At 47.1% G+C, this 70,544-nt stretch overlaps 2 protein-coding genes and 9 non-coding genes across 12 annotated transcripts; all 11 read left to right on the forward strand.

Moving 5' to 3' along the window:
• Positions 1–22,463: 22,463 nt before the first annotated feature.
• Positions 22,464–29,711, forward strand: LOC100283837 (uncharacterized). 2 transcript variants are annotated; one of them, NM_001156735.2, is made up of 4 exons: positions 22,464–22,701; positions 23,564–23,632; positions 23,708–23,814; positions 29,295–29,705. In NM_001156735.2, exons 1-4 carry the CDS (start codon positions 22,581–22,583, stop codon positions 29,418–29,420), a joined length of 423 nt encoding a protein of 140 aa, NP_001150207.1. In that variant the 5' UTR covers positions 22,464–22,580; the 3' UTR covers positions 29,421–29,705. The 2 variants fall into 2 exon arrangements, with proteins under 2 accessions (NP_001150207.1, XP_008661991.1); XM_008663769.4 differs by having other exon boundaries at positions 22,468–22,701; positions 23,531–23,632; positions 29,295–29,711.
• LOC111590335 (small nucleolar RNA Z118/Z121/Z120) lies at positions 25,954–26,056 on the forward strand. Its single transcript, XR_004853466.1, has one exon. It is a non-coding gene; the product is annotated as a small nucleolar RNA Z118/Z121/Z120 (small nucleolar RNA).
• Positions 26,271–26,373, forward strand: LOC111590342 (small nucleolar RNA Z118/Z121/Z120). The gene has a single exon (XR_004853473.1). It is a non-coding gene; the product is annotated as a small nucleolar RNA Z118/Z121/Z120 (small nucleolar RNA).
• Positions 26,828–26,927, forward strand: LOC111590338 (small nucleolar RNA Z118/Z121/Z120). The gene has a single exon (XR_004853469.1). It is a non-coding gene; the product is annotated as a small nucleolar RNA Z118/Z121/Z120 (small nucleolar RNA).
• LOC111590337 (small nucleolar RNA Z118/Z121/Z120) lies at positions 27,098–27,197 on the forward strand. Its single transcript, XR_004853468.1, has one exon. It is a non-coding gene; the product is annotated as a small nucleolar RNA Z118/Z121/Z120 (small nucleolar RNA).
• Positions 27,370–27,469, forward strand: LOC111590341 (small nucleolar RNA Z118/Z121/Z120). The gene has a single exon (XR_004853472.1). It is a non-coding gene; the product is annotated as a small nucleolar RNA Z118/Z121/Z120 (small nucleolar RNA).
• On the forward strand, positions 27,645–27,744 carry LOC111590339 (small nucleolar RNA Z118/Z121/Z120). The gene has a single exon (XR_004853470.1). It is a non-coding gene; the product is annotated as a small nucleolar RNA Z118/Z121/Z120 (small nucleolar RNA).
• LOC111590336 (small nucleolar RNA Z118/Z121/Z120) lies at positions 27,907–28,006 on the forward strand. Its single transcript, XR_004853467.1, has one exon. It is a non-coding gene; the product is annotated as a small nucleolar RNA Z118/Z121/Z120 (small nucleolar RNA).
• LOC111590340 (small nucleolar RNA Z118/Z121/Z120) lies at positions 28,188–28,287 on the forward strand. Its single transcript, XR_004853471.1, has one exon. It is a non-coding gene; the product is annotated as a small nucleolar RNA Z118/Z121/Z120 (small nucleolar RNA).
• LOC111590343 (small nucleolar RNA Z118/Z121/Z120) lies at positions 28,744–28,842 on the forward strand. The gene has a single exon (XR_004853474.1). It is a non-coding gene; the product is annotated as a small nucleolar RNA Z118/Z121/Z120 (small nucleolar RNA).
• Positions 29,712–31,564: 1,853 nt separating the features above from the next.
• On the forward strand, positions 31,565–32,641 carry LOC100274526 (uncharacterized). The gene is made up of 2 exons (NM_001148883.1): positions 31,565–32,086; positions 32,204–32,641. Exons 1-2 carry the CDS (start codon positions 31,794–31,796, stop codon positions 32,259–32,261), a joined length of 351 nt encoding a protein of 116 aa, NP_001142355.1. The 5' UTR covers positions 31,565–31,793; the 3' UTR covers positions 32,262–32,641.
• Positions 32,642–70,544: the final 37,903 nt, after the last annotated feature.

Raw genomic sequence — 70,544 nt, forward strand, 5'->3', positions numbered from 1 at the left:
ACATTCTTAGTGATTTGAGCTCTGTTCTAGTGTGAAACTCGTGATAGTCTCTTGAGCTCAAGTCTGGGTCTTGTGTGTGCGTATTTGCTGTGATCTTTGTGTCTTGTGTGAGTTGCTCATCCCTCCCTTACTTCGTGCTTCTTTGTGAACATCTTTGTAATGGCGAGAGACTCCAAGTTGTGGAGATTCCTCGCAAGCGGGATAAAGTAAAGCAAAGCAAAACACCGTGGTATTCAAGTAGGTCTTTGGACCACTTGAGAGGGTTTGATTGCAACCCTCGTCCGTTGGGACGCCACAACGTGGAGTAGGCAAGTGTTGGACTTGGCCGAACCACGGGATAAACCACTTTGTCTATTTGTGTTGATCTTCTTGTGGTTATTGTGTTTTGCTAAGACTCCTCTCTAGCCACTTGGCATTATTTGTGCTAACTCCTAATCTAGTTTTGTGAGTTAAATATCAAGTTTTTACAGGATCACCTATTCACCCCCCCTCTAGGTGCTCTCAATTGGTATCAGAGCCATCCTCTTCACGAAAGGACTAATCGCCTGAAGAGATGGATCCTAAGGGCAAGGGGATTGTGATCAATGATAAGGAGAAGGAGTTCTTCGTCAACGAGCCGAAAGATGACAAGCCTACCGACTCGGGCTCGGGTCACAAACGAAGAGATGGGAAGAAGAAGAAGACGAGGCACATCAAGGAGATCGTCTACTACGACGACAGCGACGAATCCACTTCTTCCCAAAAGGACAACGACGACAACGACTACGATAAAAGAAAGACGGTTAATTCAAACTTTTCTTTCGATTACACTCGTATTCCGCAAAGTACAAATACTCATTTGCTCTCCATTCCACTTGGCAAACCTCCTCACTTTGATGGAGAGGACTACGGATTTTGGAGTCACAAAATGCGTAGTCACTTGTTCTCTCTCCATCCGAGCATATGGGAGATAGTAGAGAGTGGAATGAAATTTGATAGTACTGATAGTCCCATGTTCATTAACGAGCAAATTCACAAAAATGCACAAGCTACTACTGTTCTTCTAGCTTCATTGTGCAGGGACGAATACCATAAGGTGAGCGGCTTGGACAATGCCAAGCAGATCTGGGACACCCTCAAGATCTCACATGAGGGGAACGACGTCACCATGCTCACCAAGATGGAGTTGGTGGAAGGCAAACTCGGGAGATTCGCGATGATAAGAGGGGAGGAGCCAACCCAAACGTACAACAGGCTCAAGACCCTCATCAACAAGATAAGGAGCTATGAAAGCACGCGATGGACGGACCACGACGTCGTCCGCCTAATGCTAAGGTCCTTTACCGTCCTTGATCCACATCTTGTGAACAATATTCGTGAGAATCCTAGGTACACAAAGATGACGCCCGAGGAGATCCTTGGAAAGTTCGTAAGCGGGCGGATGATGATCAAGGAGGCGAGATACGTGGACAACGCGTTGAACGGTCCAATCCATGAGCCTCAACCCATTGCTCTCAAGGCAACGAGGAGCAAGGAGGCGCTACCTAGCAAGGTAGCGCAAGTTGAGGCGGCCGGGCTCAATGATGAAGAGATGGCCCTCATCATCAAGCGCTTCAAGACGACGCTTAAGGAACGCATGGGATAGCCTAACAAGAACAAGACGAAGGGGAATCGCTCATGCTTCAAATGTGGTAAGGTTGGTCATTTTATCGCTAACTGTCCCGATAATGATAGTGACCAGGAACAAGAGGGAAAAAAGAAAGCTTACAAGAAGGATAAGGGTGAGGCACACCTTGGCAAGGAGTGGGACTCGGATTGTTCGTCGTTCGACTCCGACAACGAAGGACTCGCCGCCACCGCCTTCAACAAATCGGCCCTCTTCCCCAACGAGCGTCATACATGCCTCATGGCGAGGGAGAAGAAGGTATGTACTCAAAATACTACTTATGCTTCTTCAAGTGAGGACGAGTCTAGTGATGATGATGAAATAGATTATTCATGTTTATTCAAGGGCCTAGATAGAACCAAGGTTGATAAATTAATGAATTAATTGATGCCTTGAATGATAAGAATAGGTTATTAGAAAAGCAAGAGGATTTGTTGTATGAAGAACATGATAAATTTGTAGAGGCACAAAAATCTCATGCTTTAGAAGTTAAAAGGAATGAAATGCTTTCTTGTGAACTATCTACTTGCCATGAGACAATTTCTAGCTTAAGGAGCATAAATGATAATTTGAATGCTAAGTTAGAAATAGCTAGTAAATCAACATCTTGTGTAGAAAATGTTATAACTTGCACTAGGTGTAAAGATTTTAATATTGATGCTTGTAGCAAACACCTAGCTTCAATTTCTAAATTAAATGATGAAGTGGCTAGTCTTAATGCCCAACTTAAGACTAGCAAAAGTGAATTCGATAAGCTAAAATTTGCATGGGATGCCTACACAATTGGTAGACACCCCTCAATTAAGGATGGACTTGGCTTCAAAAGGGAAGCCAAGAACTTGACATGTCATAAGGCTCCCATCCCTATCAAGGAGAAAGGGAAGGCCCCTATGGCAAATAGTATTCAAAAGAACCATGCTTTCTTATACAATGATAGGAAATATTCTAGGAATGTTCATTGCAATAATGTTGTTTCACATGCTTATGATTCATATGCTATGACTGCTTCTAGTTCTCATGTTGTGCATAGTAGAGATATGCCTAGGAAAAATATTCATCATGTGCCTAGAAAGAATATTGTTCATGTTCCTAGGAAAGTAGTGAATGAACCTTCTACAATATATCATGCTTTAAATGCTTCCTTTGCTATTTGTAGAAAGGATAAGAAGATATTTGCTAGAAAATTAGGGGCAAAATGCAAGGGAGATAAACCTTGCATTTGGGTCCCTAAGACTATTTGTACTAACCTTGTAGGACCCAACAAGAGTTGGGTACCTAAGACCCAAGCCTAAATTTGCCTTGCAGGTTTATGCATCCGGGGGCTCAAGCTGGATTATCGATAGCGGATGCACAAACCACATGAAGGGGGAAAAGAAGATGTTCTCTTCCTACGTCAAAAACAAGGATCCCCAAGATTCAATAATATTCGGTGATGGGAACCAAGGCAAGGTGAAAGGGTTAGGGAAGATTGCTATTTCATCCGAGCACTCTATTTCTAATGTGTTTTTAGTTGAGTCACTTGGATATAATTTGTTATCAGTTAGTCAATTATGCAATATGGGATATAATTGTTTATTCACAAATGTAGATGTGTCTGTCTTTAGAAGGTGTGATGGTTCACTAGCTTTTAAGGGTGTACTAGACGACAAACTTTATTTAGTTGATTTTGCAAAAGAGGAGGCCGGTCTAGATGCATGCTTAATTGCTAAGACTAGCATGGGCTGGTTGTGGCATCGCCGCTTAGCACATGTGGGGATGAAGAACCTTCACAAGCTTCTAAAGGGAGAACACGTGATAGGTCTAACTAATGTTACTTTCGAAAAAGATAGACCTTGTGCAGCTTGTCAAGCAGGTAAACAAGTGGGAGGAGCTCATCACAGCAAAAATGTGATGACCACATCAAGACCTCTGGAGCTGCTACATATGGACCTCTTCGGACCCGTCGCCTATCTAAGCATAGGAGGAAGTAAGTATGGTCTAGTTATTGTTGATGACTTTTCCCGCTTCACTTGGGTATTCTTTTTGCAGGATAAATCTGAAACCCAAGGGACCCTCAAGCGCTTCCTAAGGAGAGCTCAAAACGAGTTTGAGCTCAAGGTGAAGAAGATAAGGAGCGACAATGGGTCCGAGTTCAAGAACCTTCAAGTGGAGGAGTACCTTGAGGAGGAAGGGATCAAGCACGAGTTCTCCGCTCTCTACACACCACAGCAAAATGGTGTGGTAGAGAGGAAGAACATGACACTTATAGACATGGCGAGGACGATGCTTGGAGAGTTCAAGACCCCCGAGCGCTTTTGGTCGGAAGCCGTGAACACGGCTTGCCGCGCCATCAACAGGGTCTACCTTCATCGCCTTTTCAAGAAGACGTCATATGAGCTACTAACCGGTAACAAACCCAATGTTTCGTATTTCCGAGTTTTTGGGAGTAAATGCTACATTCTAGTGAAGAAGGGTAGGAATTCTAAATTTGCTCCCAAAGCTGTAGAAGGGTTTTTGTTAGGTTATGATTCAAATACAAAGGTGTATAGGATCTTCAACAAATCATCGGGTTTGGTTGAAATCTCTAGCGACGTTGTATTTGATGAGACTAATGGCTCTCCAAGAGAGCAAGTTGTTGATCTTGATGATGTAGATGAAGAAGATGTTCCGACGGCCGCAATACGAACCATGGCGCTTGGTGATGTACGACCTCAGGAACAAAAGGAGCAAGATCAACCTTCTTCCTCAACAATGGTGCATTCCCCATCTCAAGACGGTGAACAGGTTCATCAAGAAGAGGCGTGTGATCAAGGGGGAGCACAAGATGTTCATGTGATAGAGGAAGAAGCACAACCGGCACCTCCAACCCAAGTTCGAGCGACGATTCAAAGGGATCATCCCGTCGACCAAATTTTGGGTGACATTAGCAAGGGAGTAACTACTCGGTCTCGATTAGTTAATTTTTGTGAGCATTACTCCTTTGTCTCTTCTATTGAGCCTTTCAGGGTAGAAGAGGCCTTGCTAGATCCGGACTGGATGTTGGCCATGCAAGAGGAGCTCAACAACTTCAAGAGGAATGAAGTTTGGACATTGGTGCCTCGTCCCAAGCAAAATGTTGTGGGAACCAAGTGGGTGTTCCGCAACAAACAAGACGAGCACGGGGTGGTGACAAGGAACAAGGCTCGACTTGTGGCAAAAGGTTATGCCCAAGTCGTGGGTTTGGACTTTGAGGAGACTTTTGCTCCTGTGGCTAGGCTAAAGTCCATTCGTATTTTGCTAGCATATGCCGCTCACCATTCTTTCAGGTTGTTCCAAATGGATGTGAAGAGCGCTTTCCTCAACGGGCCAATCAAGGAGGAGGTGTACGTGGAGCAACCCCCTGGCTTCGAGGATGAACGGTACCCCGACCACGTGTGTAAGCTCTCTAAGGCGCTCTATGGACTTAAGCAAGCCCTAAGAGAATGGTATGAATGCCTTAGAGACTTTTTAATTGCTAATGTTTTCAAGGTTGGGAAAGTCAATCCAACTCTTTTCACTAAGACCTGCGATGGTGATCTGTTTGTGTGCCAAATTTATGTCGATGACATAATATTTGGTTCTACTAACCAAAAGTCTTGTGAAGAGTTTAGCAGGGTAATGGCGCAGAAATTTGAGATGTCGATGATGGGCGAGTTGAACTACTTCCTTGGGTTCCAAGTGAAGCAACTCAAGGACGTCACCTTCATCTCCCAAACGAAGTACACGCAAGACCTGCTAAAGCGGTTTGGGATGAAGGACGCCAAGCAGCCCGCAAAGACTCCGATGGGAACCGACGGACACACCGACGTCAACAAAGGAGGTAAGTCCGTTGATCAAAAGGCATACCGGTCAATATTAGGGTCTTTACTTTATTTATGTGCTAGTAGACCGGATATTATGCTTAGCGTATGCATGTGTGCTAGATTTCAATCCGATCCTAAGAAGTGTCACTTAGTGGCGGTGAAGCGAATTCTTAGATATTTAGTCGCTACGCCTTGCTTCGGGATCTGGTATCCAAAGGGGTCTACCTTTGACTTGATTGGATATTCAGATTCCGACTATGCTGGATGTAAGGTCGATAGGAAGAGTACATCGGGGACGTACCAATTCTTAGGAAGGTCCCTGGTGTCATGGAATTCTAAGAAACAAACTTCCGTTGCCCTATCCACCGCTGAGGCCGAGTATGTTGCCGCAGGACAGTGTTGCGCGCAACTACTTTGGATGAGGCAAACCCTCCGGGACTTTGGCTACACTCTGAGCAAAATCCCACTCCTATGTGATAATGAGAGTGCTATCCGCATGGCGGAAAATCCTGTTGAACACAGCCGCACCAAGCACATAGACATCCGACATCACTTTTTGAGAGACCACCAGCAAAAGGGAGATATCGAAGTGTTTCATGTTAGCACCGAAAACCAGCTAGCCGATATCTTTACCAAGCCTCTAGATGAGCAGACCTTTTGCAGGTTGCGTAGTGAGCCAAATGTCTTAGATTCGTGGAACCTGGATTGATTTATAGCATACATGTGTTTATGCATTTTGTTGCTTATTTATGGTGCTCAAGTTGTACAAACACTCCCCGGACCTCACAAGTCCTTTTGCAAATGATGCACATATTTAGGGGGAGATGTGTTACAACTTGACCCTTTGAGACTAACCGTATGCTTGAGTTTGCCTGATCTAGTCTCAAGGGTGGATTGAAAGGGAAAGGTGGACTTGGACCATGCAAGACTTCCACTGCACTCTGATGAGAGGGTAACTTACTCCAAGTTCATCTCTATGATCTTATTGCCCTTGTACTCTTAATTGAAGATTTTGGTGAGGCAATGAGGTTCAAAGGCCAAGATTGATCCCGTTTTGGTGCTTGATGCCAAAGGGGGAGAAAATAAGGCCAAAGCAATAAATGGATCAGCTACCACTTGAGAAATCTTGAAAATAGTAGAATAGAGCTTTTTGATTTGTCAAAACTCTCTTGTTGTCTCTTTTGTCAAAAGTTGGCCTCTAGTGGGGAAAATGTTGATTATGGGAAAAAGGGGGAGTTTTTTTTTTGAAATCTTTGATCAATTTCTATTGGAACAACTCTCTTTATGTCTCTACAAGTGTGTTTGACTTAGAGATAGGAATTTGAGGTTAATTTGCAAAAACAAAACCAAGTGGTGGCAAAGAATGATCCAAATATGCCAAATTTGAATCAAAACAATTTTGAGTTCTCATCTGTATTGATGTTGCACTTCTTTTAGTTGCTTTTTATTGTGTTGGCATAAATCATCAAAAAGGGGGAGATTGAAAGGGAAATGTGCCCTTGGGTCATTTCTAAGTATTTTGGTGATTGAGTGCCAACACAAGTGCTTAAGTGTTAATCTATGCAAAGTGGTGGACAAAGTGCAAATCAAGTCAAAAGGTATGTTTCTAGACTTAGTACATTGTTTTATGGACTAATGTATTGTGTCTAAGTGCTGGAAACAGGAGAAATCAAACTGGAAAAGAGATGGCTTTGTTCAGCCAAAGTTTGCTCAGTCTGGGTGCACCGGACTGTCCGGTGCGCCAGGCTGGCTCTGGCGAACTAGCTGCTCTCGGGACTTCATCGGTGGCGTACGGCTAAAATTCACCGGACTGTCCGGTGGTGCACCGGACTGTCCGGTGAGCCAACAGTCGGCAGGGCCAACGGTCGGCAGCGGAATCCGCGCGCGACGCGTGGCAAGAGCCAACGGTCGGGAGGGGCACCGGACTGTCCGGTGTGCACCGGACAGTGTCCGGTGCACCAACGGTTAGGAATCTGCAACGGTCGGCTTCGCCAAATAAGGAAGGAGATCCGCACCGGACAGTGTCCGGTGGTGCACCGGACTGTCTGGTGTGCCAAGCGACAGAAGGCAAGAATTGCCTTCCTGGATTGCTCTCAACAGCTCCTAGCTGCCTTGGGGCTATAAAAGGGACCCCTAGGCGCATGGAGGAGAACACCAAGCATTCCTTGAGCATTGTTGATCACTCACACTTCATTCTTGCGCACTTGTTCGACATTCTTAGTGATTTGAGCTCCGTTCTAGTGTGAAACTCGTGATAGTCTCTTGAGCTCAAGTATGGGTCTTGTGTGTGCGTATTTGCTGTGATCTTTGTGTCTTGTGTGAGTTGCTCATCCCTCCCTTACTCCGTGGTTCTTTGTGAACATCTTTGTAAGGGCGAGAGGCTCCAAGTTGTGGAGATTCCTCGCAAGCGGGATAAAGTAAAGCAAAGCAAAACACCGTGGTATTTAAGTAGGTCTTTGGACCACTTGAGAGGGGTTGATTGCAACCCTCGTCCGTTGGGACGCCACAACGTGGAGTAGACAAGTGTTGGACTTGGCTGAACCACGGGATAAACCACTGTGTCTATCTGTGTTGATCTTCTTGTGGTTATTGTGTTTTGCTAAGACTCCTCTCTAGCCACTTGGCATTATTTGTGCTAACTCCTAATCTAGTTTTGTGAGTTAAATATCAAGTTTTTACAGGATCACCTATTCACCCCCCCTCTAGGTGCTCTCACGTTTGACATGAAGGAAATTAGAGAGGTGGTGTTTTCTATGAAACATAATAGAGCTCCTGGGCCTGATAGCATCCCTGCTGAATTTTTTCAGGAGTTTTGGGACACGATTAAAAATGATCTGTTTAACCTCTTTCAAGATTTTCATGCTGGCACTCTTAACATTGAGAGACTTAATTTTGGAATGGTGACTCTTATTCCCAAAGTTCCTAATGCTATTGACATTAAAGCATTCAGACATATTTGCTTTCTTAATGTGTGTTACAAGATTATTACCAAAGTTTTGACCAACAGATTGGCCAGCTGTATCAATAAGGTGATTAGTGATTTTCAGTATGGTTTTATCAAGGGTAAATATATCATGGATGGAGTGGTCTCTCTCCATGAGATTATTCATGAGGTGAAAAAGAGGAAGCAGAGTGGGGTAATTTTAAGGTAGATTTTGAGAAAGCTTATGATAAGGTGAATTGGAATTTTCTTCATCATATGATGATGAAAAAAGGTTTTGGTGACAAATGGTGTGACTGGGTTATGAGAACTGTTAGGGGTGGTAAAGTGGCCATCAAGACCAATGACAGAGTGGGTCCCTATTTTACCACTCACAAAGGTGTCAGACAAGGTGACCCTTTCTCCCCCTTGCTTTTTAATATTGCTGCTGATGGGCTTGCTTGTATGGTTCAAAGGGCTAAGGATGAAGGTATTATCAGAGGGCTCATTCCTCATATAATTCCTAATGGCTGTTGTTGTTTGCAGTATGCTGATGATACCATTTTTTTGCTCCAAGATGATCTGGAGGGAGCCAGAAATCTTAAGTTTATTCTCTGTTTATTTGAATAGATGTCTGGTCTCAAAATCAATTTTCATAAAAGTGAAATTTTCTGTTTAGGTGAAGCTGTTGATAAGGAATTCTGGTATGCTGACATTTTTACCTGCCCTTCTAATTGTCTTCCAATGAAATATTTGGGAGTTCCGATTGATGATAAAAACCTTTGCAAGTCTTTGTGGTTACCCACAGTAGAGAAAGTTGAAAAGAAGACGGGGGCTTGGCAAGGAAAATTCCTTAGTTTGGGTGGTCGGTTAGTCTTGATTAATAGCAGCCTTACCAATGTCCCATTATACACGCTCTCGATGTATAAAGCTCCCAAGTACATTGTGAAGAAAATGGATCTCTTTAGAAAAAGACTTCTTTGGAAAGGTGGTCATACTATAAGGAAATACCACCTTGCTGACTGGAATATGGTGTGTTCTTCGAGAGGTCAGGGTGGTCTTGGAGTCTTGGATCTTCATAAGATGAATGAGGCGCTTCTAGCTAAATGGCTTTGGAAGTTGGAAAATACGAATGGGTTGTGGCAGACTATTATTAGACATAAATATGTTAAAGGAAGGCCTATTATTTCACTGAAAAAAGACAAAGCGACTCTCACTTCTGGAAAGGTATTCTGGATACTAGGGATAATTTTTACAAATATTGTAAAAAAAGGTAGGTAATGGCAGTAGTACCAGCTTCTGGCACAATATTTGGTGTGATTTAGAGCCTTTGTCTTCTAAATATGCTAGTTTGTATGATATTGCTTATGATAAAGATATCAAAGTGAAAAAGCTTTTTCTTCTGATTTTAGAGCTTTGAATTTCAGAAGAAGGATTTTTGGTGCTTTGGAAGTTGATTATAACAATCTTATTACACAGTGTAATAATACCAATATTTCTGAGGAAGAGGATAGATCAGTTTGGCTTCTGAGTAACAAAGGTTATTCTGTTAATTCTTTTTATAAAGAAATCAAGTGCTCTCAGATTCCTTTGTCTTCTAGTTTCCTGTGGAAGACTAGACTCCCACATAAGATCAAAGCATTTTTGTGGCTTGTTATGCATAAAAAGATTTTAACCAAGGATAATTTGTTCAAAAAAAATTGGAAGGGTAATCTGGAATGTACCTTTTGTGGAATTTCAGAATCCATAGACCATTTGTTTTTTCAGTGTCCGGTTGCTAGATTTACTTGGAGAATAGTCTACTCAGCTCTTGGCTTAATTTCTATTCCTGACAATGTGGATGATCTGTTTGGTACTTGGATTATGTAGCATCCCAAAAATCCTAATCTAGGTTTGAAACCCTAATCCACCTTTTTCCCCTCCCTTCATCCTCTAATTCTAAGTTCTCCACTAAGTTTTTCTTTCATCATATGCATATATTTTGTTTGATCACAAAGCACCTCACTTAGATTCTATTTTCTAAACACTTAGAGTATTCACAAAATATTTTGTCCAAAAGAAAAAGGGGCAAAAGGGGAAATGGGATTTGAAAAGTAAAAAGAAAAAGGGGAAAAACCCTCTCCTCTCCCTGTTGGACCGAATCTCAGCCCAACACCCGCAACCCCCCCCCCTTCCCACGCGCCCGCACTCCCCCGCATTCGGCCCAACTTCGGCCTGCTTCCGCGCGCGCGACAGCCGCTCCACACCTCGCCCTCCCTCTCGCTGACGAGGCGTCCCCACGGGTCAGCTGCTTCGTCGTCCGTCCGCCGTCTCCTCGCCGAAGTCACCTCCGGCCGTCGCCTCCGTCCTCCCCTCTGCCATCCTGCCGCACATGGAAGTTTGGCACCGCTCCGTCCTCCTCCCCTTGACCAGCGTCCTCGCCGGTACCGCCCCGCCGTAGCGTCCCCTCGGCAGCGCTGTGCGCCATTTATGGCGGCACTGGGAAGCTCGCCGGAGTCAGGGAGCTCCACCGCCCCCCCCTTCCCCGCGCGCCTATAAAAAGCTCCCCCCGAGCTCCTTCTTCCTCGCACCAGCTTCGGCCATCCCCCTCCTCCCCTCCCCCGAGCTCAATTCACAAGGCGCCGGCGTCGTCTTCCTCTCCGGTAAGTCTTTTCCTTCTCCTCCCTCTCCTTCTCTGTTGGTCCGGCAAGGAATTGAGTGAGCCGAGCAGCTCCCTCGCGTAGCCACGAACCCAAAGCGCCACTTTTCGGCCCCCGTTCCCCACCCAGAGCCCACCGGCGGCGATCCCCGCCGCGGAACTCCGCCCCCTCCCCGTGGGCAGCCCCCTCTCGACCCCCTCTGGCCAAATTAAACTTACCATGAGAATCGCCAACTTCCGCCCGTGCTAAACCACCCCCCTCGGACCAGGAACCGGGCCACCGACGGCAAGCCGCCGTCAAGCTTCCCCGGCGGCCGGTTTTTCCCCGCGCTCGGCCGGTTCGCCCGCCGTCTGGCCGCAACGCCGTCCCTTTCCCCCCCTCTCTCGCTGGCATGTGGGCCCCCAAGCAACGCCGTCACCCTCGCGGCCGCGCCGTCCCCCCCCCCTCGCTCGTGGGCCGCCGCTGGGCCGAAAGCGCCTCAGCGCGCGCTCGCGCCCGGGGTGGGCCAAAAATCGTGCCCCCAGCCCAGAAGAGAGGAATTCCCTTCTCTTTTTTTTTCTTTTCCACCCTTTTGCCCATTTAAATAGTTTTCTCAATATTTTATGCACAAAAAAATTATCAAAAAGGATTTCCAAGGTCACATAAAATAATGTTGTTAGAAAATGGCACACTATGATTGATGAACTACTGTTGATGTATTGTTTTACTGTATGTTTCCTAGAAGAAGCGGGAACCGCAGATCCGGATCCCGTAGCTCCGGAAGAAGGGTCGGAGCCCGAACTTCCGGAAGTAGATCTTCTGTGCCAAGAGAGCTTCAACGAAGGCAAGTCCATCCTTCCCTTGATGCATAAATTACCTATTCTCTCTACCACTGCCTAGGCCGGGAATCATGGGGGAATATTGCATTGTGAGTGAGAGATGGCCCGCATTAACATATACTTTCTGGATACGAAATGTGGTTTGGAAAGAAGGGCAATGTGTTCCTCCAAATAAAGTCTCTTTTTGAAAAGTTTTGCGATGAAGGGTACTCACCCTCATCACCCTGGGAGTGGGATGATCAGGGACTCCCTGGTTTAGGGGAGGGCCTAAGGTGTTGGCTCAGCTGGTTTAGGCGTGAGCAGAAGGATTGTCCCCTCATATAAGGACCGGTTTGTCATTTTCACTACCTGTACTCCTTTATCGTACAACCACTCGAGACTGTGTGGGCAGTCACTCAATCCGAACTCGTGCGGTCCAACCCCAGGGTTAAGAAGGCTGGGGAGCACCAGGAGGATAAGGAGGGGGAAAGTTCTGTCCGGTTTGGACATGGTGGTGGCCTGACTCCTTCCGGATAACCGTTAAGGTTAGGACGTGCGAGTAAGGAAAGAGATCCGGCATTCGGGTCTCGCGACGGTGAGATCGCAGAAACCGGACTAGTGGGTAAAGTGTACCCCTCTGCGCAGAGTTAAAACCTATTCGAATAGTTCGTGTCCACTGGTATGGATGAGTCTGGTATGGTATGGCAATTAGAGTTTTTTTTCACTAAGTTTCTTAACAAGGGAAAGGTGTGATTACATGGGTGTTGAAAAAGAAAATAAGGCCATGGGAGCGGGAAGCTCAGTGGTGGTTGAGTTTTTGGTTACTTCTAAGACCATGGGAAAACCTTCAAGCAACTGCCTTTCTCTAAGAAAATGATGAGTGACCTCAACTCCACCAAATTGAGCATGTACATCATAGGTCTCTTTCTCTCTACGGGAGCGGGGTGGGCTTGCGGAATACCTAGTGTATTCACCCAGATTTATTTATGTTTTTCAGCAGCCGAGGACTTCTTTTCTGCTATGCTTGATTAAGAGGGCTGTGTCTGCACCCAGTTCTGCCTGTGGCTTGGGCTAGTGTATTTTCCTACTGCGCTTCTCTATTTGTCTCTCTCGAGCTTGTACCCCGGTATTGTAATAAATTTATCTAAACTCTGTACTATTTGAAGTAAGGAATGTGTTTACTAGCCTCCTGGGACTAGTAATTGTTTCACATTTGAGTCCCAAAGGATTGGGACGCTTCAGGTGGTATCGGAGCCTATAGGACTGGTCGTAGGTCGCAGCCCTGACCCTAAAACTTACCCTAAAAAGAAAATACCTCTTACCTCAAGAAAAGTTTTCTTTTCCCTTCCCCGATTTTAACAAGACCCCTTCTTTTCCTATTCCAGATGGAAGACTCTCTGGCCATTAAGTCATCCTACTGCTTAGAAGTGGAAGGGTTCCCACGCCTCTTGAGAAGCTGTGCGCTCCGCATGGGAATCCGCAAGAAACCGGAATACGTCTGGACGGAGCATATCGAGGGCGGAATGATAAGATGCTCTATGGCAGTCTACCTGGGGGAAAGCCAAAGCTATCCAAACCAACGTTCCTTCCAAGTCACTTTTACCGGAGTCCATTTCCTAGATGCTTGCCAAAATGTCGCCCGAAAAGCCCTCCGACAACTGTGTCAGAACTACAACAAAGTAATCATTGAAACCCCCCTTCGCTACTTTCCACCCAGCAACAAGAATACCCCCACCTGGAGGAAAAGACTTCAGGCCCTATCAGGAGGAGATCCTATTGAGAATGATCCCACCATTGTCTACATGGCTGGATACCTTCATACCCTTGATAACCAATATGATGACCTCGCCCTCCACTGCACCTCCCTAACCTCCCGGGTGGAAAGCCTGGAGCAAAAAGTCAGGGAACTTTCAGAAGAAAAAGCATCCCTTCAAGAGAACCTCTCGATAGCTGAAGGCGAAGAGACCAATACCCGTGAAGCTTACCGCACCCTCAAAATGGACTACGACAAGAAACTGAAGAAGCTCGCCCCTGCAAGAAAAATCCGCAAGAAGACCAAAAGCCAAGGATGTCAGACTGAGCAGCAGGAAGAGAACCCTCCTAGGAACCAGTCCGACACCGAGGACATGTCCCTGGCCAGCCTTGATGACCTTCTCAAGGAATTTGGGGACACTTTAGAGAAAGAGTTCGGGGGTACCCTAGGTAGCACTCGGGTGTGATGAGCTTGTGGTAGCAGTATGCTATGTAATGTAATGGCTTGATGTAATGAATAAAATAACTAGTTAAAAAAATGGCATGTGCATAATAGTGACTCTCTTCCCATGGCAGATGGCTTCGGATAGAACCACGCCTACCGCCTCCGGGATTGGAGCAAGACTTCCTCTAGGAGCTGAAGGAGAGGCTGGCGGAGAAGGGGGTGAGACCCACCTCCCCGCACCTCCAGAACTACCACTAGACCTAGCCCAAGTTCTGGCCAATCAAACCAGACTCATTGAAGTCCTCACTCGAAGTCTGGAAAACCAGCGCCTAGGCGGTGGAAGGCCCTAGGACAGGATGGGAGAATTCATGAGACTCAAGCCGCCCACATTCGCGGGGTCCAGCAATCCCCTCGATGTAGATGACTGGCTTCGCACGATCAAGAGGAAGTTGGAAGCCATCGCTTGTCCTGAGAATCAGCGTGTTCAGCTGGCAGCTCATCAGCTTTCAGGAATGGCTTTAGCATGGTGGGACACTTTCAGTGAAGCCGTCAGAGATGCTACATGGGCAGAATTCGAAGCAGCCTTCCGTGAGCACCACGTACCCCAGGGGATAGTTCAACTCAAGGAGGATGAGTTCCGGGAGCTAACTCAAGGCGGGAGAACAGTCAGTGAATATGTGCACAAGTTCACAGAGCTGGCCCGCTACGCGCCCGAGGATGTCAGCACCGAGGCCAGGAAAATGGCCCGTTTTCTGAGAGGGTTAAGACCCGAGCTTAAGACCATCCTCGCCAGCCAAGACTTCCACAGCTTCTCTCACCTTTCCAACAAAGCTATTCAAGTGGAAAGAGCAAAAGAGGAAGAAAAAGGGCACATCAAGAGAAAATTCCAGGTCCTCCGAGCGCAACAGCAAGAACGTCATCAGAGTCAGAGCTTCCACCCAGGGGTCCAAGCTTCCATAAGCAATTTGGACCCTCTCCATCGCGCTACAGTCAGCAGAGTCAGAGCTCCCATCAGGCACCCTCCGTTGCAAGCAACCAGCCGCCAGCAAACGCCTGTTGGCACTGCGGGGACCCCAGTCACTTCAAGAACAACTGCCCTCAGTTGAAGGCACCAGGACCAACCTACTCCAACTCGGTGAATGGCCCCAAGATTCCATCGGCACCTACCTCCAAGGCGCTTCCTTCCAACAGCCAGCAGAGCAGGACTCAGTACCAGGGCAGGGCCCGGGTCAACCACGTCGACGCTCAGGAAGCCCAGCAAGCCCCGGGAGTAGTGCTCGGTGAGTTCCTTGTTGAATTTACTCCCGCTTCTGTTCTTTTTGATTCGGGAGCATCCCATTCATTTATAGCCGCTAAGTTTGTGGAGAAGCATGGCATACCCTCTACACCACTAGCTATCCCTTTGGTCACCCGAACCCCGGGATCAGACCTCCTGTGCAAACTCAGGTGTTCCCAAGTCAGAATTCTTTTAAGTGGGGTAGTGTTCCTGGCAGACTTAACCATCTTGCCATCCCAAGGAATTGATGTAATCCTAGGAATGGATTGGCTAGCTAAGCACAAGGGTGTTATCAGCTGCGCAAGCAAGACTGTTCTTCTCATAGACCACCAAGGAAAGGCAGTTTCCTGTCAAGCCCAACCGCCCGCAAATGATCCAATGATATTTAATCTGGCAGTAGAAAGCATGTCGGTAATCAAGGAGTTTGAAGATGTATTTCCAGAAGAGTTGCTCGGGATGCCACCAGAAAGAGGAGTAGAGTTCTATATAGATCTCACTCCCGGCACTGCACCCATCGCAAAGAGACCATACCGCATGGCCCCCACGGAGTTGGCAGAATTGAAACTTCAGATTTCAAAACTACAACAAAAAGGGTACATCCGTCCCAATTCGTCTCCCTGGGGAGCACCCGTTCTTTTCGTTACCAAAAAGGATGGGAATATGAGGATGTGTATTGATTATCGATCCTTGAACGAAGTTACAATCAAGAATAAATACCCTCTCCCTCGGATCGATGACCTCTTCGACCAACTGCAAGGAGCCAAATACTTCTCCAAGATAGACCTCAGGTCAGGGTATCACCAACTCAGGATTAAGGAGGCAGATATTCAGAAAACTGCATTCGTCACCAGATACGGGCAATATGAATTCACAGTGATGCCATTTGGACTGACCAACGCACCCGCCTTTTTCATGAACCTCATGAATAAGGTATTTATGGAAGAATTGGATAAGTTTGTCGTGGTTTTTATCGACGACATCCTCATCTATTCCAAGAGTCGCAAGGACCATGAGCATCACCTTCGAACCGTCCTCGGAAGACTCAGAGCACATCAACTTTATGCTAAGCTCAGCAAGTGTGAGTTCTGGTTAGAGAAGATAACTTTCCTAGGGCATCTCTTGACTGCTGAAGGGATAGAAGTGGACCCATCTAAGGTAGAAGCTGTTTCAAATTGGAAGCAACCATCCAACGTCAGTGAGGTACGAAGCTTTCTAGGAATGGCAGGGTATTATCGCCGCTTTATCAAGGGATTCTCCAGCATAGCAAAGCCCATGACTGAACTTCTCGAAAAGGACAATAAGTTTGTATGGACTCCCAAATGTGAAGGAAGTTTCCAAATCATCAAGGAGAAACTTACAACTGCACCAGTCCTGACCCTGCCAGACATACACCAGGATTTTGTCATCTTCTGTGATGCTTCCAAGCAAGGCTTAGGGTGTGTCTTAATGCAAAATGAGAAAGTCATTGCTTATGCATCCCGATTACTCAAGCCGCACGAACAGAACTATCCTACCCACGATCTGGAATTGGCAGCCATAGTGCACGCCCTAAAAATTTGGAGGCATTATCTGATTGGGAACAAATGCCACATCTTCACTGATCACAAGAGTCTAAAGTACATCTTCACGCAACCGGACCTCAACCTCCGTCAAAGAAGGTGGCTCGAATTGATCAAAGACTATGACCTCGAAATCCACTACCACCCCGGAAAGGCCAACGTAGTAGCAGACGCCCTCAGCCGAAAACCTTTCGGGGTTAAAGGAGCAAACTTTCTAGAAGATTGGAAGAAAGAATCAGCTCAGCTAAATGCATGTCTGGGAGACAACGGTGGCCTGGAAGTCAAGCCAAATCTAGAAGATCTCATATGCAAGGCCCAACGCCTGGACGCAGAAACAACCAAGCTTATGGAAAGAGCACGAAAGGAGCAACTCCCGGACCTCATGACAGATAAGCAAGGAGCCCTCTGGTTCAAGGATCGCCTGTGCGTGCTAGTGGGAGAAGCGCGAGAAACCCTGCTCGATGAAGCCCACAACTCAGCTTACTCTATCCACCCAGGGACCACCAAGATGTACTTAGACCTTAAGGCCAGATATTGGTGGAAAGGGATGGAAAGGGAAATAGCATAGTATGTGGCCCGATGTGACACCTGTCAGCGAACAAAGGCCGAACATCAGAAGCCTGCAGGCCTACTTCAACCCCTCCCAATACCCGAATGGAAGTGGGAAGAAATAGGCATGGATTTCGTAACCGGACTACCCAGATCACAAAGAGGAAATGATTCCATATGGGTAATAATCGATCGTCTCACCAAGGTGGCCCATTTCGTTCCAGTAAAGACCACTTTTGGAGGAGCAGCCCTTGCCCGAATATACCTTAAAGAGATAGTCAGGCTACATGGCATTCCACGGAAAATAGTATCAGATAGAGGAACGCAGTTCACTTCAAAATTTTGGAAGGGCCTTCAGCAAGCAATGGGCACCAAGCTAGATTTCAGCACTGCTTATCACCCCCAGTCAGATGGTCAAACAGAAAGAGTCAACAAGGTCCTTGAAGATTTACTCAGAGCCTGCGTGTTAGCCTTCGACAGAGATTGGGAGTCTAGTTTGCCGTACGCCGAATTCTCATACAACAACAGCCATCAGGCCAGCATCAAAATGTCACCATTCGAAGCACTGTATGGAAGAAAATGCCAGACTCCCCTAATGTGGTCCAATGTAGGGGAAAGGACACTAGAAGGACCCGACTTTGTTAAAGAAGCCGAAGAAAAGGTTGCTTTAATCCGCAGAAGGTTACTTGAAGCTCAGAGTCGACAGAAGAGTTACGCAGACAATAGGCGAAGGGAACTCAGATTTGAGGAAGGAGATTTTGTTTATCTCAAGGTTTCCCCAATGCGTGGTGTCAAAAGGTTCCAGATGAGAGGAAAGCTAGCACCCCGTTTCGTCGGTCCTTACCCTGTCATTTCCCGAATAGGACCCGTGGCATACCGTCTTGAGCTACCAGAATCCATGTCAGATATTCACAATGTGTTCCATGTGTCTCAACTCCACAAATGCCTAAAAGTACCAGAAACCCGTATCGAGGCAGAAGCAATTCAGATTCAAAAAGATCTCCAGTACCGGGAAAAGCCAGTGAAGATTCTCGACTCAGCAGTCAGAAGGACCCGCAATTCAGAAGTGAAGCTCTGTAAGGTTCAGTGGAGCAGAGATGGAGAAGAGGAAGCCACCTGGGAAAGTGAGGACTCTCTGAGGAAGGAATACCCTTACCTTTTCTCGGGCCCCGTCTGAATCTCGAGGGCGAGATTCCTTTAAGTGGGGTAGGTTTGTAGCATCCCAAAAATCCTAATCTAGGTTTGAAACCCTAATCCACCTTTTCCCCCTCCCTTCATCCTCTAATTCTAAGTTCTCCACTAAGTTTTTCTTTCATCATATGCATACATTTTGTTTGATCACAAAGCACCTCACTTAGATTCTATTTTCTAAACACTTAGAGTATTCACAAAATATTTTGTCCAAAAGAAAAAGGGGCAAAAGGGGAAATGGGATTTGAAAAGTAAAAAGAAAAAGGGGAAAACCCTCTCCTCTCCCTGTTGGACCGAATCTCGGCCCAACACCCGCAACCCCCCCTTCCCACGCGCCCGCACTCCCCCGCATTCGGCCCAACTTCGGCCTGCTTCCGCGCGCGCGACAGCCGCTCCACACCTCGCCCTCCCTCTCGCTGACGAGGCGTCCCCACGGGTCAGCTGCTTCGTCGTCCGTCCGCCGTCTCCTCGCCGAAGTCACCTCCGGCCGTCGCCTCCGTCCTCCCCTCTGCCATCCTGCCGCACAGGGAAGTTTGGCACCGCTCCGTCCTCCTCCCCTTGACCAGCGTCCTCGCCGGTACCGCCCCGTCGTAGCGTCCCCTCGGCAGCGCTGTGCGCCATTTATGGCGGCACTGGGAAGCTCGCCGGGGTCAGGGAGCTCCACTGCCCCCCTTCCCCCGCGCGCCTATAAAAAGCTCCCCCCGAGCTCCTTCTTCCTCGCACCAGCTTCGGCCATCCCCCTCCTCCCCTCCCCCGAGCTCAATTCACAAGGCGCCGGCGTCGTCTTCCTCTCCGGTGAGTCTTTTCCTTCTCCTCCCTCTCCTTCTCTGTTGGTCCGGCAAGGAATTGAGTGAGCCGAGCAGCTCCCTCGCGTAGCCACGAACCCGAAGCGCCACTTTCCAGCCCCCGTTCCCCACCCAGAGCCCACCGGCGGCGATCCCCGCCGCGGAACTCCGCCCCCTCCCCGTGGGCAGCCCCCTCCCGACCCCCTCTGGCCAAATTAAACTTACCATGAGAATCGCCAACTGCCGCCCGTGCTAAACCACCCCCCCTCGGACCAGGAACCGGGCCACCGGCGGCAAGTCACCGTCAAGCTTCCCCGGCGGCCGGTTTTTCCCCGCGCTCGGCCGGTTCGCCCGCCGTCTGGCCGCAACGCCGTCCCTTTCCCCCCTCTCTCGCTGGCAAGTGGGCCCCCAAGCAACGCCGTCACCCTCGCGGCCGCGTCGTCCCCCCCCCCTCGCTCGTGGACCGCCGCTGGGCCGAAAGCGCCTCAGCGCGCGCTCGCGCCCGGGGTGGGCCAAAAATCGTGCCCCCAGCCCAGAAGAGAGGAATTCCCTTCTCTTTTTTTTCTTTTCCACCCTTTTGCCCATTTAAATAGTTTTCTCAATATTTTATGCACAAAAAAATTATCAAAAAAGGATTTCCAAGGTCACATAAAATAATGTTGTTAGAAAATGGCACACTATGATTGATGAACTACTGTTGATGTATTGTTTTACTGTATGTTTTCTAGAAGAAGCGGGAACCGCAGATCCGGATCCCGTAGCTCCGGAAGAAGGGTCGGAGCCCGAACTTCCGGAAGTAGATCTTCTGTGCCAAGAGAGCTTCAACGAAGGCAAGTCCATCCTTCCCTTGATGCATAAATTACCTATTCTCTCTACCACTGCCTAGGCCGGGAATCATGGGGGAATATTGCATTGTGAGTGAGAGATGGCCCGCATTAACATATACTTTCTGGATACGAAATGTGGTTTGGAAAGAAGGGCAATGTGTTCCTCCAAATAAAGTCTCTTTTTGAAAAGTTTTGCGATGAAGGGTACTCACCCTCATCACCCTGGGAGTGGGATGATCAGGGACTCCCTGGTTTAGGGGAGGGCCTAAGGTGTTGGCTCAGCTGGTTTAGGCGTGAGCAGAAGGATTGTCCCCTCATATAAGGACTAGTTTGTCATTTTCACTACCTGTACTCATTTATCGTACAACCACTCGAGACTGTGTGGGCAGTCACTCAATCCGAACTCGTGCGGTCCAACCCCAGGGTTAAGAAGGCTGGGGAGCACCGGGAGGATAAGGAGGGGGAAAGTTCTGTCCGGTTTGGACATGGTGGTGGCCTGACTCCTTCCGGATAACCGTTAAGGTTAGGACGTGCGAGTAAGGAAAGAGATCCGGCATTCGGGTCTCGCGACGGTGAGATCGCAGAAACCGGACTAGTGGGTAAAGTGTACCCCTCTGCGCAGAGTTAAAACCTATTCGAATAGTCCGTGTCCACTGGTATGGATGAGTCTGGTATGGTATGGCAATTAGAGTTTTTTTTTCACTAAGTTTCTTAACAAGGGAAAGGTGTGATTACATGGGTGTTGAAAAAGAAAATAAGGCCACGGGAGCGGGAAGCTCAGTGGTGGTTGAGTTTTTGGTTACTTCTAAGACCATGGGAAAACCTTCAAGCAACTGCCTTTCTCTAAGAAAATGATGAGTGACCTCAACTCCACCAAATTGAGCATGTACATCATAGGTCTTTTTCTCTCTACGGGAGCGGGGTGGGCTTGCGGAATACCTAGTGTATTCACCCAGATTTATTTATGTTTTTCAGCAGCCGAGGACTTCTTTTCTGCTATGCTTGATTAAGAGGGCTGTGTCTGCACCCAGTTCTGCCTGTGGCTTGGGCTAGTGTATTTTCCTACTGCGCTTCTCTATTTGGCTCTCTCGAGCTTGTACCCCGGTATTGTAATAAATTTATCTAAACTCTGTACTATTTGAAGTAAGGAATGTGTTTACTAGCCTCCTGGGACTAGTAATTGTTTCACATTTGAGTCCCAAAGGATCGGGACGCTTCAGATTAACAGTTTTAACAAGACTGAAAAAATCCGGTACTGTTCGGCTGTGGAGCTGTCATTTGGGCAATCTGGCGTTGTCGCAATAATTGTTGCTTTGGAACTGACCGAATTGATGATCCGACTAATGTGATTTTCTCTTGTTGTTATTGGCTTGATACTTGGGCTATTCGTCAAAAAAAAGAAGGCAAGAAAACTGGTGGAGCTCGGAAGCCTCAAAATCAAAAAGATGGCGTGTGAGATCTACAACAAGACTCGTGGTTGGAGGCCAGTTGACAGACGAATCCAATGAAGAATCTGTTTTGTTATCTGGCTATTTTGGTTCAATAACTTTGTGGTCGTTTTACTTCCCCTCCCCGGTAGCGCCAGGCTACAGGAAAAACTGCGGGATAGAATATTGCTTGCTGCTTTGGTTTGATTTGTGTGAACTTTGTTCTTGGTCAGCTATGTGCTGTTATATGTGATGCTACTAGTAGTTTGGTTCGATCAGGTTATGGTTCTTCGTAGCTGATAGTTGTGTGCTTTGTCGGCTTTAAATTTCTGGGTGTACCTGTGGTTTTGTAAGAACTTATGTCTCTTTCTATTTCGTAATGAAATAGGGGGTTATCCCCCTGTCAAAAAAACTATTAGATCTAGTGCATTCAAACATTTTCTTAGTTTGGTGAAGCCGCGACCGTAAGAATTGTCGAAAATGCGAAGTGTTTGTCACCCTTTTCGTGATTCCCGCGTTTCGACTCAAAAACATCAATTTTAGGTCATGTTTAGAACCCATAAACTAATAGTTAGACAACTAATACATTATTAACTCGGTTAAGCTAGATAATGAACTAAGGTAGCTAACAATTACTTGTAGTATTAGCTAAAGGTATTTGGAAACTAATAACTAATTGTTTTAGTAGCTAACTGTTAGCTCTAGAGGTTTTAACAATATTAGGTCTCCTCGACTAACAACTAATTGCTTGCCGGAAAAAAAAAGAGAGAAGGAAAACGAGACAAGGGTATTCTAGTCATTTTCGGTGTTAAACCCTACCACCACCACGGAGTGGTAAAATGGTCATTTAACTCGGAGCCCCAGAAAGATCTTAAACCCTAGAAAGCTCTTAAAAGCCCCCAGGGCTAGCAGCGGCGACGTATCCCTAATCCCACCTCCAGTCTTTGGGCACCAAATTTCCGGCGGCGATGGCGGCGGCTGTGGCGAGGTCAGGGTTCCGGCGCATGTTCTCCGTCTCTGCCTTCGCGCCGCCGAAGGCGCCCGCCGCGCGCCCCAAGGCCGACCCATCCCCCAACCTCTTCGTCTCCGGTGCGGCTCCTCCCTTCTCCTGTTTCCTTTTTTTCCCTGGTGAAACCTACGCGGCGGCCTCCTCTGTTCGTTTAGCTCCAGTACTGAATCTCTGGCGTAGATGGACGGTCACGCGGCCGTGATTTTACCCGCTCGTTAGTGTTCTGGTGGCGCTGGATCTCGTCGTGGTTTATGTGTAGGAATGGTTCATTTGTTACCGTGCTCCTCGGAAATCTTGGTGAAAGTTTGAGGTGCGTACTGACTGCCAATGGAAGCACAGCCTGTGCATCCACGGCGCTGGACAATGACCATGTAGGTTTCCTTCATTCCAGCCTAGGGTTTTCTACACTGCTGGTGATTGGTTTAGTTTCCATTTACTTACCCTATGAACGACGGTGTTGGCTATTGCGCACAAGCAACTAGGGAATCAGGTCACATGAGAGGAGAATGGGGGAGCCCAATAATTGTAATACTCCTGCATGCCATTGTTTTTTAGTTTGTATAATTTCCGTGCACTCCATTGTTTCACTGTTTGTGAAACTCGAAAATGACCTACCCTTTGACTTCTGAGTTCACCAGAAGTCATGGCAGAGAATGACGTCAGGTTGGTCTGGTCTGGATGTTGCTGAATTTTTACAGCAGGAACAAAAGAAAGATTGTAGTAGTGAGCTCACTTTTATTACAGAATTAAAATTGGGATATTCTGTCTCTTCCCCTTTAGGGCTTGTTCAGTTAGGAGGGGATTGGAGGGATTAAATCCTCACCTAGTCAAAGTTGAATAGGAAGGGATTTAATCCTTCTCAATCCCCTCTGATTCTTATGCAACCGGACATGGCCTTAATGTATGTAGGTTTGATGTTTCCGAACATGGGCTTACTTGCAGGCTTAAGCAAGCGTACCACAAGTGAAGGACTTAGAGAAGCCTTTGCGGAGTTTGGTGAAGTTTTGCATGGTATGGTTCTCTCCTTCCTTTGCTGTTCTTTTCATGCTATGGATTTGAAGCTTCTCATTTCTCTTACAACCGCAGCTCGAGTTGTGACCGATCGTGTCAGTGGGTTTTCTAAGGGATTTGGCTTTGTAAGGTATGCTACGACCGAAGAGGCAGCCAAGGGAATAGAAGGAAAGGATGGAAAGGTATGGTTACTTTACATTTTCTTTGTCTTGAATTGAAGGAGTGTTGCTCAATCTTTGGTTTTTGCTGCCTTCAATTTCTGTACATAATGCAACATTGCTTGTCATTAGATAGTCTATTTTCATTCTATGTTTTCAGTGTATGCATCTGTGTTATATGGCCCCTCTCCCTCCCTCTCCGTTTGACGCATATCTAAACATATTGTTATTTGTGGATAAGAATGGATCACGGGTCACCTGCATGCTGCAGCTCTTAGGCGCCGTTTGGATCTGATAGGATTCTGAAAATCCCACGCAAAATATCTCATAGAGATTCAAACGGGCAAGATTTTAGATGCTAAAGTGCATTATCCGGTCCAAAATCTTGTATCCACGGTTGGGTAAGATAAAAGAAGATTCTACAGCCAACATATGTTGAAAAGACAAAGATAACCTTGAAAATGGTACCTGTGGCAGAGAAGGTAAGGACAATAAAAGAATATATGTTCAATGTGTAGCTCCAAATATCTACAATCCAAACAAGCTAGATAGAGAGCATGCGTAATCTAGATAATTCAAAATCCAGATTTTAAATATCTATATTTCATCCAAACGCGGCCTTAGATGTTTTTTCTATCTTCATACTGTTTGCATTGACCAATACATAGCTGCAAACGGGTTCGGTCCTACCTAAAAAATCTTCCTCTAAGTGGTAAAACACTAGTGTGAACTTTGTTTGGAACATAGATGGCTTGTGTTTGTATGGTGGACAGTCTATTGCCTCTCTTTGAGTTGACCCGTTCATCGACTCCTTTCTGTTTGACTATTCTTTCCTCTGCTCATGGTCAGATGCCTATAGCCCCTCTTGTGGTGAGACTACCACACCAGACAGACACTTCTGTGTCAACCCTAGGGACGCGTTGCATGCTGTGATGCCTTTTGATTATTTTCCTGTAGCGCGTTCTCTTCTGCATCATGCATAGTGAGAACTGGTTAAGATGACTCTTATCCAATTGTATACCGAGCTGGTGGCAAATGGGAAGCATCTCAGGTTTTATATGTCTACTTCATCTTTATGTTATGAAATGGCAGTGAGGAGATCTGAAAGGCCGGTCTTACGGCTGCCTCCCAGTTTCTCAGATATGATAAGTCTCTTGTCTTCTAGGAGTGGGATGGTAGAGTATGATGTGATTCGGCGAAAGGTTCTCTGAGCCATATACTCAGAGTTCTAGCTTTTTACAAATTTCATGCTTGCCTTTGGCCGACAGATTCCTTCAGGTCTTTGGATCTTTTCATAGTTCACTTCTTTTGTTGACTACCTTGGCTTGGCTATGGATATGGCCATTTAACATTGTGTTATGATGGAATATAATATTAACCTGCGATACCTCGCCTCAAAAACTGAGAACGAGATCTAGCAAAAGAAAGGAACACTGAATCTTTGATGGACTATATTGTTCTATTTCTTAATATTGTAACCTATTTCCAGTTTCTCACATGCTCAAGATTGTTCTGAGCCTGGTTGCCATCAACTGAGTATTATCATTGGCCCTAGAACTTTTAGTCTTCCATTGCATAATAAACCAGGTGATAGGCTGGACCATTCCTTTTGCACTCTTTATAACATGACCTGTTATATGTGAACTGTAGTTTTTATGTCAGAGTTAGCAACTACTGATTCTATTTAATCTTGCTCGACTGAAACACTTGGCCAACTCAAGTGAAACTATGTTGTGATTGTACTACGAATAGGTGTTAAATTTGTCGGCTAAATGGGCAACTTGGTTTTCTACTTATATGCATGTGCATTTCTGTATGGTTATGGTCTTACTGCTTCCACATACACCATTCTAGTCCCTTTAGGATGGAGGGAGGTCAACAGAACCCGTGTGCTCATTGCTATATTGCCATTCCATGTAGTTTTGCCAAGGCTTGTTGTTCCCTTTGTTTTTATGCTTCTTGGGCTTATTTGCCTTGATGACTTTTACAATGAATGTATGCAAGTTTTGTGGGCTTACTTTTCTTGCTTGATTATATCGAAAAGCAGATGACTTTTCAGCAAGTTTTGGTGGTCCAGTCATGGTTCGCATCTTAAGATACTATAGGTTCCTAGTTATATTTGGTTTTTTTTTGTACATGTTAGGCTTGTCTATTGTCTATGGATGATTGCTATGATGACTCCTATTAGGACGGTATCTGAAGGGGATGACTTTTTATTGCATCCCATCTGATTATACCAAAACTGAATATGGTTTCTGAGCAAATCCAGCTGTTGCACTGAAGAACCCAACAAATGATTTTATCCTTTTAGATCAACTTGATTGATGCAATTACATTTGCCCCTTTTCTAGTGCTAGCATTATTATATTATTGGCATTGCCCTTATATATATCCTAGAACAGTTGTCTCTTCTGGATCACACCATGACACCATTGAGAACTGTTAGGATGGTGTATTACTGGCATCATGCTTGTTCTGTATATTTACTATGATGACATCTGTTAGGATGGTATCTTAAGGTGATTACTTTTAAGTGTGTGCCTTATGATTATACCAAAACTGAGTTTGGTTTCTGAGCAAAATCCATCCATACCTCTCAGGAACCCACCCAACGATTTGCCCTTTTTTTATCAACCTGACTGATGTAGTTGCGTTATTTACTCCACAATGCCAACATTATTACTGTGTTTGGATTGTCCTGTCCTGTCTCCTGGCTCAGCTTTCTTCTGCCTCCTTTTTTGGATCATTCTTGTCGTTTTTATTTGCCTCCTTTTAGGACGGTATCTAAAGGGGTTACCAACTTACCATTTAAGTGTGCCTCTTCCAATTATACAAAGGGTGAACATGGTTCTGATCAAATTCAACCATGCCTCTATGAACCCATCCAATGACTTGACATTTTTTTTACCAACTTGACTGATGTAGTTTCCTTTTTCAATTTACAATGCCAACATTATTATGATGTTGGGATTGGCTTTTCCTGTCTCCTGGTGCAGCCTCTTTCTGTCTCTATTTTTTTGATCATGGTTGTTTTTTATATTTGCTATGAGGACTCCTATTAGGACGGTATCTTAAGGGTATGGCTTAGCTCAACCCTTCTGATTACACCAAAACTGAATATGGTTTCTGAGCAAATCCAAACCGTGCCTCTGATGAACCCAGCCAATGATTTGCCCTTCCTTATCAACCTGACTGAATTAGTTACGTTCTTCACTTTTCAGTGCCAACATTATTGTGATGTTGGGATTGCCATTTCTTGTCTCTTGGTGCAGCCTTCTGTCTATTTTTAGATCATTCTTGTTCTTTATATTTGCTATGAGGACTCCTATTAGGACGGTATCTTAAGGGTATGGCTTAGCTCAACCCTTGTGATTATACCAAAACTGAATATGGTTTCTGAGCAAATCCAACCATGCCTCTGAGAAAACCAGCTAAAGATTTTCCCTTTTTTATCAACCTGACACACTCAGTTACGTTCTTCACTTTTCAGTGCCAACATTATTAAGATGTTGGGATTATCATTTTGTCTCCTGGTGTAGCCTTCTTCTGTCTCTATTTTCAGATCATGCTTGTTCTTTATATTTGCTATGAGGACTTCTATTAGGACGGTATCTTAAGGGTATGATTTAGTTTAACCCTTCTGATTATATCAAAACTGAATTTGGTTTCTGAGCAAATCCAACCATCGCCTTGAGGAACCCATCCAATGATTTGCCCTTCTTTTATCAACTTGACTGGTGCAGTTTCGTTCTTCTCTTTTTCATGTCAACATTATTATGATGTTGGTATTGCCATTTCTTGTCTCCTGTGCAGCCTTCTTCTGTCTCCATTTATGGGATCATGCTTGTTTTTTATATTTGCTATGAGGACTCCTATTAGGACGGTATCTTAAGGGTATGGCTTAGCTCAACCCTTCTGATTACACCAAAACTGAATATGGTTTCTGAGCAAATCCAAACCATGCCTCTGACGAACCCAGCCAATGATTTATCTTTCCTCATCAACCGGACTGAATTAGTTACGTTCTTCACTTTTCAGTGCCAACATTGTTGTGATGTTGGGATTGCCATTTCTGGTGCAGCCTTCTGTCTATTTTTAGATTATTCTTGTTCTTTATATTTGCTATGAGGACTCCTATTAGGACGGTATCTTAAGGGTATGGCTTAGCTCAACCCTTGTGATTATACCAAAACTGAATATAGTTTCTGAGCAAATCCAACCATGCCTCTGAGAAAACCAGCTAATGATTTGCCCTTTTTTAACCACCTGAAACACTCAGTTACGTTCTTCACTTTTCAGTGCCAACATTATTAAGATGTTGGGAATTGGGATTATCATTTTCTGTCTCCTGGTGCAGCCTTCTTCTGTCTCTATTTTTAGATCATGGTTGTTATTTATATTTGCTATGAGGACTCCTATTAGGACGGTATCTTAAGGGTATGGCTTAGTTCAACCCTTCTGATTATACCAAAACTGAATTTGGTTTCTGAGCAAATCCAACCATGCCTCTGATGAACCCAGCCAATTTTGCCCTTTCTATCAACTTGACTTATTTAGTTTTGTTCTTCACTTTACAATGCCAACATTATTATGATGTAGGGATTGCCATTTCCTGTCTCCTGCTGTAGCTTCCTTCTGCCTCCATTTTTTTTGGATCGTGCTCGTTCTTTATATTTGCTATGAGGATCCTATTAGGAGTTTAGGACGGTATCTTAAGGTTATGGCTTAGCTCAACCCTTGTGATTATACCAAAACTGAATATGGTTTCTGAGCAATTCCAACCATGCCTCTGAGGAACCCAGCCAATGATTTGACCTTTATTTATCAACTTGACTGATGTAGTTTATTCTTCGCTTTACAATGCCAACATTATTGTGATATTGGGATTGCCATGTCCTGTCTCCTGGTGCAGCCTTCTTCTGTCTCCATTTTTTGTATCATGCTTGTTCTTTATATAAGCTATGAGGACTCCTATTAGGACGGTATCTAAAGGGTTGGCTTATTCCAACCCTTGTGATTATACCAAAACTGAAAATGGTTTCTGAGCCAATCCAACCATGCCTTTGAGGAACCTAACCAATCAATGATTTGACTTTTTTATTAACCTGACTGATGTACTTACGCTCTTCACTTTCCAATGCCAACATAATTATGGTATTGTGACCGCCTTTTCCTGCAATGCTTTCTTTTGTCTCTATTTCTGGATCATATATTTTTTTGTTTATATTTTTATGTGAGGGCTCCTATTAGGACGGTATCCGAAGGAGCTTAGATTTTAATTGTATATACCTCTTCTGATTATACCAATACTGAATATGGTTTCTTAGCAAAACCGAGTCTAGCTATCATTTTTGTCCCAGTCTATGAAAGATGAGCAGCAGGTCAAAGTTTGTTTTTGTTTTATTCTTTGTATAGCCATGCCGCAATGCACTCTGATATGCAGTTCTTTCTCTTCTCATGTGCTCCTGACACTGACAGGTCCATTTTTTTGTTTTGTTTTGCAGTTCCTTGATGGATGGGTTATTTTTGCGGAATACGCTAAACCCAGACCACCGCCGGAGGAAACAGGGATGAATTCGCAGCCCCAGCAGTCATGGGGAGCTCCATCAGGTTCCTGGGGTGCACAGTAGATGAAGTGATATTGTGAGAGCCCCTCCCTGTCCCAGCCCTGGGGCTCGTAGCGGATCGTGAGGGATGAATTTGTGTGTGGTGTGTCGCAGGTGTGAATGCCTTTGTTGTCCAAATATTCCTACGTGTTGGGGTGGTCGCTTGCTCGCGTCCACGTCTTTCACATGAATTGGTTACTGTGGTAGTTGTAGTTCTGGATACGGTACCAAAACAAAAGTATTGCTGTCAACAATCTGCAACAGCCGGGAAAACAGTCGAAAACCTTTGCAAATAATGCCTGCTGCCGTGGAAAATGTCGTCTCCTCTGCTTGTGGCATGTGTCTGTGCACTACGCTGGATAACGACTCGGCATCTCACGTCTGGGTGATAGCGGTGCGTCGGCTCAGGGCCGATCTGCGCAGCAGCACATTTCATCCGTGGTCTGGTCGGCAGTGCCTGCACGCATGATCATGCCTTGGTTGTTTCGTGTCGTTCTTTTCTCGCTTCTGGTTTGCCCACATGGTTTCCAGAAGTGGTTTGGGTTCGTGTTGCTTGATATGGTTTTGATGCTTGTTGATTCCACGTCCGATGCCGGCGTTCCGCTGCGCTGGTGTGCCTGCAGCCAGCCAGTTGGTGATGCACGATACTGTTGCGTGCTGTCAGTGTCACGTACTTGAATAAAATGGTCTGGGGTGTTCAACCTCACCCTCACCTCAATGGTGTGGCCCCTGGTGCTCATGTAGACGCTTCCACTGTTCCGTCCGTGGTCTGGAACCCACAACATGGACAGACAGGCTTCGTCGTTGGCGCCGGTGTGAAGAGTCGAGGATTGCCACATGAGCGCCTTTCAGGGGGTCGTGCAAGATCAGACATATATGGGCCAGAATCTCAGATGATATATATGGGCAGCGAGATCCAAGTGACGGCGAGAGGTGCCCGGCGCCGCAGGCAAAGCACCTCGTCCACCTACGCCGCGTGGCCACGCGATCGCGCTGCTATTCATATCCAAATCTTAAATTAAATGGGAGGTTTTGAATGCGTCAACAGTGACATGAACCAAACCAAACCAAAATGAGACAGCGACATATAGCAAATGCATAGCATAGGTGTAGCTCAAGCTAATCCACACTTTCTCCAGCAGGTACTCTAAATTTTAGAGGAGTTTCTCAACCTTTATGTTTTCGACAGCGTTTTCTAAACGGTTCTCTAAATATAAATGATGTTATTGGATCTTCTATATATATATATATATATATATATATATATATATATATATATATATATATATATATATATATATATATATATATATAGCATGTGTCAGTTATAGAGATCCATGTGTCAGCATGCGTAATACCCTAACGGTAAGCACGAAAGCGAAGAAGATTATACAAGCTCGGACATGTTGATGCTTAAGAGCGTTTAGGACCTCCTTGACAATAATAAGGCTGATCAAGAAAGTGTGGCACATGTACGTACAACGTTGGTGCAAAAGATCATAGAGTTCACCGCATTTAATTAGATTGTGCAATGTATGATTCATCGTAACCATCTGCACACAACATCAATATCAAGGTGTTTAAATTGTATAGTTCTAAATTTTCGCGTGGTTGATACATTAGATCATGCACTGTCCAAAGTAACATCATCACGCACCTTTTATGATGATGAAACATGATCAGCAAGCACAGATGCAACACACACCTTTTATGATAGAACATGTTCACTCATATACAGTTAGAACACACCAGAGGTCTAGCATTGACACGATACTGACGAAACATGTGCTACTGATGACCTACTACACACATCGATGAATATAATGGGATGCACGGTCCCACCGAACGCCCATGTTAATTATGGGCCCCACACGGGTCCACATTTAACACTGTTTGCGTCATACGTTTAAGAAAACAAAGCACCTACATATTCACATTTTACATAAATAAAAAATAAATATAGTTTTGCCCTGTCCGGCACGCCATCCATCGTCTTCGACCTTCGTTGCTGCCACTAACCCAGCAGATTTTAGACGTACTCCCAAAACCGCCCCTGCCGGCTCTACAGGATCCCAGGGTATTTCGGTCATCTTACCCCTATCAGAACTCTATAAAGCAGCACCCGAAATCGTGATATCCCCTCACACACACACTGACCGACACAGCAGCTCCGCTCGTCGATCAGCTCTCGGCTGACCACTCACCGCCAGTGGGTGCCTGCCGACCAGGTCTCGCCACCGCCGCCGCCGCCGCGGTAGAGAGGGGAGGGAGAGGGAGAGGGAGAAAAAACTGGCCCAGATCGAGAGGTACAGCACGAAAAAGAGAGGCAAGAGAGATAGGGGACCGGAGGGCGGCGGGCCGGGGCCCAAGACCGAGGGGCTCGTGCGCAGGAAGCTGATGAGGCTCCTGTCGCTCGTCCCCTTCGGCTGCCGTGCTGGACCCATCGACGACGCGCCGCCGCCCGTGGACCACGCTGCCGCCGCCGCCGCGAGGAGGCGCCGGAGGAGGAGGGCCAACAGAGCCGCCCAGCTGCTGGGGGCTGCTGCGGGTGCGCCGCAGCAGTGGCGCCCCTCGCTCGGCGACATCTGCGAGGAGTACAGCAGCAGCACCGACGCCGTCAAGGTCAGGAAGGCGGCGTCCTGGGACCTCGCCCGGGCGCTGCCCCGCGCGCACGGTGGCAAGCAGTACCGGTACTTATCTATCTATCTATTTATATACCTGTCAGAGATTGTCACTGTGTCATGTCTCTACGTATGTACGTCTAATCTGCCGAGAACGACATGATATGCATGGTTGTACACACACAGGCACCTTGAGAGCGCGTCGTCCCTGCCAGCGTTCGCGCCGACGGCGTTCCTGTTCTGATCATGGCGTCGGCGACGGCGGCGACTCGTCGTCATCCACGAGGACGACGACGGCGGTGAAGACAATAAGAACCAACCAAAACCACTACGCGAAGCATATATACAGATTACTGTCAACGTATTGTAGAACCAAGGATCTATGTATAAATATATGTGTGCGTCCATATCATCATCGGACCGGAATAAAGCTAGCAATCTCTCTTCTTCACGATCGAGAGATAGCGCGCGTGCGTGTAATTAAGTATTATAGATGCATGTATGATGCATGCGTGTGTGTATCTATATATCATGTGATGGTTTGTATATGAGCTAGCTATAGCTAGAGTCGTGTAATAGTATACTACAAACTAAGCTAATACAATATCCAAGTTTGCTATATTCAAGATTAGCAGTCTCAATGAGAGGAGAGAAGGAGATGACAATACTTTATTCAGGTAGCTACACTAAGCACTGGCTAAATGGGTCTGTTTAAGTCACTCATATACTTGGTTGTGTGTTTGAGCCCCATAGCTACATATTTTTTTGCTAAATTATATAATATACTCAGATAGACCAACGTGCCACCGGCCCGGCCCGGCCCGGCTAACAGGCTAACGGGCCGTTTCTGGGCCGCTATCGTGGCACGTGGGCCCGTCTAGCACGGCACGGATCGTTAGCCGGGCCTGACGGGTCGTGTCGGATCGGGTCGGGCCGGCCCGTTTGGCGATCTATACGCCTGGTGCATGCAACTTTTTTTAAAAAGAAAAGTACTATTACGTACCCCAAAAAGAAAAAAAACATCTTGGATGGAACAATGAATATGAATCCAGACACTTGGATTAAAAAAAGTAACAAATAAATATTTGTGGATTACATAATCCTGGGACCGAGCTCTAGTTATACCCCCCTCCCTATATGCTGAGAAGTAAAATGTGTGTGGATTAGATAATCCAATTCCTTTGATAATAACTAGACCACACTTTCGACATCTCAATCTATGTTCCCGGATCACCCCTGTGTAGGTCTGAATCTATATATTCGGATCTTAGAGCCAATCGTCCAAACGAGTAAAGGCCCGTACGTGCTCATAAGCTAACGTGATATATGAGGCTCAAATGTCACTACATCGCCCTCCTATACCTCTCGCGCTCCTCTACTCCATCCCTAACGCTGCCACCCACACTCTATGACTATGTCACATATGTCAGACCACGTCGGCATCTGGTTTGAACAAAACTTAGTGATTGATGACCGACCAAATTTGAGAGCTCATTTTTTTTATTTTAAGAGTTTGAGGACACAGTGGACACAACATGACAAGTTTAAGAATCATTGATGCATTTTACTAAAAAAAATTAAAGCTTCGAAACCTGTCGGGACCATAATTAGGGGTATCTCCAAGACTCCTAATCTCAGCTGGTAACCCCCATCAGCACAAAGCTGAAAAGGCCTGATGGGCGCGATTAGGGTCAAGGCTCAGTCCACTCAAGGGACACGATCTCGCCTCGCCCGAGCCCAGCCTCGGGCAAAGGCAGCCGACCCCGGAGGATTCACGTCTCGCCCGAGGGCCCCCTCAAGCAACGGACACACCTTCGCCTCACCCGAGGCCCAGTCTTCGCGGAGAAGCAACCTTGGCCAGATCGCCACGCCAACCGACCGTCTCGCAGGAGCATTTAATGCAAGGATCGCCTGACACCTTATCCTGGCGCGCGCCCTTCAGTCGATAGAGCCGAAGTGACCGCAGTCACTTCACCGCTCCACTGACCGACCTGACAAGGAAACAGCGCCGCCTGCACCGCTCCGACTGCCGAACCACTCGACAGCAGTCAAGCCCGGCCTCGGGCGCCATAGGAAGCTCCGCCTCGCCCGACCCCAGGGCTCGGCCCCCGTCTCGGCTCCGGAAGACGACAAACTCCGCCTCGCCCGACCCCAGGGCTCGGACTCAGCCTCGGCTCCGGAAGACGACGAACTCCACCTCGCCCTACCCCAGGGCTCGGACTCAGCCTCGGCTCCGGAAGACGACGAACTTCGCCTCGCCCGACCCTAGGGCTCGGACTCAACCTCAGCTCCGGAAGACGACGAACTCCGCCTCGCCCGACCCTAGGGCTCGGACTCAGCCTCGGCTCCGGAAGACGACGGTCTCCGCCTCGCCCGAGCCCGGGGCTCGGACTCAGCCTCGACCTCGGAAGACAGACTCGACCCCGACCTCGGAGGAGCCTCCGCCTCGCCCGACCCAGGGCTCGGACCGACCACGTCACAGGAGGGGCCATCATTACCCTACCCCTAGCTAGCTCAGGCTACGGGGAACAAGACTGGCGTCCCATCTGGCTCGCCCCGGTAAACAAATAATGATGGCGCCCCGCGTGCTCCATGACGACGGCAGCTCTCAGCCCCTTACGGAAGCAAGGAGACGTCAGCAAGGACTCTGAAAGTCGCCTAAAGGGGGGGGGGTGAATAGGGCGAATCTGAAATTTACAACTTAATCACAAACTACAAGCCGGGTTAGCGTTAGAAATATAAACGAGTCCGCGAGAGAGGGTGCAAAACAAATCGCAAGCGAATAAGGAGTGTGACACGTGGATTTGTTTTATCGAGGTTCGATTCTTGCAAACCTACTCCCCGTTGAGGTGATCACAAAGACCGGGTCTCTTTCAACCCTTTCCCTCTCTCAAACGGTCCCTCGGACCGAGTGAGCTTCTTCTTCTCAAACAATTGGAACACGAAGTTCCCGCAAGGACCACCACATAATTGGTGTCTCTTGCCTCAATTACAAGTGAGTTTTGATCTCAAGAAAGAATGAGAAAGAAAAGAAGCGATCCAAGCGCAAGAGCTCAAATGAACACGGCAAATCACTCTCTCTAGTCAATAAAGCTTTGTGTGGAGTTGGGAGAGGATTTGATCTCTTTGGTGTGCTTTGTAATGAATGCTAGCTCTTGTAATGTGGTTGGAAGCTGGAAAACTTGGATGACTTGAATGTGGGGGTGGTTGGGGTATTTATAGCCCCAACCACCAAACTAGCCGTTTGGTGGAGGCTGCTGTCGCATGGCGCACCGGACAGTCCGGTGCACCACCAGACACTGTCCAGTGTGCCAGCCACGTCACCAGGCCGTTGGGTTCCGACCGCTGGAGCTCTGACGTGTGGGCCCGCCTGGCTGTCCGGTGGTGCACCGGACAAGCCCTATAGGCTGTCCGGTGTGCCACCCGCTCGTGCTCTGACTTCTGCACGCGCGCTAGCGCATTTAATGCGCCTGCAGTCGACCGTTGGCGCGAGGTAGCCGTTGCTCCGCTGGCTCACCGAACAGTCCGGTGTGCACCGGACATGTTCGGTGAATTATAGCGGAGCGGATTCCTGAAGCTGGCGAGTTCAGAGTCGCTCTCCTCTGGAGCACCGGACACTGTCCGGTGGTACACTGGACAGTCCGGTGAATTATAGCAGAGCGCCTCTGCGTTTTCCTGAAGGTGACAAGTTTAGCTCGGAGTCCCCTGGTGCACCGGACACTGTCCGGTGGCACACCGGACAGTCCGGTGCGCCAGACCAGGGTACCTTCGGTTATCCCTTGCTCTCTTTGATTGAACCCTTTTCTTGGTTTTTTTATTTGGCTTAGTGTGAACCTTTGGCACCTGTATAACTTATAGACTAGAGCAAACTAGTTAGTCCAATTATTTGTGTTGGGCAATTCAACCACCAAAATCATTTAGGAAATAGGTGTAAGCCTAATTCCCTTTCAATCTCCCCCTTTTTGGTGATTGATGCCAACACAAACCAAAGCAAGTATGGAAGTGCATAATTGAACTAGTTTGCATAATGTAAGTGCAAAGGTTACTTAGAATTGAGCCAATATAAATTCATAAGATATGCATGGATTGTTTCTTTCCTATTTAACATTTTGGACTACGTTTGCACCACATGATTTGTTTTTGCAAATTCTTTTGTAAATCCTTTTCAAAGTTCTTTTGCAAATAGTCAAAGGTAAATGAATAAGATTTTGAGAAGCATTTCTAAGATTTGAAATTTTCTCCCCTTTTTCAAATGCTTTTCCTTTGACTTAAACAAAACTCCCCCTATATAAAATCCTCCTCTTAGTGTTCAAGAGGGTTTTAAGATATCAATTTTGAAAGTGCTACTTTCTCCCCCTTTTGAACACAATAGGATACTAATTTGAAAAATTTCATCCTTTTAAGAACTTAATTTTTGAAATTGGGTGGTGGTGCGGTCCTTTTGCTTTGGGCTAATACTTTCTCCCCCTTTGGCATGAATCGCCAAAAACGGATACTTTGAGTGAGATATAAGCCCTTATGACTACTTTCTCCCCTTTGGCAAACAATATAGGAGTGAAGATTATACCAAAGATGGAGAATTGCTCGGAGCGACGACGAAGGATGAGTAGAGTAGAGTGGAAGCCTTTGTCTTCGCCGAAGACTCCAATTCCCTTTCAATATACCTATGACTTTTTTGAAATTCACTTGAAAACACATTAGTCATGGCATATAAAAGAGACATGATCAAAGGTATATTTATAAGCTATGTATGCAAGATATCAAAAGAAATTCCTAGAATCAAGAATATTTAGCTCATGCCTAAGTTTGTTAAAGGATTGTTCATCAAGTGGCTTGGTAAAGATATCGGCTAATTGATCTTTAGTGTTAATATATGAAATATCGATATCTCCCTTTTGTTGGTGATCCCTTAGAAAATGATACCGAATGACTATGTGTTTAGTGCGGCTATGTTCAACCGGATTATCCGCCATGCGGATTGCGCTTTCATTATCACATAGAAGAGGAACTTTGGTTAATTTGTAACCATAGTCCCTAAGGGTTTGCCTCATCCAAAGCAATTGCGCGCAACAATGACCTGCGGCAATATACTCGGCTTCGGCGGTAGAAAGAGCTACCGAATTTTGCTTCTTTGAAGCCCAAGACACCAAGGATCTTCCCAAAAACTGGCAAGTCCCCGATGTGCTCTTTCTATTAATTTTACACCCCGCCCAATCGGCATCCGATAACCAATTAAATCAAAAGTGGATCCCCTAGGATACCAAAGCCCAAACTTAGGAGTATAAACTAAATATCTCAAGATTCGTTTTACGGCCGTAAGGTGAGCTTCCTTAGGGTCGGCTTGGAATCTTGCACACATGCATACAGAAAGCATTATATCCGGTCGAGATGCACATAAGTAAAGTAAAGATCCTATCATCGACCAGTATACCTTTTGATCTACGGATTTACCTTCCATGTCGAGGTCGAGATGCCCATTGGTTCCCATGGGTGTCTTGATGGATTTGGCATCCTTCATCCCAAACTTTGCAAGAATGTCTTGAGTGTACTTCGTTTGGCTAATGAAGGTGCCCTCTTGGAGTTGCTTCACTTGAAATCCTAAGAAATACTTCAACTTCCCCATCATAGACATCTCGAATTTTTGTGTCATGATCCTACTAAATTCTTCACATGTAGATTCGTTAGTAGACCCAAATATAATATCATCAACATAAATTTGGCATACGAACAAATCATTGTCAAGAGTTTTAGTGAATAGAGTAGGATCGGCTTTTCCGACTTTGAAGCCATTATCTAAAAGGAAATCTCTTAGGCATTCATACCATGCTCTTGGGGCTTGCTTGAGCCCATAAAGCGCCTTAGAGAGCCTATAAACATGGTTAGGATACTCACTGTCCTCAAAGCCGGGAGGTTGCTCAACATAGACCTCTTCCTTGATTGGTCCATTGAGGAAGGCACTTTTCACGTCCATTTGATAGAGCTTAAAGCCATGGTAAGTAGCATAGGCTAATAATATACGAATTGACTCAAGCCTAGCTACGGGTGCATAGGTTTCACCGAAATCCAAACCTTCGACTTGTGAATATCCTTTGGCCACAAGTCGGGCTTTGTTCCTTGTCACCACACCATGCTCATCTTGCTTGTTGCGGAAAACCCACTTGGTTCCTACAACATTTTGATTAGGACGTGGAACTAAATGCCATACCTCATTCCTAGTGAAGTTATTGAGCTCCTCTTGCATTGCCACCACCCAATCCGAATCTTGAAGTGCTTCCTCTACCTTGTGTGGCTCAATAGAGGAAACAAACGAGTAATGCTCACAAAAATGTGCAACACGAGATCTAGTTGTTACCCCCTTATGAATGTCACCGAGGATGGTGTCGACGGGGTGATCTCGTTGGATTGCTTGGTGGACTCTTGGGTGTGGCGGTCTTGGTTCCTCATCCTCCTTGTCTTGATCATTAGCATCTCCCCCTTGATCATTGTCGTCATCTTGAGGTGGCTCATCTCTTTGATCTTCTTCTTCATCAACTTGAGCCTCATCCTCATTTTGAGTTGGTGGAGATGCTTGCGTGGAGGAGGAAGGTTGATCTTGTGCATTTGGAGGCTCTTCGGATTCCTTAGGACACACATCCCCAATGGACATGTTCCTTAGCGCGATGCACGGAGCCTCTTCATTACCTATCTCATCAAGATCAACTTGCTCTACTTGAGAGCCGTTAGTCTCATCAAACACAACGTCACAAGAAACTTCAACTAGTCCCGAGGACTTGTTAAAGACTCTATATGCCCTTGTGTTTGAATCATATCCTAGTAAAAAGCCTTCTACGGTCTTAGGAGCAAATTTAGATTTTCTACCTCTTTTAATAAGAATAAAGCATTTGCTACCAAAGACTCTAAAATATGAAATGTTGGGCTTTTTACCGGTTAGGAGTTCGTATGATGTCTTCTTGAGGATTCGGTGTAGATACAACCGGTTGATGGTGTAGCAAGCGGTGTTGACCGCCTCGGCCCAAAACCGACCTGATGTCTTGTACTCATCAAGCATGGTTCTTGCAATGTCCAATAGAGTTCTATTCTTCCTCTCCACTACACCATTTTGTTGTGGGGGTGTAGGGAGAGGAGAACTCATGCTTGATACCCTCCTCCTCAAGGAAGCCTTCAATTTGTGAGTTCTTGAACTCCGTCCCGTTGTCGCTTCTTATTTTCTTGATCCTTAAGCCGAACTCATTTTGAGCCCGTCTCAAGAATCCCTTTAAGGTCTCTTGGGTATGAGATTTTTCCTGCAAAAAGAATACCCAAGTGAAGCGAGAATAATCATCCACAATTACAAGACAATACTTACTCCCGCCGATGCTTATGTAAGCTATCAGGCCGAATAGATCCATGTGGAGTAGCTCAAGCGGCCTGTCGGTCGTCATGATGTTTTTGTGTGGATGATGAGTGCCAACTTGCTTCCCTGCTTGGCATGCGCTACAAATCCTGTCTTTCTCAAAATGAACATTTGTTAATCCTAAAATGTGCTCTCCCTTTAGAAGCTTATGAAGATTCTTCATCCCAACATGGGCTAGTCGGCGGTGCCAGAGCCAACCCATGTTAGTCTTAGCAATTAAGCAAGCGTCGAGTTCAGCTCTATCAAAGTCTACCAAGTATAGCTAACCCTCTAACACTCTCTTAAATGCTACTGAATCATCACTTCTTCTAAAGACAGTGACACCTACATCAGTAAATAGACAGTTGTAGCCCATTTGACATAATTGAGATACAAAAAGCAAGCTGTAATCTAGAGAATCTACAAGAAAAACATTGGAAATGGAATGGTCAGGTGATATAGCTATTTTACCCAAACCTTTGACCAAACCTTGGTTTCCATCCCCGAATGTAATAGCTCGTTGGGGATCTTGGTTTTTCTCGTAGGAGGAGAACATTTTCTTCTCCCCTGTCATGTGGTTTGTGCACCCGCTATCGATGATCCAACTTGAGCCCCCGGATGCATAAACCTACAAAACATGTTTAGTTCTTGACTTTAGGTACCCAAATGGTTTTGGGTCCTTTGGCATTAGATACAAGAACTTTGGGTACCCAAACACAAGTCTTTGACCCCTTGTGCTTGCCCCCAACATACTTGGCAACTATCTTGCCGGATTTATTAGTTAATACATAAGATGCATCAAAAGTTTTAAATGAGATGTCATGATCATTTGATGCACTAGGAGTTTTCTTCTTAGGCAACTTAGCATGGGTTGGTTGCCTAGAACTAGATGTCTCACCCTTATACATAAAAGCATGGTTAGGGCCAGAGTGAGACCTCCTAGAATGAATTTTCCTAATTTTGCTCTCAGGATAACCGGTAGGATACAAAATGTAACCCTCGTTATCTTGAGGCATGGGAGCCATGCCCTTAACAAAGTTGGACAATTTCTTAGGTGGGGCATTAAGTTTGACATTGCCTCCCGATTGGAAGCCAATGCCATCCTTAATGCCGGGGCGTCTCCCATTATAAAGCATACTACGAGCAAACTTAAATTTTTCATTTTCTAGTTCATGCTCGACAATTTTAGCATTTAATTTAGCTATATGATCATTTTGTTGTTTAATTAAAGCCATGTGATCATGAATAGCATTAACATCAACATCTCTACATCTAGTGCAAATAGTGACATGCTCAGTGGTAGATGTAGAGGGTTTGCAAGAATTAAGTTCAACAATCTTAGCATGCATTATATCATTTTTATCTCTAAGATCGGAAATTGTAACTTTGCAAACATCTGATTCATTAGCCTTAGCAAGCAATTTTTCATTTTCTTTTCTAAGGCTATCAAGAGAAATGTTTAATTCTTCAATCTTAGCAAGCAAGTCATCATTATCATTTCTAAGATTGGGAATTGAAACATTACAAACATTTGAATCAACCTTAGCACTTAAACTAGCATTTTCATTTCTAAGGTTGTCAATGGTTTCATGGCAAGTGCTTAGCTCACTAGATAATTTTTCACATTTTTCAACTTCCAGAGCATAAGCATTTTTAACCTTAACATGTTTTTTTTATTTTCCTTAATAAGGAAGTCCTCTTGGGAGTCCAAGAGATCATCCTTCTCATGGATGGCACTAACTAGTTCATTTAGTTTTTCTTTTTGTTGTATGCTAAGGTTTGCAAAAAGAGTATGCAAATTATCTTCCTCATCCCTAACATCTTCTTCATCACTAGAGGACTCATATCTAGTGGAGGATTTAGATTTCACCTTCTTCTTTTTGCCGTCCTTTGCCATGAGGCACTTGTGGCCGATGTTGGGGAAGAGAAGTCCCTTGGTGACGGCGATGTTGGCGGCGTCCTCGTCGGAGGAGGAGTCGCTAGAGCTTTCGTCGGAGTCCCACTCGCGACAAACATGGGCATCGCCGCCCTTCTTCTTGTAGTACTTCTTCTTCTCCTTCCTTCTCCCCTTCTTGTCGTCGCCCCTGTCACTATCACTAGAAATAGGACATTTTGCTATAAAGTGACCGGGCTTACCACACTTGTAGCAAACCTTCTTGGAGCGGGGCTTGTAATCTTTCCCCCTCCTTTGCTTGAGGATTTGGCGGAAGCTCTTGATGACGAGCGCCATTTCCTCGTTGTCGAGCTTGGAGGCATTGATGGGTGTTCTACTTGATGTAGAATCCTCCTTCTTCTCCTCCGTCGCCTTGAATGCGACCGGTTGTGCTTCGGATGTGGAGGGATCGTCAAGCTCGTTGATCTTCTTTGAGCCCTTGATCATGTACTCAAAACTCACAAAATTCTCGATTACTTCCTCGGGAGTCATTAGTGTATATCTAGGATTGCCACGAATTAATTGGACTTGAGTAGGGTTAAGGAAAATAAGTGATCTTAGAATAACCTTAACCATTTCGTGGTCATCCCATTTCTTGCTCCTGAGGTTGCGCACTTGGTTCACCAAGGTTTTGAGCCGGTTGTACATATCTTGTGGCTCCTCCCCTTTGCGAAGACGGAAGCGACCGAGCTCCCCCTCGATCGTCTCCCGCTTGGTGATCTTTGTTAGCTCATCTCCCTCGTGCGCGGTCTTGAGCACATCCCAAACTTCCTTGGCGCTCTTCAATCCTTGCACCTTGTTATACTCCTCTCTACTTAGAGAAGCGAGGAGTATAGTTGTTGCTTGAGAGTTGAAGTGCTCGACTTGGGCAACCTCGTCCTCATCATAATCTTCATCCCCTACGGATGGTACCTGTACACCAAAGTCAACAACATCCCATATACTTTTGTGGAGTGAGGTTAGATGAAATCACATTAAATCACTCCATCTAGCATAATCTTCACCATCAAACGTTGGTGGTTTGGCTAATGGGACGGAAAGTAAAGGCGTATGTCTAGAAACGCGAGGATAACGTAGGGGGGGGTCTTACTAAACTTCTTGCGCTCATGGCGCTTAGAAGTGATGGACGACGCGTCGGAGCCGGATGTGGAAGGTGATGAAGTATCGGTCTCGTAGTAGATCACCTTCCTCATCTTCTTTTTCTTGTCGCCACTCTGATGCGACTTGTGGGAAGAGGCTTTCTTCTCCTTCCCTTTTCCTTTGTTGCGGGACTCTTCCGATGAAGCCTTCCCATGGCTTGTAGTGGGCTTGTCGCCGATCTCCATCTCCCTCTTGGTGTGATCTCCCGACATCACTTTGAGCGGTTAGGCTCTAATGAAGCACCGGGCTCTGATACCAATTGAAAGTCGCCTAGAGGGGGGGGGGGGTGAATAGGGCGAATCTGAAATTTACAACTTAATCACAAACTACAAGCCGGGTTAGCGTTAGAAATATAAACGAGTCCGCGAGAGAGGGTGCAAAAAAAATCGCAAGCGAATAAGGAGTGTGACACGTGGATTTGTTTTACCGAGGTTCGATTCTTGCAAACCTACTCCCTGTTGAGGTGGTCACAAAGACCGGGTCTCTTTCAACCCTTTCCCTCTCTCAAACGGTCCCTCGGACCGAGTGAGCTTCTTCTTCTCAAACAATTGGAACACGAAGTTCCCGCAAGGACCACCACACAATTGGTGTCTCTTGCCTCAATTACAAGTGAGTTTTGATCTCAAGAAAGAATGAGAAAGAAAAGAAGCGATCCAAGCGCAAGAGCTCAAATGAACACGGCAAATCACTCTCTCTAGTCACTAAAGCTTTGTGTGGAGTTGAGAGAGGATTTGATCTCTTTGGTGTGCTTTGTAATGAATGCTAGCTCTTGTAATGTGGCTGGAAGCTGGAAAACTTGGATGACTTGAATGTGGGGGTGGTTGGGGTATTTATAGCCCCAACCACCAAACTAGCCGTTTGGTGGAGGCTGCTGTCGCATGGCGCACCGGACAGTCTGGTGCGCCACCGGACACTGTCCGGTGCGCCAGCCACGTCACCAGGCCGTTGGGTTCTGACCGTTGGAGCTCTAACGTGTGGGCCCGCCTGGCTGTCTGGTGGTGCACCGGACAAGCCCTGTAGGCTGTCCGGTGTGCCACCCGCGCGTGCTCTGACTTCTGCGCGCGCGCCAGCGCATTTAATGCGCCTGCAGTCGACCGTTGGCGCGAGGTAGTCGTTGCTCCGCTGGCTCACCGGACAGTCCGGTGTGCACCGGACATGTCCGGTGTGCACCGGACATGTCCGGTGAATTATAGCGGAGCGGATTCCCGAAGCTGGCGAGTTCAGAGTCGCTCTCCTCTGGAGCACCGAACACTGTCCGGTGGTACACTGGACAGTCCGGTGAATTATAGCGGAGCGCCTCTGCGTTTTCCCGAAGGTGACAAGTTTAGCTCGGAGTCCCCTGGTGCATCGGACACTGTCCGGTGGCACACCGGACAGTCCGGTGCGCCAGACCAGGGTGCCTTCGGTTATCCGTTGCTCTCTTTGATTGAACCCTTTTCTTGGTCTTTTTATTTGGCTTAGTGTGAACCTTTGGCACCTGTATAACTTATAGACTAGAGCAAACTAGTTAGTCCAATTATTTGTGTTGGGCAATTCAACCACCAAAATCATTTAGGAAATAGGTGTAAGCCTAATTCCCTTTCAGACTCGACAGCCCCGACAGCTGTCCTTCCGCAAGGCTCCAGCGCTCCTCCGACGGCCACGACATCACATGAACAGGGTGCCAAAACCTCTCCGGCTGCCACGACGGCATGTACTTAGGACTCTAGCTCCTCTCTGCTAGACACGTTAGCACACTGCTACGCTCCCCGTTGTACACCTGGACCCTCTCCTTACGCCTATAAAAGGAAGGTCCAGGGCTCTCATACGAGAAGGTTGGCCGCGCGGGAGGACGGGTCGGCGCGTAAGGCTCTCTCTCTCTCTCTCCCACGCGAACGCTTGTAACCCCCTACTGTGAGCACCTAGAGGGGGGGGGTGAATAGGTGATCCTGTAAAACTTACACTTATAGCCACAAAAACTTGGTTAATCGTTAGCACAATAATTGCCAAGTGGCTAGAGAGGAGCCAAGACACAACAATCACAAGAAATCAATCACAGAGATGACACGGTGATTATCCCGTGGTTCGGCCAAGTACAAAACTTGCCTACTCCACGTTGTGGCGTCCCAACGGACGAGAGTTGCACTCAACTCCTCTCAAGTGATCCAATGATCAACTTGAATACCACGGTGTTCTTCTTTTCTTTGATCTTTTCCCGTTTGCGAGGAATCTCCACAACTTGGAGTCTCTCGCCCTTACAATTGAATTTCACAAAGAAGCACAGAGTAAGGGAGGGAAGCAACACACACAAATCCACAGCAAAATGCGCACACACACGACCAAGAAATGAGCTCAAGAGACTATCTCAAAGTTCACACTAGAACGAGCTCGAATCACTGAGAATGACAAACGAATGCGCAAAGACTGAGTGTGGATGATCAAGAATGCTCTAAGGTTGCTTGGTTGACTCCTCCATGCGCCTAGGGGTCCCTTTTATAGCCCCAAGGCAGCTAGGAGCCGTTGAGAACAAATCTGGAAGGCCATCCTTGCCTTCTGTCGTCGGGCGCACCGGACAGTCCGGTGCACACCGGACACTGTCCGGTGCCCGATTTATTTCCTTAAACAGCGCAGCCGACCGTTGCCGACCGTTGCAGATCTGGCGCACCGGACAGTCCGGTGCCTCCTTCCGACCGTTGGCCAGACCACGTGTCGCGCGCAGATTTCGCGGCCGACCGTTGGCTCGGCCGACCGTTGGCTCACCGGACAGTCCGGTGCACACCGGACAGTCCGGTGAATTTTAGCCGTACGCCGTCGGCAAATTCCCGAGAGCGGCGTCTTCAGGTCGAGGCAGCCTGGCGCACCGGACACTGTCCGGTGCACCACCGGACAGTCCGGTGCCCCAGACCGAAACAGCCTGTTGGCTGTACACAGCCAACAATCTCCTTTTCTTCTTCTCTCTGTTTCTAACACTTAGATAAATATATTAGTACACAAAACCAATGTACTAAGGCTTAGAAACATACCTTTGCTCTAGATTTGCACTTTGTTCATCCATGGGCATGAATCACATTTAAGCACTTGTGTTGACACTCAATCACCAAAATACTTAGAAATGGCCCAAGGGCACATTTCCCTTTCAATCTCCCCCTTTTTGGTGATTTATGCCAACACAACATAAAGCAACTAGAACAAGTGCAAAATCACTTCAAATAAAACTCAAATTGTTTTTGATTCAATTTTGGCATATATGGATCATCCTTTGCCACCACTTGGTTTGTTTTTGCAAATCAAACTCAAATCTCTATCTCTAAGTCAAACACACATGTTGAAGCATAGGGAGAGTCATTCCAAAAGAGATTGATCAAAGATTTCAAAAACTCCCCCTATTTCCCATAATCAATACTTCTCCCCACTAGAAGCCAAAAGAGACAATGCAAGAGTTTTGAACAAACCAAAAGCTCTATTTTACTATTTTCAAAATCTCTCAAGTGGTAGCTGATCCATTTATTGCTTTGGCCTTTATTTTCTCCCCCTTTGGCATCAAGCACCAAAAACGGGATCAATCTTGGCCCTTTTTAACCCCATTGCCTCACCAAAATCTTCAATTAAGAGTACAAAGGCAATAAAATCATAGAGATGAACTTGGAATAAGTTACCCGCTCATCGGAGTGCAGTGGAAGTCTTGCATGGTCCAAGTTCACCTTTCCCTTTCAATCCACCTTCGAGACTAAATCAAGCACTCAAGCAAATGGTTAGTCTCAAAGGGTCAAGTTGTAACACATCTCCCCCTAAACATGTGCATCACTTTGCAACGGACTTGTGAGGTCCAGGGAGTGTTTGTACAACTTGAGCACCACAATAAGCAACAAAATGCAGAATGAACATGATCAAAGGCATAAACACATGTATACTACAATTCAATCCAAGTTCCGCGAATCTAAGACATTTAGCTCACTATGCAGCCTGCAAAAGGTCTTCTCATCTAGAGGCTTGGTAAAGATATCGGCTAGCTGGTTCTCGGTGCTAACATGAAACACTTCGATATCTCCCTTTTGCTGGTGGTCTCTCAAAAAGTGATGCCGGATGTCTATGTGCTTTGTGCGGCTGTGTTCAACAGGATTTTCCGCCATGCGGATAGCACTCTCATTATCACATAGGAGTGGGACTTTGCTCAGATTGTAGCCAAAGTCCCGGAGGGTTTGCCTCATCCAAAGTAGTTGCGCGCAACACTGTCCTGCGGCAACATACTCGGCCTCAGCGGTGGATAGGGCAACGGAGGTTTGTTTCTTAGAATTCCATGACACCAGGGACCTTCCTAAGAATTGGCACGTCCCCGATGTACTCTTCCTATCGACCTTACATCCAGCATAGTCGGAGTCTGAGTATCCAACCAAGTCAAAGGTAGACCCCTTTGGATACCAGAGCCCGAAGCAAGGCGTAGCAACTAAATATCTAAGAATTCGCTTCACCGCCACTAAGTGACATTCCTTAGGATCGGATTGAAATCTAGCACACATGCATACGCTAAGCATAATATCCGGTCTACTAGCACATAAATAAAGTAAAGACCCTATCATTGACCGGTATGCTTTTTGATCAACGGACTTACCTCCTTTGTTGAGGTCTGTGTGTCCGTCGGTTCCCATCGGCGTCTTTGCGGGCTTGGCGTCCTTCATCCCAAACCTCTTTAGCAGGTCTTGCGTGTACTTCGTTTGGGAGATGAAAGTGCCGTCCTTGAGTTGCTTCACTTGGAACCCAAGGAAGTAGTTCAACTCGCCCATCATCGACATCTCGAATTTCTGCGTCATCACCCTGCTAAACTCTTCACAAGACTTTTGGTTAGTGGAACCAAATATTATGTCATCGACATAAATTTGGCACACAAACAAATCACCATTACAAGTCTTAGTAAAAAGAGTTGGATCGGCTTTCCCAACCTTGAAAGCATTAGCAATTAAGAAATCTCTAAGGCATTCATACCATGCTCTTGGGGCTTGCTTAAGTCCATAGAGCGCCTTAGAGAGCTTACACACGTGGTCGGGGTACCGTTCATCCTCGAAGCCAGGGGGTTGCTCCACATACACCTCCTCCTTGATTGGCCCGTTGAGGAAAGCGCTCTTCACATCCATTTGGTACAACCTGAAAGAATGGTGAGCGGCATATGCTAGCAAGATTCGAATTGACTCTAGCCTAGCCACAGGAGCAAAAGTCTCCTCGAAATCCAAACCTGCGACTTGGGCATAACCTTTTGCCACAAGTCGAGCTTTGTTTCTCGTCACCACCCCGTGCTCGTCCTGTTTGTTGTGGAACACCCACTTGGTTCCCACAACATTTTGCTTGGGACGAGGCACCAGCGTCCAAACTTCATTTCTCTTGAAGTTGTTGAGCTCCTCCTGCATGGCCAGCACCCAGTCCGGATCTAGCAAGGCCTCCTCTACCCTGAAAGGCTCAATAGAAGAGACAAAGGAGTAATGCTCACAAAAATTAACTAATCGAGAACGAGTAGTTACTCCCTTGCTAATGTCACCCAGAATTTGGTCGACGGGATGATCCCTTTGAATCATCGCTTGAACATGGGTTGGAGGTGCCGGTTGCGCATCTTCCTCCATCACATGATCATCTTGTGCTCCCCCTTGATCACACGCCTCCTGTTGATGAACCTGTTCATCGTCTTGAGTTGGGGGTAGCACCATAGTTGAGGAAGGTGGTTGATCTCGTTCATCTTGTTCCTGTGGCCGCACTTCTCCAATCGCCATGGTTCGTATAGCGCCCGTCGGAACATCTTCTTCATCTACATCATCACAATCAACAACTTGCTCTCTTGGAGAGCCATTAGTCTCATCAAATACAACGTCGCTAGAGATTTCAACCAAACCCGATGATTTGTTGAAAACTCTATACGCCTTTGTATTTGAGTCATAACCTAACAAAAAGCCTTCTACAGCTTTGGGAGCAAATTTTGAATTTCTACCCTTCTTCACAAGAATGTAGCACTTGCTCCCAAATACACGAAAGTACGATACATTGGGTTTGTTACCGGTTAGAAGCTCATATGACGTCTTCTTGAGGAGGCGATGAAGGTAGACCCTGTTGATGGCGTGGCAAGCCGTGTTCACGGCTTCCGACCAAAAACGCTCGGGGGTCTTGAACTCTCCAAGCATAGTCCTCGCCATGTCGATTAGCGTCCTGTTCTTCCTCTCTACCACACCATTTTGCTGTGGTGTGTAGGGAGCGGAGAACTCGTGCTTGATCCCTTCCTCCTCAAGGAACTCCTCCACTTGAAGGTTCTTGAACTCGGACCCGTTGTCGCTCCTTATCTTCTTCACCTTGAGCTCAAACTCATTTTGAGCTCTCCTGAGGAAGTGCTTGAGGGTCCCTTGGGTTTCAGACTTATCCTGCAAAAAGAACACCCAAGTGAAGCGGGAAAAGTCATCAACAATAACTAAACCATACTTACTCCCTCCTATGCTCAGATAGGCGACGGGTCCGAAGAGGTCCATATGCAGCAGCTCCAGGGGTCTTGAAGTGGTCATCACATTCTTGCTGTGATGTGCTCCTCCCACTTGTTTACCTGCTTGACAAGCTGCACAAGGTCTATCTTTTTCGAAATGCACGTTAGTTAAACCTATCACGTGTTCTCCCTTTAGAAGCTTGTGAAGGTTCTTCATCCCCACATGTGCTAAGCGGCGATGCCACAGCCAGCCCATGCTAGTCTTAGCTATTAAGCATGCATCTAGACCGGCCTCCTCTTTTGCAAAATCAACTAAATAAAGTTTGCCGTCTAATACACCCTTAAAAGCTAGTGAACCATCACTTCTTCTAAAGACAGACACATCTACATTTGTAAATAGACAGTTATATCCCATATGACATAATTGACTAACAGATAGCAAATTATATCCAAGACTCTCCACTAAAAATACATTAGAGATAGAATGCTCATTAGAAATTGCAATTTTACCTAACCCTTTTACCTTGCCTTGATTCCCATCACCGAATATAATTGAATCTTGGGAATCCTTATTCTTGACGTAGGAAGTGAACATCTTCTTCTCCCCCGTCATATGGTTTGTGCATCCGCTGTCGATAATCCAGCATGAACCCCCGGATGCATAAACCTGCAAGGCAAATTTAGGCTTGGGACTTAGGTACCCAACTCTTGTTGGGTCCTACAAGGTTAGTCACAATTTCCTTAGGGACCCAAATGCAAGTTTTGTCTCCCTTGCATTTTGCCCCTAACTTCCTAGCAACTATCTTCCTATCCTTTCTACAAATAGCAAAGGAAGCATTTAAAGCACAATAAATTGTAGAAGGTTCATTAACTATTTTCCTAGGAGCATGAATAGTATTCTTTCTAGGCACATGATGAATAGCATTTCTCCTAGTCATATTTCTACCATGCATATAGGAAGAACTAGAAGCAGTCATGGCATAAGCATGTGAATCAAAAGCATCATAACTTCTAAAAGCATTTCTAGAATCTTTCCTATCATGATACAAAAAGGCATGGTTCTTTTTAGTACTAGTAGCCATAGGGGCCTTCCCTTTCTCCTTAGCGGGAATGGGAGCCTTATGGCTTGTTAAGTTCTTGGCTTCCCTTTTGAAGCCAAGTCCATCCTTGATTGAGGGGTGTCTACCAATGGTGTAGGCATCCCTTGCAAATTTTAGTTTATCGAAATCATTTTTGCTAGCCTTAAGTTGAGTATTAAGACTAGCCACTTCATCATTCAATTTAGAAATTGAAACCAAGTGATCACTACAGGCATCAACATCGAAATCTTTACACCTAGTGCAAATCTCAACATGTTCTACACAAGATGTTGATTTACTAGATTTTTCTAGTTTAGCATTTAAATCATCATTTATGCTCTTCAAACTAGCAATTGAATCATGACATGTAGACAACTCACAAGAAAGCATTTCATTTCTCTTAATCTCTAATGCAAGTGATTTTTGTGCTTCTACAAACTTGTCATGTTCTTCATATAACAAATCCTCTTGCTTTTCTAAAAGCACATTCTTATCATTCAAGGCATCAATCAATTCATTGATTTTGTCTATCTTAGATCTATCTAAGCCCTTGAATAAGCATGAATAGTCTATGTCATCATCATCACTAGACTCATTATCACTAGAAGAAGCATAAGCGGAGTTTCGAGTACTCACCTTCTTCTCCCTTGCCATAAGGCATGTGTGACGCTCGTTGGGGAAGAGGGATGACTTGTTGAAGGCGGTGGCGGCGAGTCCTTCATTGTCGGAGTCGGAGGAGCAATCCGAATCCCACTCCTTTCCGATATGTGCCTCGCCCTTGGCCTTCTTGTAATTCTTCTTCTTTTCCCTCTTGTTCCCCTGTTCCTGGTCGCTATCGTTATCGGGACAGTTAGCGATAAAATGACCAATCTTACTGCACTTGAAGCATGAGCGTTTCCCTTTTGTCTTGGTCTTGCTTGGCTGCCCCTTGTGACCTTTTAGCACCGTCTTGAAGCGTTTGATGATGAGAGCCATCTCTTCATCATTAAGTCCGGCCGCCTCAATTTGTGCCACCCTGCTAGGTAGCGCCTCCTTGCTTCTTGTTGCCTTGAGAGCAAGAGGTTGAGGCTCGTTGATCGGTCCATTCAAGGCGTCGTCCACGTATCTTGCCTCCTTGATCATCATCCGCCCGCTTACGAATTTTCCGAGTACCTCCTCGGGCGTCATCTTCGTGTACCTGGGATTCTCACGAATATTGTTCACGAGATGAGGATCAAGAACGGTAAATGACCTTAGCATTAGTCGGACGACGTCATGGTCCGTCCATCGCGTGCTTCCGTAGCTCCTTATTTTGTTGATAAGGGTCTTGAGCCGGTTGTATGTTTGGGTTGGCTCCTCGCCCCTTATCATTGCAAACCTTCCAAGCTCGCCCTCCACCAACTCCATTTTAGTGAGCATGGTGATGTCGTTCCCCTCGTGAGAAATCTTGAGGGTGTCCCATATCTGCTTGGCATTGTCCAAGCCGCTCACCTTATTGTACTCGTCCCTGCACAAAGAGGCTAGCAACACAGTAGTGGCTTGTGCATTTTTATGAAATTGTTCATTAATAAACATAGGGCTATCCGAGCTATCAAATTTCATTCCATTCTCTACAATCTCCCATATGCTTGGATGGAGAGAGAATAAATGACTACGCATTTTGTGACTCCAAAATCCGTAGTCCTCCCCATCAAAGTGTGGAGGTTTGCCGAGAGGAATGGAAAGCAAATGCGAATTCGAACTATGTGGAATACGAGAATAATCAAATGAAAAGTTTGAATTGACCGTCTTCCTGTAGTCGTTGTCATCGTCCTTTTGGGAAGAAGAGGATTCGTCACTGTCGTAGTAGACGATCTCCTTGATGCACCTTGTCTTCTTCTTCTTCCCATCTTTACGTCTGTGACTCGAGCCAGAGTCGTTGGATTTATCATCTTTTGGCTCGTTGACGAAGGACTCCTTTTCCTTGTCGTTGATCACGATTCCCTTCCCCTTAGGATCCATCTCTTCGGGCGGTTAGTCCCTTTCTTGAAGAGAACGGCTCCGATACCAATTGTGAGCACCTAGAGGGGGGGTGAATAGGTGATCCTGTAAAACTTACACTTATAGCCACAAAAACTTGGTTAATCGTTAGCACAATAATTGCCAAGTGGCTAGAGAGGAGCCAAGACACAATAATCACAAGAAATCAATCACAGAGATGACACGGTGATTATCCCGTGGTTCGGCCAAGTACAAAACTTGCCTACTCCACGTTGTGGCGTCCCAACGGACGAGAGTTGCACTCAACTCCTCTCAAGTGATCCAATGATCAACTTGAATACCACGGTGTTCTTCTTTTCTTTGATCTTTTCCCGTTTGCGAGGAATCTCCACAACTTGGAGTCTCTCGCCCTTACAATTGAATTTCACAAAGAAGCACGGAGTAAGGGAGGGAAGCAACACACACAAATCCACAGCAAAATGCGCACACACACGACCAAGAAATGAGCTCAAGAGACTATCTCAAAGTTCACACTAGAACGAGCTCGAATCACTGAGAATGACAAACGAATGCGCAAAGACTGAGTGTGGATGATCAAGAATGCTCTAAAGTTGCTTGGTTGACTCCTCCATGCGCCTAGGGGTCCCTTTTATAGCCCCAAGGCAGCTAGGAGCCGTTGAGAACAAATCTGGAAGGCCATCCTTGCCTTCTATCGTCGGGCGCACCGGACAGTCCGGTGCACACCGGACACTGTCCGGTGCCCGATTTATTTCCTTAAACAGCGCAGCCGACCGTTGCCGACCGTTGCAGATCTGGCGCACCGGACAGTCCGGTGCACACCGGACAGTCCGGTGCCTCCTTCCGACCGTTGGCCAGACCACGTGTCGCGCGCAGATTTCGCGGCCGACCGTTGGCTCGGCCGACCGTTGGCTCACCGGACAGTCCGGTGCACACCGGACAGTCCGGTGAATTTTAGCCGTACGCCGTCGGCAAATTCCCGAGAGCGGCGTCTTCAGGTCGAGGCATCCTGGCGCACCGGACACTGTCCGGTGCACCACCGGACAGTCCGGTGCCCTAGACCGAAACAGCCTGTTGGCTGTACACAGCCAACAATCTCCTTTTCTTCTTCTCTCTGTTTCTAACACTTAGATAAATATATTAGTACACAAAACCAATGTACTAAGGCTTAGAAACATACCTTTGCTCTAGATTTGCACTTTGTTCATCCATGGGCATGAATCACATTTAAGCACTTGTGTTGACACTCAATCACCAAAATACTTAGAAATGGCCCAAGGGCACATTTCCCTTTCACCTACTGCAAGCGCACCCGACCTGGGCGCAGGACAACACGAAGGCCACGGGTTCCCCCTCTTTGCCTGTCTCCTTTTCCCCCCTTCGTGCTCCGTCTCGCGCCGACCCATCTGGGCTGGGACACGCGGCGACAATTTACTCGTCGGTCCAGGGACCCCCCGGGGTCGAAACGCCGACAGTTGGCACGCCAGGTAGGGGCCTGCTGCGTGTTGATGAACAGCTTCCCGTCAAGCTCCAGATGGGTAGTCTCCAGCAACCTTTCCAACCCGGGACGATGCTTCGTTTCGGGAGTCTAGAGTTCATGTCCCTCGACGGCAGCTATGACATGATACTTCTTCCTCCGCCGCGCGACAACGACAATGGCGGCCGCCAGCCCGCCCGCTGGCGGCGGAATCGACGATGTCTTCCCCTCGTGGCGGAAGAGCAACATCCGGGTCTGTCCCGTCACCTTCCCCGCCGACGGAGGAGGAGGCGGGGCAGGCATGGCCAAGCAGGAGGCGGCACCTCGTCGGCTGTCGAGCGAGTCGACGGCGCCGGCGCCCCAACGGGGGACACGTCGAGCGTCGACCTCGTGTCTGAGACGAAGACAAGCGTCGTTTCCCTGCAACACGCCAACTCCAAACAGACGGACGACGCCAGCACGCTCGTGAAGGACATGCTTGGCGTTAGCCTCGTACCTGAGACAACAGTGCAGTCCGTCCCCGACGCGACTTTGTCACCACCCGTCGATCAAGAGGTACCGTCCGTTCCCCGTTCCGTGCCTTTTGAATCCAGTTGCGATCCACCGAGCGACCCCGCTTTGGTGGATGTTTTCATAAAGGCATGTCTAGACCCTCCGGGGTATCATATGCGGTCACCCTGGGACCGGTTGACGGCCGTCTCGACCTACGGACCCCTGGGTTCCAAGGAAGATGACAAGCCCGACTTTTGTTGGGATTTCTCCGGGCTCGATAACCCCAGTGCCATGCGGGACTTCATGACTACATGCGACTACTGCCTCTCTGATTGTTCCAATGGTAGCCGCAGCTTCGGCGACGAGGACTGCGGCCCAAGTCGTGAATGTTTCCACGTCGATCTAGGGGGTCCCGGCGAAGGCAACCATCTTGGTATGCCGGAAAACGGCGATCCCCCTGGGCCTGCGCCTCGCGTTGACATCCTTCGGGAGCTAGCTGTGGTCCCAGTCCCTGCGGGGGGTCAGGACGCACAGCTCAAGCAAATCCGCGAGGTACAGACCAGGTTCGACGAGGAAGCAGGACAACTTGTGCGGCTTCGGCGAAATATCGGACAGGAGTGGGCAGGGCGAGCTCCGGCCGGAGAAGCGCGTCACCTGGCCCAGGACGTCCAGCACCGCATCGCCGACGATGCCAGGGCAAGGCTACCCCCAGCTTCCAGTGGGGTGGGCCAGAACCTGGCTGCAGCAGCGAAACTACTCCGCGCAATGCCGGAACCATCGACCACCGAAGGACGGCGTATCCAGGGAGAGCTCAAGAATCTCCTGGAGGACGCCGCGGTCCGACGGGCCAAAAGCTCTGCCTCCCGAAGGCAGGGGTACCCCTCGGAGCATCGCGCCGCGACTTCCCGATTCATGCGGAAAGCCTCGGTCCACACCGGGCGCACGCGCAACTCGGCGCCTGCGGCCCCGGGCCGCCTCGGCAACGAGCACCGCCACGGCAATCGTCGAGCCCACGTCGACGAGAGGGTGCGCCGAGGCTACCACCCCAGGCGTGGGGGACGCTACGACAGCGGGGAGGATCGGAGCCCCTCGCCCGAATCACCCGGTCCGCAGGCCTTCAACCGGGCCATACGACGGGCGCCGTTCCCGACCCGGTTCCGAACCCCGACTACCATCGCAAAGTACTCGGGGGAAACGAGGCCGGAGCTGTGGCTCGCGGACTACCGACTGGCTTGCCAGCTGGGTGGAACGGACGACGACAACCTCATCATCCACAACCTCCTCCTGTTCCTCTCCGACACTGCTCGAGCCTGGCTGGAGCATCTGCCTCCGGGGCAGATCTCCAACTGGGACAACCTGGTCCAAGCTTTCGCCGGCAACTTCCAGGGCACGTACGTGCGCCCTGGGAACTCCTGGGATCTCCGAAGCTGCCGCCAGCAGCCGGGAGAGTCTCTCTGGGACTACATCCGGCGATTCTCGAAGCAGCGCACCGAGCTGTCCAACGTCACCGACTCGGACGTCATCGGCGCGTTCCTCGCCGGCACCACCTACCGCGACCTGGTGAGCAAGCTGGGTCGCAAGACCCCCACCAGGGTGAGCGAGCTGATGGACATCGCCACCAAGTTCGCCTCTGGCCAGGAGGTGGTTGAGGCCATCTTTCGGAAGGACAAGCAGCCCCAGGGCCGCCAGCCGAAAGATGTCCCTGAGGCGTCCACTCAGCGCGGCACCAAGAAGAAAAACAAGAAGAAGTCGCAAGCAAAACGCGACGCCGCCGACGCGGACCTTGTCGCCGCCGCTGAGTACAAGAACCCTCGGAAACCTCCCGGAGGTGCCAATCTTTTCGACAAGATGCTCAAGGAGCCGTGCCCCTATCATCAGGGGTCCGTCAAGCACACCTTTGAGGAGTGCGTCATGCTTCGACGCCACTTTCACAAGGCCGGGCCACCTGCGGAAGGTGGCAGGGCCCACAACAACGACAAGAAGGAGGATCACAAGGCAGAGGAGTTCCCCGAGGTCCACGACTGCTTCATGATTTACGGTGGGCATGTGGCGAACGCCTCGGCTCGGCACCACAAACAAGAGCGTCGGGAGGTCTGCTCGGTAAAGGTGGCGGCACCAGTCTACCTAGACTGGTCTGACAAGCCCATCACCTTCGACCAGGGCGACCACCCCGACCGCGTGCCGAGCCCGGGGAAGTACCCGCTCGTTGTCGATCCCGTCATCGGCAACGTCAGGCTCACCAAGGTCCTCATGGACGGAGGCAGCAGCCTCAACATCATCTACGCCGAGACCCTCGGGCTCCTGCAGATCGATCTGTCCTCGATCGGGCCGGTGCGGCGCCTTTTCACGGGATCGTCCCTGGGAAACGCGTCCGACCCCTCGGGCAACTCGATCTGCCCGTCTGCTTTGGGACTCCCTCCAACTTCCGAAGGGAAACCCTCAAGTTTGAGGTGGTCGGGTTCCGAGGAACCTACCACGCAGTACTGGGGAGGCCATGCTACGCCAAGTTCATGGCCGTCCCCAACTACACCTACCTCAAGCTCAAGATGCCGGGCCCCAACGGGGTCATCACCGTCAGCCCCACGTACCGACACGCGTACGAATGCGACGTAGAGTGCATGGAGTACGCCGAGGCCCTCGCCGAATCCGAGGCCCTCATCGCCGACCTGGAGAGCCTCTCCAAAGAGGCACCAGACACGAAGCGCCATGCCGGCAACTTCAAGCCAGTAGAGACGGTTAAGTCCGTCCCTCTCGACCCCAGCAACGACGCCTCCAAGCAGATACGGATCGGCTCCGAGCTCGACCCCAAATAGGAAGATGCGCTCGTCGACTTTCTCCGCGCGAACGCTGAAGTTTTCGCATGGAGTCCCTCGGACATGCCTGGCATACCGAGAGATGTCGCCGAGCACTCGCTGGATATCCGAGCTGGAGCCCAACCCGTGAAGCAGCCTCTGCACCGATTCGACGAAGAAAAGCGTAGAGCCATAGGCGAGGAGATCCACAAGCTGATGGCCGCAGGGTTCATCAAAGAGGTATTCCATCCCGAATGGCTTGCCAACCCTGTGCTTGTGAGAAAGAAAGGAGGGAAATGGTGGATGTGTGTAGTCTACACTGGTCTAAACAAAGCATGTCCGAAGGTTCCCTACCCTCTGCCTCACATCGATCAAATTGTGGATTCCACTGCTGGGTGCGAAACCCTGTCTTTCCTCGATGCCTACTCGGGGTATCATCAAATCAGGATGAAAGAGTCCGACCAGCTCGCGACTTCTTTCATCACACCCTTTGGCATGTACTGCTACGTTACTATGCCATTTGGTTTGAGGAATGCGGGTGCAACATACCAAAGGTGCATGAACCACGTGTTTGGCGAGCACATTGGTCGAACGGTCGAGGCTTACGTCGATGACATCGTAGTCAAGACGAGGAAAGCCTCCGACCTCCTCTCCGACCTTGAAACGACATTCCGGTGTCTCAAGGCGAAAGGCGTGAAACTCAATCCCGAGAAGTGCGTCTTCGGAGTCCCCCGAGGCATGCTCTTGGGGTTCATCGTCTCCGAGCGGGGCATCGAAGCCAACCCGGAGAAAATCGCGGCCATCACCAGCATGGGCCCCATCAAAGACTTGAAAGGCGTACAGAGGGTCATGGGATGCATTGCGGCTCTGAGCCGCTTCATCTTGCGCCTCGGCAAAAGAGGCCTACCTTTGTACCGCCTCTTAAGAAAGACCGAGTGCTTCACTTGGACCCCTGAGGCTGAGGAAGCCCTCGGGAACCTGAAGGCGCTCCTTACCAGCGCACCCATCATGGTGCCACCCGCTGCCGGAGAACCCCTCTTGATCTACGTCGCCACTACCACCCAGGTGGTCAGCGCCGCGATCATGGTTGAGAGATGAGAAGAAGGGCATGCACTGCCCATCTAGAGGTCGGTCTACTTCATCAGTGAGGTACTGTCCGAGACCAAGATCCGCTACCCACAAATTCAGAAGCTGTTGTACGCGGTGATCCTGACGCGGCGGAAGCTGCGACACTACTTCGAGTCTCATCCGGTGACTGTGGTGTCATCCTTCCCCCTGGGGGAGATCATCCAGTGCCGAGAGGCCTCGGGTAGGATTGCAAGGTGGGCGGTGGAAATCATGGGCGAGACAATCTCGTTCGCCCCTCGGAAGGCCATTAAGTCCCAAGTCTTGGCGAACTTTGTGGCTGAATGGGTCGACTTCCAGCTTCCAGCAGCTCCGATCCAATCGGAACTCTGGACCATGTTTTTCGACGGGTCGCTGATGAAGACGGGGGCAGGCACGGGCCTGCTCTTCATCTCGCCCCTCGGGAAGCACCTCCCCTACGTACTGCACCTCCATTTTCCGGCGTCCAACAATGTGGCCGAGTACGAGGCTCTAGTCAACGGGTTGTGCATCGCCATCGAGCTAGGGGTCCGACGCCTCGACGCTAGCGGTGACTCGCAGCTTGTCATCGACCAAGTCATGAAGAACTCCCACTGCCGCGACCCGAAGATGGAAGCCTACTGCGATGAGGTTCGGCGCCTGGAGGACAAGTTCTACGGGCTCGAGCTCAACCACATCGCCCGACGGTACAACGAGACTGCGGACGAGCTGGCTAAGATAGCCTCGGGGCGGGCAACGGTTCCCCCGGACGTCTTCTCCCGAGACCTACATCAACCCTCAGTCAAGACCGACGACACGCCCGAGCCCGAGAAGGTCTCGGCTCTGCCCGAGGCACCCTCGGCCCCCGAGGGTGAGGCACTGTGCGTCGAGGAAGAGCGGAACGGGGTCACGCCTAATCAAGACTGGCAGACCCCGTACCTGCAATATCTCCACCGAGGAGAGCTACCCCTCGACCGAGCCGAGGCTCGGCGACTGGCGCGGCGCGCCAAGTCGTTCATCTTGCTGCGGGACGGGAAGGAGCTCTACCACCACAGCCCCTCAGGCATCCTCCAGCGATGCATATCCATCACCGAAGGTCAGGAGTTATTATAAGAAATACACTCGGGGGCTTGCGGTCATCACGCAGCGCCTCGAGCCCTGGTTGGAAACGCTTTCCGACAAGGTTTCTACTGGCCGACCGCGGTGGCCGACGCCACTAGAATTGTCCGCACCTGCCAAGGGTGTCAATTCTACGCAAGGCAGACCCACCTGCTCGCTCAGGCTCTGCAGACAATATCCAGCACCTGGCCGTTTGCTGTGTGGGGTCTAGACCTCGTCGGTCCCTTGCAGAAGGCGCCCGGGGGCTACACGCACCTGCTGGTCGCCATCGACAAATTCTCCAAGTGGATCGAGGTCCGACCCCTAAACAGCTTCAGGTCCGAACAGGCGGTAGCATTCTTCACCAACATCATCCACTGCTTTGGGGTCTCGAACTCCATCATCACCGACAACAGCACCCAGTTCACCGGCAGAAAGTTCTTGGACTTCTGCGAAGATCACCACATCCGGGTGGACTGGGCCGCCGTGGCTCACCCCATGACGAATGGGCAGGTAGAACGTGCCAACGGCATGATTCTGCAAGACTCAAGCCGAGGATCTACAACGACCTCAACAAGTTCGGCAGGCAATGGATGAAGGAACTCCCCTCGGTGGTCTGGAGTCTGAGGACAACGCCGAGCCGAGCCACGGGCTTCACACCGTTCTTTCTAGTCTATGGGGCCGAGGCCGTCTTGCCCATAGACTTAGAATACGGTTCCCCGAGGACGAGGGCGTACGATGACCAAAGCAATCGAACCAACCGGGAAGACTCACTGGACCAGCTGGAAGAGGCTCGGGACGTGGCCTTACTACACTCGACGCGGTATCAGCAGTCCCTGCGACGCTACCACGCCCGAGGGGTTCGGTCCCGAGACCTCCAGGAGGGCGACTTGGTGCTTCGGCTACGACAAGACGCCTGAGGGCGGCACAAGCTCACGCCTCCCTGGGAAGGGCCATTCGTCATCGCCAAGGTTCTGAAGCCCGGGACGTACAAACTGGCCAACAGTCAAGGCGAGGTCTACAGCAACGCTTGGAACATCCGACAACTACATCGCTTCTACCCTTAAGATGTTTTCAAGTCGTTCATATACCTCGTTTCCACACACAAATAAATTCTAACCATCAAGGAAGGGTCAGCCTTGCCTCGACAAAGCCCGACCCTCCCTCGGGGGCTAGAAGGGGCGAACCCCCTCTGCGTCAAAATTTTCCTCGGAAAAAGTCTTTCTGCCAGAACCTCTTTCGTGCTTTTCGACTACTTCGAAAGTGGGATCCTGAAAACGACGGAGTACACGTAAGCAGCAAGGCCGACCGAGCCGAGGGACTCCTACGCCTCCGGGATACGGATACCTCACTCATCACCTTCTGCGAGGAGTAACTCCCGTTCGGATGAGCGATCCTGCTGACCGAACATGCCTTAACGCTCAAAAGACTTTCTGCCGAAACGATTTTTCGGGTTTTCTCGGCTACGTCGATAATGGAATCCCGCAGACGAGCAAGAGTACACGTAAGAGGCAAGGCCGACCGAGCCGAGGGATTCCTACGCCTCTGGGATACGGATACCTCACTCATCACCTTCCGTGAGAAGTAACTCTGGCTCGGATAAACGATTCTGTTACCGACGAACAAGCCCTGATACTCGAAACAAGAGGGAAAGAAACACAGCTTTACAACGCGGCGACAATATGTTTGGGCCTCAGCGGCCGCAAAAATCATACACACACTACAGACAAAGCTGATCCTACAGGTTCAGACGCCAAGGGGGGGAGCTGTAACACCCTGAATTTGGGGGTATAAAATTTCTTTTCAAACATCCACCAAATTCAGGTGTTACTTTCTTGTTCCTCTTTCTTTTCGCTCATTTATTTATTTCTTTCCAAGTAACAGGGAATTTTACTCCAGTTATAGCTATTAATAAAACTGTTGGGGACTTGTTCTCAAATGCTATGAATCAAGAACAAGGCAACATAAAATGTTAAATGTTAATGCCCTTCGTCCAACGAAGCATTATTCCCTTAAGGATTAATGAACTTTGGACGAAGGTCAAAGACAATATGATTACGAAGGTTAAATCTTCGTAATTGAATTCTAACAGATTGAATAAGATAATATAAAATATGAAGTGTCAAAGGTGAATAAATTATAAACGAACAACATTGCTTTTTTATTATATCTATTTAATATATTTAAGCATTGAATATAGTAATACCTCTGCCTTGGCAAAAGATTGATTCCCGAATGGTGCGATCACTATTACAGGAATGCGTGAACAGTAAAGGAATACTGTTCACTATTTATAGGCACAGGACACAGCCTGTGAGGAATTACAATCATGCCCCTCATAAGGGATTACAACAGTGACTCAAACATTTATGGACTAAAAGGTCATTCTACTTTTATGTCGAATTCCAAAGCTTCATGAAGAGGAACCTTCGGTCAACACATCCGGACAGCTTCAGCCGAAGCTGTTTCTTCCTACCAGACCTTCGGCGACGAAGCATAGTCCCAACAGTAGCCCCTTCGCGGTGCTAGATCGTTTTTCGTAACGAGCTTGATCCGTGAAAAAAGTATCTTAGGCTTCAGGAAGCCGAAGGTCCAAAAAACACCTTCCCTGAGCTCGTTGTCGAGAAACGATTCAGTTTCCGAGCGCGTAACGGTCCCACCTTGCAGAGTTACTATTTGGTCTCTGTGGTCCACCGCGTAGCGGGTGCGAGCAGCTGTTCGCCTGGTGTAAAAATCCTGGCGATTCACTTTCTTACCTGCATCACTATATAAACAGACGGGTAGGTGTGAAGTTACCACAGCATTCATTGCTATTTGCACTGTTTTGCTGCCAAAATTTTTAACCATAGCCGAAGCTTGACTCTCGAAACCAAACGAAGCTCCAGCTTGAAGTCTACTTCGTCAGAAGAAGAAAAACTTCAGAAGAAAAGTATTTAATTCCCAAAAAATCCAGAATTAAATGGCTAGAGTGCACTCTACCGCTAGGGTTGAGCGTGAGGGAGGCGAAGCTGAAGGATCGGAGACTGTTCCCATCTCCAAAGCGATGCAACGATCCGGACTGGTAATCCCGGAAGAAATCCCTACTGCTGAAACAAAGCAGGCACCTGCCGAAGCGAAAGAAGGAGACATTGAGGAAACTGATTCCGAAGATGATTATCATATTGCCATGCCAAGTAAGCCCAGCCACTTGGACTTCGGAAAGTCGACTGTTTCTAAGGCTGATCTCTCCAAGATGGTGAAGTCGGGCTATTTCAGTGAGAGTCAGAAGAAGCTACTTCGCTTTGGGGGGGGGAAGAAACTACCCTGAAGCCGGAGAAGGATGAAATAGTCATTTTCAAGAGCTTTCTAAAGGCTGGGTTGAGATTCCCCCTCCATGGGATTATTGCAGATGTATTGAACAAGTTTGGGATCTACTTTCATCAGCTGACTCCTAACGCTATCGTTAGGCTTAGTGTTTACATCTGGGCCCTCCGAAGCCAGGCGGTGGAGCCGTTTGCTGACAGCTTTTGTCGAGTTCATGAGCTGCACTACCAGACGAAGGCTAGAAAAGATGGATTGCATGATAACTTTGGTTGCTATAATTTTGCTTATCGGAAAACCACAAAGTTTCCTGTAATCAGCTACCGAAGCAAATGGCCGGCAGGCTGGAAGTCAGAATGGTTTTATGTGAAAGTTGACGAAGACAAAGAGAAGCTGGTACAAAGCCCTCTTGAATTGATCTTCGGAGAAACAAGACCGCGATGCCAAATGTCATTAGAAGGTCCCACTTGGGCTGCACTGGCTGAGTTTAAAATTATTTCAGAGCATATCGGCACAAGAGACCTGGTTCAAGAGTTCTTGGCTTTCAGGGTTTTTCCTACTTTAAAAGAATGGGAAATGCCGAAGCTAAAGGAGGAGAAGAAAGAATTGGAACTTGTACGGTTACCTTACTATTACAAGTTTAAGAAATACTTTAAAACACCTTGCCAAGAGTGGCTGGACACAATTGAGATAATGTGCAATGAAATACTCGGTAATTACTCCAAAAAAGAAGATCAGTTGATGACTGCGGCCTTCGGTACCCGTTCGAAGCGAAGACTGAATCGAGTGCTGGACGCCTTGGGTTTTGAATACCCTGACTACGAACAACTGAATAAAGGTGTCGAAGGCCAGAAAAGGAAAAGGGTAGCCAAAGCTTTAAATGAAGATGAGAAAGAACCACCAAAAGAGAAGAAAATTCCGAAGAAGAGAAAAGTATCATCTCCGAAGCGAAAAGTATCTGACGAAGAAGAGACTCCCGCATCACGCTCTGCCACTGACGTGGAAGAGATTTTGAAGGTAATGACTGAATCCCTGCCTGTGAAGCTAAGTCCATTACGGCCTCAACTGACGAAGTTTTTTCAGAAGGAAAAGGAGCCCGAAAAAACGAAGGAAACAACTAAAACAAAGAGACAAAGAATCATCGCAGTGACAGAAGTTATTGACAAGACACCACCGAGAGCCTCAGCTCGGAAGATACCAGCGGCTGATGAAATAACAAATATTGAAGTCGCACCTTCGGAGATCGCGGCTACCGAAGCTACCTCAACCGATGATTTGAACTTGGAAACAACAATCGAACATATCGACAAAATACTGCTAAACATGGCCACAGAAGAAGCTGCGACTGCCGCCGAAGAGACCATGGCCGCAGTGTCTGGGAAAGAAAAGGAAATCTCTGACGAAACTCCAGAGGACGAAGCCTTCATGTTTCAAAATTTAATTGGACAAGAACTGTCAAAAACTGAAATAGAAGAGCTTAAAGAATATGCCAAATCTTGCGGATATAAACCAGGAGCACTCCTCTTCAGGGGTATTGACGATGAAAAATTAGACTGTATCCGGGATCAAACTGGAGCTAAGATTATCGGTACTCTATCAAAGAGTATCGGTTTTCCGAAGCTAGAAACAGATATTAGCCGCTACCGACGACAACATATCGTTGGTAGTTTATTTTATTCCAATTTCAAGGTGAACTACTTTTCCCTTGACTTTTATTGTTTTTAATAACGAAGACATTTCTAACGAAGGTTGTTTATGTGCAGAGTATGCTGTTGAGTAAAGCTTTGAAAATGCAGCAGGATTTGGAAGACAAAAAACACGAGGTTATAATTGAAAATTTAGAGAGCAAATTAAAAGAGCAATCAGCTACTATTGAAAAGAAAAACTTCGAGCTTCAGACAACTGAAGGCTTATTGGCAGAAGCCGAAGCTAAAATAGCAGAATTGAATACGAAGCTTCTCTGCCAATCTGAACAGTTTGAACAAGAAAAGCAAGAACTTAATGCGAAACTTGAATCCGAAGTCCAAGAAAATTCAGATTTGAAAAAATTATTGGCAAGCCTTCAAGACAAATGTTTGGAGTTTAGCAATAAATGTATCCAACGACTGAGAAAAATCTTCCACTCAGTCGGGGCTAGCAGTGGGAAGTTCACCCCGTCAACTGAAGATTTACCAAAAACCTTCGAACATATTGAGGGTGAAATTGATGAGCTTGACGAAGTTATAGCCGGGCACGGTGACTTCTGTGCCTGGGTAGCTTCTCGGGGCACTGCTGCAGCTTTTCTGAAAGCTGGCTGCGACCATGGAAAAATTGTTAATAGGCCCAATTTCACTCTATCACCATCAATTTTAGATGATATTCCTGACCTCGCCCGAAGCATTTCTAATAGGTTTGTAAAGATGATATGGACAAAAGGCGGGCGAGAAAAGGCTGGAGACGAAGCTCGGAGTCATCTTGAGCCAGTAAGAAATCATACCTTGTGCTTACCTTTTCCTTCAAACTTGGTTTTGACTCTCAACAACTTAATTCATGTAGGATGACGAAGCCGAGACCGATGCTTAGAGTACGACGCCAAAGCTGAGGCCCCATGAAGATCAGTGGAAGTAGACTGTAGAAAAACTCAAGAAACTTTTGAAATAACTGTTGTAAATATGGCTAAACAGTTCTTAATGAATTTTGTTCATACCTTGTAATATGCTCTTACCCTTCCATTAATGTATGAGGTGCTTTGATGTGGACGAAATTATCTTTTTGAGACGAAGGCGAAAAAACACCTTCCCTTCTTTTCGTACACAGCGAAGCATAAAAAACAGCTTTTTCTTTTTGCCGAAGCTCTTCTTTTCGTACACAACGAAGTACAAAAGACAGTTTTTCCTTTTTACCGAAGCAACCACTTATGTTATGACGATGGTTATCCTACATATGTCTGGATGAATGTTTATGAATGCAAATGTTATGATGTAATGTGGTGTGCAAATGAATGTCCAAACACATATCCGAAGCCATAATCACAACCATTATTTCCTTAGAAACAATCACATATCAGCGCTGACTTTTCGCTGTAAGCCTCCCTTAGGAGCTTCTTCGCCTTTTACTTCAGCGGAATCAGCGTTGACTTTTCGCTGTAAGCCTCCCTTAGGAGCTTCTTCGCCTTTTACTTTCGGTGGAATCAGCGTTGACTTTTCGCTGTAAGCTCTGCATTCCCTTTGGAACGACTTCTGAGCAGAAAACTTACACTGCGCTCCCTTTGGAGCGACTTCTTTAGTAGCTTCGTCGTGCTCCGCATCCCCTTAGGGACGGCTTTCGAGCTTCTTCCCTGTTTCTTTTCGGCACTCGATGGTGCGTTCTCAGTTTTTACATTTACATCTTTGGGGGATTTTGCTCTTATAGAGCTAAAAAAGGAAATTACATGTGATGGCCCCATTAAAAACCTTTCTCCCCCTTCAGAAAGGAAAAGGGTGCCATGAAAGAAAAATAAAAAATATAAAAAATTACATCGAGTTATACATAATATCGCCGAAGCTCATCCGCATTCCAAGATCTAGGAATGTCGTTGCCGTCCATATCCTTCAATCTGTATGAACCGGGTCTTGACGAAGATACTATCAAAAAAGGTCCCTCCCATTTCAACTGCAACTTGCCCACTGTATCTGGGTTAGCCACTCTCTGAAGTACCAAATGTCCTGGCTCAATATTCTTTAGCCGAACCTTTCTATCACGCCATTTGATTGTTTCGGCTTGATATTTATTGATGTTCTCCACAGCTTGAAGCCTGATCCCTTCTATAGCATCTTTTTCCACAGAATGATCAGCTTCAGAATCTGATTCTGCCGAAGCTACTACTCTTATTGATCCAGTTTTAGCTTCCTCCGGAGTTATTGCTTCGTCACCAAACAATAATTTGAATGGAGTAAAGCCTGTTGTCCTTGATGTTGTTGTGTTGTGGCTCCATACCACTTTGATTAATTGATCTGGCCACTTTCCCCTGGGTTGATTGAAGTTTAACTTCATTATTCCTGTCATTATGATGCCATTGGCTCTTTCAACAAGTCCATTTGACTCCGGATGCCTGACTGATGCAAAATGGATCTTCGTGCCAATTTGATCACATAATTCTCTGAAAGCTTCGGAATCGAACTGTGTTCCATTATCTACAGTGATGGTCTTTGGTACTCCGAACCGACAAACAATATTCTGCCAGAAAAACTTTTGAATGGTGACCGAAGTTATTGTGGCTAAAGGCTTTGCCTCAATCCATTTAGAAAAATATTCCACAGCTACTACAACATATCTTAAGTTTCCTTGGGCCGGTGGTAACGGACCTAACAAGTCAAGGCCCCACCTTTGCAATGGCCAGATGGGTTGTATCAGCTGAGTTAGAGACGAAGGTTGTTTTTGATCTCTTGCACATTTCTGACAACCTTTGCACTTTTGAACTAATTCCGCTGCATCCGAAGCTGCCTTCGGCCAATAAAACCCTTGACGGAAAACTTTTCCAAGTAACGGCCTAGATCCAATGTGAGATCCACACAGGCCTGCATGTATTTCTTTCATCAATTCTATGCCTTCGGCTCTAGATAAACACTTGAGTAATGGGGCACAAACTCCATGCTTGTACAACTCCCCTTCTATCATGACATATGGACGAGCTCTTGCCTCTATCCTCCTGTTATAAGTTTCGTCATCTGAAAGGAAGTTACCCTGAAGATAAGAGATGATCTCAGTTCTCCAGTCTTCACTATAGACAGGAGATATATTGAGGACTGCTCTTTCAAGAAGTTCCACTGAAGGTGCTTTTATTGTTTCGAAGAACACATCCGAAGGTAAGGGCAGCCCCTGTGCTGCTGACTTAGCCAGCAAATCAGCATGCTCATTTTGTCCTCGAGGGATATTTTTGACAGAAAACCCTTCGAAGGAAGCTTCAATCCTTCGGACCGTGTCTAAATATTTCTCAAGCTTCGGATCTTTAGCCTTGCAACTCTTGTCGATATGACCCGAAACAACCTGGGAATCAGTTTTAAGAATGGCCCTTCTGATTCCCATTGCTTTTAACTTCCGAAGGCCCAAAAGCAGGGCTTCATACTCAGTAATATTGTTTGTACAACTAAAATCGAGTCTCGCCGCATAACAAGTTTTAACTTTGGATGGTGAGATCAACACAGCGGCTGCTCCTGCTCCGAAGGTTCCCCAAGACCCATCGGAAAACACTATCCATACTTCGGCATCTTTATTTGTTTCTTCATCCTGAGCCCCTGGCGTCCAGTCAGCAATAAAATCTGCCAACGCTTGAGACTGGATCGAAGACCTATGCACATAATCAATGCAAAATTCATTGAGCTCTGCAGCCCATTTTCCAATCCGTCCAGTAGCTTCTCTATTTCTCATAATATCCTTCAACGGTTGCGAAGAAGGAACAACAATATTGTATGCTTGAAAGTAATGCCAAAGCTTCCTGGATGCCATCAAAACAGCATATAACACCTTCTCCAATTCTGTATAGTTTTTCTTCAATAAACTAAGAACCTCAGATACAAAATATACTGGGACCTGCTTCTTGACTTGGCCATCAAGCTTCTCCTGGACAAGTGCTGCACTTACCGCTGAGTGCGAAGCTGCCACATATAATAACAAAGGAGCCCCTGGTGTTGGTGGAGTTAATGTTGTTAAATCTATCAAATATTGCTTCAGTTCCTCGAAGGCTTTTTGTTGGCTTGGTCCCTATTGAAAGACTTCGGCTGATTTCAGCACTTCGAAGAATGGTAGATTTCTCTCTGCTGATCTGGATATGAATCTATTGAGAGATGCCAGTCTCCCTGTCAGTCTTTGGGCCCCCTTTTTGTATTTGGTGGCTCCATTCGAAGTATAGCTTCAATTTTACTTGGATTAGCTTCAATTCCCTTTGTTGAAACCAAGCATCCAAGAAATTTCCCCTTCTTTACTCCGAAGACACATTTTTCTGGATTCAACTTTAGACCGGCTTGTCTAAAACTGGCGAAGGTCTCCTGCAAATCAGCAATGTGATTTTCTTGTTTCGTGCTTTTTACAATGATATCATCAACATAAGTTAGCACATTTCTGCCTATCTGAGACTGAAGAACCTTCGCAGTCATTCGGCTGAAACTTCCTCCAGCGTTCTTGAGCCCCTCGGGCATCCGAAGGTAACAATATGTTCCACTGGGGGTTATGAAACTGGTCTTCGGCTCATCCTCCTTCTTCATCCAAATTTGATGATAGCCTGAATAACAATCTAGAAGACTCATAAGCTCTGACGAAGCTGCTGCATCAACTAAGGAGTCTATCCTTGGCAATGGGAATTCGTCCTTCGGACAGGCCTTGTTGAGGTCCGTAAAGTCGATACACATTCGCCATTTGCCATTGGCCTTTTTTACCATAACAGTGTTAGCTAGCCATTCTGGGTACTTTACTTCTCTGATAACTCCTGCACTGAGGAGTCTTTTGACTTCGTTCCGAGCTCCTTCGGCCTTGTCTTCAGACATTTTCCGAAGCCTCTGCTTTCTGGGTCTAAAGGATGGGTCAACATTGAGCGAGTGTTCAATAACATCCCTGTTAACTCCGCAAAGATCATTGGCTGACCATGCAAAAACATCTTTGTTGTTGAACAAAAACCTTATCAAGGTTCTCTCCTATTCTTCGGATAATTGGGAGCCCAACAGCACCTTCTGCTCTGCTATGTCCTCACATAAGAGCATGGGCTTCGGCTGATCTGCCGAAGCTGCTTTCTCCCTTCTGAATTTGTACTGTTCACAAACTTCAGCTCCATCTATATTATGGATTGCTTTTGAGTCAATCCAGTTTCCCTCGGCCCTTCTGGCAGCTTCCTGACTTCCATGAATAGCAATGGGTCCTTGATCCGAAGGTATCTTCATGCAAAGGTAAGCAGGATGAAGAATTGCTTCGAAAGCATTGAGGGTGCCACGACCAATAATTGCATTGTAAGGGTATTCCATGTCAACAATGTCAAACACAACTTGTTCAGTTCTGGTGTTGTTGATGAATCCGAAGGTCACTGGCATGGTGATTTTGCCCAGTGCTACAATCTGTCTTCCTCCGAAGCCACAGAGAGGGTGCGTAGCATCATGAATCTTATCTTCTGGCTCTTGCATTTGTCTGAAAGCCTTAGCAAATATAATATCAGCTGCACTGCCTGTATCAACCAAAACATTGTGGACCAGAAACCCTTTGATAACACAAGAAATAACGATAGCATCATTATGAGGAAAATCCTTGAGCTGAAGGTCCTCTTGGGAGAAGGTGATTGGAATGTGAGACCATCTTGACTTGATGAAGGGTCCCTGCACTCCAACATGTTGTACCCTTCTCTGCGCCTCTTTCTTCTGCTTTTTGTTGGCTGGTTCTGAGCACGAACCACCTGTTATCGGGAGCACCAGCTTCGGGGCTGAAGCAGCTCCAACTTGATCGTTAATCGAAGCCATCAGCTTAAAAAGTGGAAGTGAGTTGCCCGGCGGTGGGCGCCAATGTTGGGGACTTGTTCTCAAATGCTATGAATCAAGAACAAGGCAACATAAAATGTTAAATGTTAATGCCCTTCGTCCAACGAAGCATTATTCCCTTAAGGATTAATGAACTTTGGACGAAGGTCAAAGACAATATGATTACGAAGGTTAAATCTTCGTAATTGAATTCTAACAGATTGAATAAGATAATATAAAATATGAAGTGTCAAAGGTGAATAAATTATAAACGAACAACATTGCTTTTTTATTATATCTATTTAATATATTTAAGCATTGAATATAGTAATACCTCTGCCTTGGCAAAAGATTGATTCCCGAATGGTGCGATCACTATTACAGGAATGCGTGAACAGTAAAGGAATACTGTTCACTATTTATAGGCACAGGACACAGCCTGTGAGGAATTACAATCATGCCCCTCATAAGGGATTACAACAGTGACTCAAACATTTATGGACTAAAAGGTCATTCTACTTTTATGTCAGTTTGTAATTCCGAAGCTTCATGAAGAGGAACCTTCGGTCAACACATCCGGACAGCTTCAGCCGAAGCTGTTTCTTCCTACCAGACCTTCGGCGACGAAGCATAGTCCCAACAAAAACCCTAAGGGAATAATGATTGAGGCATCATGCGGAAATATATTTGTTTTTTTCTTGTTTGATGTTTTGCTTTGGTGTCTATCCATTTCATATGTAGCTCATTTATGGTAAATAAATTTGATAGTAGGAAAATAGAAAAGAGAAAAAATAGAAAATGAAGGAAAAGGGAAAAAGCCCACCCTAGCTCTTTCCCATAGCCGGCCTGTTCGATGGCCCGTCCTGCTTCCTCCTCCCTTTCCTTTCTCGGGCCTGCGCATTT

The sequence above is a fragment of the Zea mays genome, chromosome 10 (genome assembly GCF_902167145.1).
Source record: "Zea mays cultivar B73 chromosome 10, Zm-B73-REFERENCE-NAM-5.0, whole genome shotgun sequence".
Classification (NCBI taxonomy): Eukaryota; Viridiplantae; Streptophyta; class Magnoliopsida; order Poales; family Poaceae; genus Zea; species Zea mays.

Excerpts from the sequence above, each read along its gene's own strand:
- LOC100283837 (XM_008663769.4), top strand. The coding sequence starts at position 22,581 with ATGGCGGCGGCTGTGGCGAGGTCAGGGTTCCGGCGCATGTTCTCCGTC. Across the intron at positions 23,633-23,707 it reads GTTTGGTGAAGTTTTGCATG|CTCGAGTTGTGACCGATCGT; the intron begins GTATGGTTCTCT and ends TTACAACCGCAG. Across the intron at positions 23,815-29,294 it reads TAGAAGGAAAGGATGGAAAG|TTCCTTGATGGATGGGTTAT; the intron begins GTATGGTTACTT and ends TTTGTTTTGCAG.
- LOC100274526 (NM_001148883.1), top strand. The coding sequence starts at position 31,794 with ATGAGGCTCCTGTCGCTCGTCCCCTTCGGCTGCCGTGCTGGACCCATC. Across the intron at positions 32,087-32,203 it reads CACGGTGGCAAGCAGTACCG|GCACCTTGAGAGCGCGTCGT; the intron begins GTACTTATCTAT and ends GTACACACACAG.